The sequence below is a fragment of the Sus scrofa genome, chromosome 7, assembly GCF_000003025.6.
Source record: "Sus scrofa isolate TJ Tabasco breed Duroc chromosome 7, Sscrofa11.1, whole genome shotgun sequence".
NCBI classification, from domain to species: Eukaryota; Metazoa; Chordata; class Mammalia; order Artiodactyla; family Suidae; genus Sus; species Sus scrofa.
In genome coordinates, this window is record NC_010449.5 from 25,018,342 (window position 1) to 25,079,615 (window position 61,274).

The 61,274-nt window shown below is 48.0% G+C and overlaps 5 protein-coding genes and 1 pseudogene across 10 annotated transcripts; 1 reads left to right on the forward strand and 5 right to left on the reverse strand.

Moving 5' to 3' along the window:
• On the reverse strand, positions 7,686-9,127 carry SLA-DYB (MHC class II, DY/DQ beta-like pseudogene; annotated as a pseudogene).
• On the reverse strand, positions 12,094-19,855 carry SLA-DOB (MHC class II, DO beta). Of its 3 annotated transcripts, NM_001114064.2 has the most exon segments (7): positions 13,079-13,123; positions 13,126-13,132; positions 13,328-13,359; positions 13,628-13,738; positions 14,445-14,726; positions 15,172-15,441; positions 19,422-19,566. In NM_001114064.2, coding segments are annotated over 6 exon segments (832 nt in total). In that variant the 5' UTR covers positions 19,552-19,566; the 3' UTR covers positions 13,079-13,123.
• On the reverse strand, positions 26,744-38,574 carry TAP2 (transporter 2, ATP-binding cassette, sub-family B (MDR/TAP)). Of its 2 annotated transcripts, NM_001206441.1 has the most exon segments (12): positions 27,216-27,745; positions 28,112-28,248; positions 28,619-28,778; positions 28,963-29,136; positions 29,695-29,883; positions 30,895-31,023; positions 31,169-31,366; positions 33,988-34,193; positions 34,457-34,587; positions 37,257-37,371; positions 37,459-37,959; positions 38,376-38,522. In NM_001206441.1, coding segments are annotated over 11 exon segments (2,181 nt in total). In that variant the 5' UTR covers positions 37,952-37,959; positions 38,376-38,522; the 3' UTR covers positions 27,216-27,496.
• On the reverse strand, positions 40,115-43,325 carry PSMB8 (proteasome (prosome, macropain) subunit, beta type, 8 (large multifunctional peptidase 7)). The gene is made up of 6 exons (NM_213935.2): positions 43,046-43,325; positions 42,116-42,263; positions 41,834-41,945; positions 41,271-41,400; positions 40,697-40,901; positions 40,115-40,451 (listed from the first exon to the last, which is right to left on the reverse strand). The coding sequence occupies exons 1-6, from the start codon at positions 43,190-43,192 to the stop codon at positions 40,363-40,365; spliced, it is 831 nt and encodes a 276-aa protein (NP_999100.2). The 5' UTR covers positions 43,193-43,325; the 3' UTR covers positions 40,115-40,362.
• On the reverse strand, positions 44,431-53,648 carry TAP1 (transporter 1, ATP-binding cassette, sub-family B (MDR/TAP)). 2 transcript variants are annotated; one of them, XM_021098370.1, is made up of 11 exons: positions 52,842-53,648; positions 52,262-52,349; positions 51,997-52,127; positions 50,256-50,461; positions 49,633-49,830; positions 48,442-48,570; positions 48,082-48,270; positions 47,094-47,267; positions 46,697-46,859; positions 45,782-45,918; positions 44,431-45,053 (listed from the first exon to the last, which is right to left on the reverse strand). In XM_021098370.1, exons 1-11 carry the CDS (start codon positions 53,425-53,427, stop codon positions 44,841-44,843), a joined length of 2,214 nt encoding a protein of 737 aa, XP_020954029.1. In that variant the 5' UTR covers positions 53,428-53,648; the 3' UTR covers positions 44,431-44,840.
• On the forward strand, positions 53,792-59,167 carry PSMB9 (proteasome subunit beta 9). Of its 2 annotated transcripts, XR_001297797.1 has the most exons (7): positions 53,792-54,101; positions 55,920-55,987; positions 56,938-57,069; positions 57,726-57,855; positions 58,106-58,247; positions 58,765-58,949; positions 59,044-59,167. XR_001297797.1 is itself a non-coding variant. In NM_001037961.1 (6 exon segments), coding segments are annotated over 6 exon segments (660 nt in total). In that variant the 5' UTR covers positions 53,856-54,041; the 3' UTR covers positions 58,893-58,941.

Consider the following 61,274-nt stretch of genomic DNA (forward strand, 5'->3'; position numbering starts at 1 on the left):
GAATCCAACCAGGAACCATGAGGTTGCAGGTTTGATCCCTGGCCTCACTCAGTGGGTTAAGGATCTGGTGTTGCCCTGAGCTGTGGTGTAGGTCACAGACGCAGCTCAGATCTGGCGTTGCTGTGGCTGTGGCATAGGCTGGCGGCTACAGCTCCAATTAGACCCCTCGCCTGGGAACCTCCATATGCCGAGGGAATGGCCCTAGAAAAGGCAAAAAGACAAAAATAAATAAATAAATACATACATAAAATAAAACATTACTTTCTTATGTATTGTAAAATCATGAAGGGGAGTATTTGCATGCACTGACGGAGGCATATAGACAAATTGGTAGTTACTCTTAGACTCTCAGGCTCAGTTTCAGGATTCTGTGACAATATAGGGAACTAATGGCTGTTGTTGGATAAGCAATGTAGAGCAATGATTTTAAGTACCCCACAATCAAAAACTAGTAGATTAATTTGTTTGTCTCTCTAAATTTATAGGGAAATAAATCTTACTGGAAATCTGTTACTGATTTTGAGATAAGAAACTAATTAGGAAACCAAGTATAGAGGAGATACACCGTTATAGGTCCACGTTCTTGGTGAAACATGAAAAGCACAGGAGTTCCCATCCTGGCTCAGTGGCAATGAACCCAACTAGTATCCATGAGGATGAGGGTTCGACCCCTGGCCTTGCTCAGTGGGTTAAGGATCCGGCGTTGCCGTGAGCTTCGATGTAGGTCACAGGCGTGGCTCACATCCTGAGTTGCTGTGGCTGCGGTGCAGGCCCGGCAGCTGCAGCTCCAACTGGACCCCTAGCCTGGGAACTTCCGTATGCCGCAGGTACGGCCCTGAAAAGAAAAAAAAAAAAATGAAGAGCACAGAAATATATACACGTGTGTGTGTGTGTGTGTGTGTGTGTGTGTGTGTGTGTGTATACACATATGACCTGATTCTTGACAAGGATTACACAAATTATTTGTCTTGAATTGAGATCCCCTAAAAGCAAAGTCTAAGAGAAGGGCTTGGGTACAGAAGGTTTAATTGGGAGGTGGCCTGGGGAACAGGACCGATGAAACAGGAAGAGTGACAGAGGAAAAGAGGAAGAAGAAGAAAATAAATATGTGTTTCCCTACTGTGGGGAGGGGTGGGGAGGTTACATTCTACATATTAGTGAGATCATATGGCAATTTGTCTTTCGCTGCTTGACTTATTTCACTTAGCATAATGGCCTCTCTGTTTTTACAAAGGGCAAGATTGCCTTATGTTTACAGCTGAATAGTGTTCACTGTATACATATACCGCATTTTCTCTATCCATTCATCCACTGCTGAGCACTTAAGTGACTTCCACATCTTGGCTGCCGTAAACAATGCTGCAGTGAACATGAGGGTACATATATCTTTTCAAGTTAACTTTTATTTTTCCCCTTTGGGTAAAAACTCAGAAGTGGAATTTCTGGATCATTACGGTAATTCTATTTTCAGTTCTTTGAGGAATCTCCAGACGGTCTTCCCCAAAGATTAGTGATGTTGGGCACCTTTGGAAAAAAAGTCTTCTTTGGAAAAATGTCTATCAGATCCTCTGACTGTTTGTTTGTTTTTTTTTTTTTAATTGGATCGTTTTGGGTTTTTCCATTGAGTTATGGGCTCTTTATGTACTTTGAATGTTAAGCCCTTGTGAGATATATGATTTGCAAATATTTTCTCCCCCTCAGTAGATTGCCTTTTCACTTTGCCAATAGTTTCCTTTGCTGGGAAGAAAATGTTTGGTCTGATGTATTCTGGCATGTTTATTTTTACTTCTGTTGCTTTTGCTTTTGGTGTTGAATCCAAAAAATTACCACCAAGAGCAATGTCAAGGTTCTCTTCTGGAAGCTTTATGGTTTCAGGTCTTATGTTCAAGCCTTTAATCCATGTTGAGTTGATTTCTGTGTGTGGTATAAGATACTGTATGGTATCAGTTTCATTGTTTTGATGGGCTGTTCAGTTTTCCCAACACCATTTATTGAAGAGGCTTTCCCCCATTGCATATTCTTGCCTCCTTTATTGTGGATTAATTCAGCACATAAACATGGTTTTACTTCTGGTTTCTCTTTTCTGGTCCTGTCCAAGCACCATACCGTTTTGATTACGGTTGCTTTGTAATATAGTTTGAAATCTGGGAGCATGAAGCCTCCAGTTTTGTTCTTTATCAAGATTGCTTTGGCAATTCTGGGTCTTTTATGGTTCCATACAAATTTTAGGATTGTTGATTCTATTTATGTCAAAAATGCCATTGAACATTTCATAGGGATTGCATTGAAACTGTAGATTTCTTGGGGTTAGTATGGACATTTTAACAATATTAATTCTTCCAACTTGTGAACATGGAATAGTTTTTCATTTATTTATATCTTTTCAAATTTCTTTCATCAAGGTGTTGCAATTTTCAGTGTACAGATCTTTCACTGCCTTGGTTAAATTTACTCCTAGGTATTTTATTCTTTTTGATATAATTATAAGTGGAATTGTTTTCTTAATTTCTTTCTGATAGTATATTATTAGTGTATAGAAACACCACAGATTTTTGTATATCAATTTGCATTCTTTACAAAAGGATATAACTTTACTGAATTCATGTATTAGTTTTAACAGAAAAAGCTAATTGGACTAATATGCCTTATTAAGACACATCAGTTCAAGTGTTCAATATAAGTACCCTAATGAAAAAGAAGCTCCTTCTCTAAAATATACAAACAGCTCATGCAGCTCTATATCAAAAAGCAAACAATCCAATCAAAAAACAGACATTTTTCCAAAGAAGATATACAGAAGGCCAAAAAAGAAATTCAGTATACCACAGTATGATATTGGTTGATTCAATTTGAAAATGAGGAGAGTTTTCTCCAACACACTGTACTCCATTTCAGACTGAGGAAAAGGTTTTTTTCTTAGCTTTTTTTCATATTTAAAATAAAAATCTTATAACTGTTCAAAGTTTTGCTTTTTACACTGGAAGCTAAAGTCAAGAAGGCTTTAAATAAAAAGGAGTTTTAAAAATATATGAACACACTTTTTCACTTAAGGTTGCAGAGAAGGTAAAAAGAATACTATTGTCACTTAAAGTATATTTTTATGAATTTATTAATTTCTGTTTTGGTTTGGTTTTGATTTGGTTTCCATTTAATGCTGAGGGTGAAAGGAGATGCCAAGGGCTACCTCTGATTAAGGTCATAAATGATCACTGACACACACACAATTGTGCATCCATATTCCTAAACGTGTGGCTCAGCTATAGTAGGAGTGCAGTCACTATTTTTATTTATTGCAGAAGAGGGTGTTGGCTTGCCATTAAGGATAATTTCCCACCCCCCAACTTTTCAAGTGGTAAACATGGCCTCTTGGTAAAAGAACACCTCCAGAGAACAAAATTTACTTTAAATACTTTTACACAAGAAGGAGTTTATTACAGTGCTTAATATGGCTTAGAAAATCATCAGGACAATAGAAGGAATGGAATCAGGCAACCAAGGAAGCCACCTGGCTCAGAAGCATCACATTGAGGGAGCTCTTGCATTTGGTAAGCCACTAGGTCACCCGCCATAGTCTGCACCAATGAAATGGACAGCAGTAAGCCACCTCTTTACATCATGAAGTGAGTTATCACACATGAAAACGTTTCCCAATTCTGCCACCAAAAAATCAAAACACATCCACACTGGTGTCTTTTCAGGAGAGAAAAATCACATGTCCACGCTTCACCAGAATGCTTCTGATTAGCCAAAGCTAGACAACATCCGAGATTATCCAGAAATGTATTTTTTGGTTTTACATTGTCCACGGTACAGGGCAAATGCACGAGAAGAGGTCTCAAGGTGTTTTGTCTTCCAGTCCACCACACATGGAAAGAGGGAGTCCTTAAAAATGCTCCTTCATTTCTACTAGCAGCATAAGTAGATCATATGAGCATAAGCATATGCATAAGCATAAGATCAAACCCTCTGCAATGGAAATGGGGAGCAGGTATTTTTATACAATGATGATGGGCAAATCAATCACTTTTTGGTTTGATAGTTCACAGAACTAGAACAAACAATCCAAAAATTTATATGGAACCATAAAATACCCAGAATTGCCAAAGCGATTCTGAAGAAAGAAAACCAAGCAGGAGGCATAACTCTCCCAGACTTCAGACAATAGCACAAAGCTACAGTCATCAAGACAGTGTGGTACAGGTATAAAAACAGACAAGCACACCAATGGAACAGAATAGAGAGCCCAGAAATAAACCCAGACACTTACTTCAATTAATCTTCTACAAAGGAGGCAAGAATATAAAATGGGAAAAAGACAGTCTCCTCAGTAAGTGGTCCTGGGAAAACTGGACAGCTGCATGTAAATGAAACTAGAACACACCCTCACGAATGCACAAAAATAAACTTGAAATGGCTTAAAGACTTAAACATAAGACAAGACACCATCAAACTCCTAGAAGAGACTCTAGGAAAAACATTTTCTGACATCAACCATACAAATGTTTTCCTAGGTCAGTCTCCCTAGGCAATAGAAATAAAAGCAAAAATAAACCAATAGGTTTACTAGGCCTTTTCTACTTAATCTAACAGCAACAAAGTCTAGTCAATCTTATGCCTCAAAGTCACGGCAAAATAATTTGTGTGAATCTCAATGAGAAATAAGCATCTGTCTCCTGTGCCCTATTTTAAGATATTTTTATGGCTTGTTTTTTTAGTGAGTGATGACTTGCCCATCAAAGGTCTCATCATTCCCTCTTCATCTTGCAAACCGCACGCGTTGGTTTCATGGGGAAGAAGTCAGCATTACCACACTTTCCTTTTCAGTCTGTGGTGGCTGGGGAGTTTCCAGAAAAGCACATTGTAATCCCATTAACTCTTCTCCAGAGAAGCCTGACCTGCAGCTTTACCCACCACACAGAGCAGCACTCTTTGCCTCTCAGTAACTCAGCTCTACCAGCTCTCTACGTGTTCCTCAAACATGGCAGGTGGGTTCCCACCTTGGCGATTTGCACTTAACTGCTCTTGCTGCCTGGAATATTTTGCATTAGATGTTACATCTTTTTTTTTTTTTTTTTAAGTTAATTTTTTTTTTTTTTTTTTTTTTTTTTTTTGGCCTCAGCCTACAGAAGTTCCCAGGCCAGGGATCAAACCAGAGCCACATCAGTGACACCAAATCCTTAACTGCTAGGCCACCAGGGAACTCCCTGCTTTGGATTGTGAATGGCCAGCTGGATTTTTCCTGTTATTCCAGTCTCAATTCAAATAGCATTTTCTAAGAACTGCCGTTCCTAATCATTCTGTCTAAAGCAGTTCTTTAAAATCACTCCCACTTACTTTTTAAATGTTTTATTTTTCACACAGAGCACTCATTACTATGTGATAAACATTAGACCTTCATTTCTCTTCTTCAATAATAGGAACTTTTTTGTCTTAGGAAAGAAAAACGCTCTCTCCCTAGCCTAGAATGTGACCTGGCCTGTATTCGATGATAACAGTATAAACAATACTGCTTATAGACACGAAGCTCATTTGCACCCCATTACAGATTGAATTATATTTCCCCAAAATTCATAATTTAGGAAAGAAAGGGAAGTATCATAAACAACAAGAAAGAATCCAATTTCTCTTCAAGCCCATCCATCAAAACATAAATATTAATCATAATTAAGAGGCATTCTTTCTGCCCATGGCCAAAAATCCAACATAACTAGGAGTCATGGATGGTGGAAAACTGAATTTATTCACACCTCATTTCATCCTCTCAAGTGGCACGTGAATTGTTCCAAGAATGGGGACCCACGATTTTCTAGTCTACTTGCTTGGACATGACCTTCTTTGGGACATAACTGAACTCAAGAATCAGATCTTTTCTTGGTCACTATTTCCTCATGACTTCAACTATTATTAGGAACACAAGTGACTCACGAATCTATTTTTTTTCTTTTCTTTTCTCTTCTTACAGCTATGCCTGTTGCATATGGAAGTTCCCAGGCCAGGGGTTGAACCTGAGCTTGCAGCTGCCAGCCTACACCACAGCCACAGCCACAGCCACGCCAGATCCAAGCTGCATCTGCAACCTACACCACAGCTTGCAGCAATGCCAGGTCCTTAATTCATTGAGGGAGGCCAGGGATCAAACCTGCATCCTCATGGATCATGTCTGGTACTTAACACGCGGGGCCACAACAGAACTCCCACAAAATCTATTTAACTTTGAAAAATATTTTATGGAAAGATAAAAGAATTTGACATTTAACTCATGCGCAGTCTTCAGAAAGAGAACAAGATCAGAAATGCCTATTGAGAGTATTTTTGGTTCATGCAGATCCAGCAGACAGCACATCGATAGTGCGAGGAAGGAGGCAGAGTCACAGGCGGAAGTTCAGGAAAAACGAAAAGAAAAGGAGGAGCGGGCAGCTGTTTCCGGGTCACTGCGGAGCCAGATCTCCACGGGCGGCAGCTGGCAGAGGCGACTTGTTCAGGGGCTTGAGCGAAGGGAGGCTGGGAACCACGGACAAGAACAGCAGGAAAAGAGGTGACAAATCCCAGGGAGAAGAATGTTGGGGTCAGGGCAGCAGCCCCGGAGGAGAGAGAAGGCAGTCTCAAGTCAGACCAGTCCCTGGAGAAGACTCAGCCCTGCCCTCCTGGGGGCCCGTCTGCAGCCTCAGGACCCTGAGGCTAATCCTGAGGCTAAAACATCCTCTCCTCATTCCCTGGCCTGGAGCCGAGTCCAGATGGTACTCTGCTCAGGTGAACACACACCTGCAGCCAGAAGGGGCACGTGGAAGGAAGACGAGCGAAAGGAGATGCTCGCCCACCTGCAAGTTGAGGAGCACTTCCTATAATTCTGGAATCAAGGGCATCATTCAAACCCCACAGAATGGCTGAGATCCAGGGTTGGGTCTTATTCTGTGAAACAATCTCTGAAGTTTCCTGCAGTCACTACACGGAATGTTCCAGACGTTTCCCCTGCCTCAACTAATGTAGCGTGAAGCCAGGACAGAATCACAGAAGCGTGTCAGCGTGTCCAGACCAACCCACTCAACCCCTTTCCTAGCTTATGTGTGTCCCAGCTGAGGGCAAGAAGATAGGAATATTACCAATGGATGGAGTTTCAGGATATTCCAGCATCGGCAAGGATGAAAAGAGAAAGGGGAAGAAAAACTGGTTAACCTGGGCAGTGGGAAAACAGCCTCTCTCTCTTTCCCTCAGCCTCCAAAAGGAAATGAGGGGGAGTTCCCGTTGTGGCTCAGTGGTTAATGAACCCAACTAGTATCCATGAGGACATAGGTTCGATCCCTGGCCTCACTCAGTGAGTTAAGGATCCGGCGTTGCCATGAGCTGTGGTGTGGGTCGCAGACATGCCTCAGATCCCACGTTGCTGTGGCTGTGGTGTAGATCAGCAGTTACAGCTCCAATTGGACCCCCAGCCTGGGAACCTCTATATATCTCAGGTGTGTCCCTTTAAAAAAAAAAAAAAAAGGAAATGAGGGAGCAACCCCAGACCGTCGTTTCCTCCACTCCCACCCACGAACACTAAGGAGTCAGGTGTCACAAAATAAGATCACCTGAAAGTCACTTGAGACAGTCACCAAAGTAAAATGAACAGGGGGTTTTCTTGTATGAAAACCGCAACGGAGTGAAGCAGCCCAGCCTTCCCCTTTCCTCCCTCTAGGGTGCCTGACCTTTCTTATTCCAAAAGCAGACGGTGAGGCCCACGCCCAGAAAGATCAGCCCCAGCACAGGGCCCCCAATTCCACTCGGCGTCTTGCTCCGGGCAGATTCAGACTGTGCCCCTGGGAAGTAACAGCCTGCGTGTCAGCGTCTGTCCCCAACACCCCACAGTGTCCTCATCGGGAACAGGGAGTGCAGTTCCGCACGTATGAGGCAGAGGTGTTCAGAAACCAAATAGAGGAGGGGGACGGCCTGCGGAGACCCCACGGGGGCACCGCAGATGGGGGGAGGGGAGGCTAGCTCCTCCGGAGGTGTGTCTGCCTGTAACCCCCTCGGACCCTCTCCTAGCACCAGCCTTGATGTCAAAGCCCAGAACAGCAGCACCTCAGAAGGTGCGGGGCAGCCTGGGAGCGGGGTTCGGCAGAGGGACCACCACCATTATCCTGGGAGAAAAGGACATCGGTGCTCAGCCTGTGCCTTTCAGCTTGAGATAGTGGGATCCAGTCCATAACTCCCAGTCCAGAAACCATGTCAAGGAATATGCCCAAGGGAAGGAAAGAAGAGAGCCGCCACCCCCACCAGACCCAGGGCCCTCCCTGCACTTTTTGTTTTTTATTTTTGTTTTGGGGGGCTGCAGCTGCAGCACATGGACGTTCCCAGGTGGAATCAGAGCTGCAGCTTCCAGTCTACACCACAGCCACAGCAACACCGGATCCAAGCCGCTTCTGCAACCTATACCACAGCTTGTGGCAACACCAGATCCTTAACCCACTGAGCGAGGCCAAGGATCGAACCTGCGTCCTCATGAATAGTAGTTGGGTGTGTAATCCACTGAGCCACCACAGGAACTCCAGCACTTTTCCTTTTTTTTTTTTTTTTTTTTTTTTTGCCATTTCTTGGGCCGCTCCCGAGGCATATGGAGGTTCCCAGGCTAGGGGTCGAATCAGAGCTGTAGCCACTGGCCTACGCCAGAGCCACAGCAACGCGGGATCCGAGCTGAGTCTGCAACCTACACCACAGCTCACGGCAAAGCCGGATCGTTAACCCACCAAGCAAGGGCAGGGACCGAACCCGCAACCTCATGGTTCCTAGTCAGATTCCTTAACCACTGCGCCACGATGGGAACTCCACTTTTCCTTTTCTACGGAGTCCCTGGCGTCCATGAAGGAGCCCTTATGCCATTCTCCCGTGATGGGGCCCTGGAGGCTGGGGTGCTCCCCGTGGCAGATATAGATCTCTCCAGGCTGTGGTGTTATTTCTAGCATCATGTGAGTCTGGGAGGTCCAGTCCCCGTTCTGAATAAGTGCTGTGAACACAGCTCGAACCGTCTCCTGTGTATTCTGGAACCATCTGACTCTAACTTGGCGAGGAGAGAAATTTGTCACCAAACAGACCAGCAGAGTTTGATTTAGAGCCTCTGTCCTGGCTGGGGAGACAGTCATTGTAGGCTGCACTAGGCGGAAAAAGAGACACAATTAGAGAGTGAGGCGGCAACAAAATTCTTACCACGGGCTGAAGTCCCTCCTTTGAAAATAAAGTGGGGAAGATAACAGGTATTAAACAGCTGTCTGTTAGAATCCCAGCTCTGGGTTTAATTAGCTAATTTGTTAGCCTACTTTTCAGGAAAAGAATGCCTTTATTTAGTATTCACTGATTTCTTGAACACAGTGATTTTTTTTTTTTTTGTCTTTTGCCTATTTAGGGCAACAGTGTAGGAGGGTTCCCTTTTTTCTCCACATGGTCGCTAACACTTGCTGTCTGCTGCCCACCCACTCACCCCTCCTTTTTTTTTTTTTTTTTTTTTTTTTTTGGCCGAGACCCTGGCATGCAGAAGTTTCCAGGTCAAGGATCCTTCTGGCGCCACAGCAGTGACAACATGGATCCTTAACCCACTGAGCCACCAGGGAACTCTCTTGTCAACTCTTAATTAACCAGATTTGGTTTTGCATCCATAGTTAATTTTATAGAATATTAAAGTTCAATTTCTTTCACCCAGGTCCCTATGTCTACAGCTAATAAAGGCGGCGACAGCGACCATTAAGAACAGCAGCCTAAGGAGGAAGGGGTTTGAGGAGAGGAGACAGACATTGAGGAGACGGAAGCAGGGGGCTTCCGCGGCTGGGCTGGAACCTCACCACCTCTTCTCCCTTCGCTGAGTTTCCATATCCCCCACCCCACCATTGCTCCTTTCAGAGCCTTGCAGACCGAGATAATATGACAAAGAAAGAATATCGGAAAGCTACGTGAGGAAAGCCGCTTAGAAAACGTCAGTTTTCCACGGGATTCTCTCCACGAAGGGAGAAATCAACTTAAACTCCGGTCTCGAGCTCCATCTGGCGGTGGAAGTGCCACATCACATCCTCGGAGCAAGACTCATCTTTGCATAAAAGTAGGCTGAAGTTTCAGATTGTTAAATTTCCGAACTTTATCCAGCTGGAATTGTATTTAATGGTTAACCTAGCATTGTAACGATGTCCCCCACTTTGACACGATCTCGTGTCCTTTCAGCTCATCCCTCCTTTGTTGCTATAGAGGAGATCTTCCTGCCCCCAAATCTCCACCCACAGAAGACCTGTGACTGCCTCTCCCTCCTCACCCTCCCCTCCCAAGCACTCTGAAGCCCAAACCTGAGAGGTCACCATTTAAATCCTTGAGTTTAGTTCATCGATTAAGGAACCTAACTGGCACCCATGAGGATGCGGGTTCTATCCCTGGCCTGGCTAAGTGGGTTAAGAATCCAGCATTGCTGAGCCATGGTGTAGGTTGCAGATACAGCTCAGACTTGGCATTGCTGTGGCTATGGCGCAGGCCAGGGGCTCCAATTCGACCCCTAGCCTGGGCACTTCCATATGCCCGGGGTGCAGCCCTAAAAGGCTAAATAAATAAATAAATAAATCCCGGAGTATATTATATACAACAAATAAAAAGTAAAACCTAATTGCTCATCTTTGGATAATGGGAAAACACATTAATTTTGAAACTAGAGAATACAGGGCAACAATTCAATGCTAATCATTTCCTTCCAGTACCACTGGGCAACCCACTAGTCAATGAAAGGAAGTATCTCTTTTTTATTTTTTTTATATTTATTTATGTATTTATTCATTTTTTGCTTTCTAGGGCCACTCCCATGGCTTATGGAAGTTCCCAGGCTAGGAGTCACTTTGGAGCTACAACCTCTGGCCTACACCACAGCCACAGCACCTAGGGATCTGAGCTGTGTCTTCGACCTACCCCACAGCTCATGGCAACCCTAGATCCTTAACCCACTGAGCAAGGCCAGGGATCAAACCCACATCCGCATGGATCCTAGGCGGGTTCATTTACCACTGAGCCATGAAGCGAACTCTGGGAAGTATCTCTTTATAGAAGCAATGAAGCATGGATTGAAGAAGGAATGATAGAACTCCTCTCTATCCAGATGCCAATTTGCAGGACATGCAGAGGACAAAGGGACATGTTACATTGCACCAGCACGGTGCAACCACTATGGAGAACATTATGGAAGTTCATTAAAAAACTAAATAGAGAACCACCAAATGATGCAGAAATCCCATTCCTGGGCATATACCCAGAGAAAACCATAATTTGAAAAGATGCGTGCACCCCAATGTTCCTGCAGCACTGATTACAATAGCCAAGACATGGAAGCAACCTAATGTCCATCAACAGAGGACTGATTAGACCCCTCGCCTGGGAATTTCCATATGCCATGGGTATGGCCCCCAAAATCAAAAAATAAAAATAAATAAGCCATTTGCACCAACATTTATCATACTAAATGAAGTCAGAGAAAGAAAAATATTATAGGAGATCACTAACATGTGGAATCTAATAAAAAATGATACAAAGGAACTAATTCACAAAACAGAAACAGACTCAAAGTTCGTTTGTTTTGGGGGGTTTTTTTGTCTTTTCTAGGGCTGCACCCACAGCATATGGAGGTTCGCAGGCTAGGGGTCTAATTGGAGCTGTAGCCGCCGGCCTACACCACAGCCACAGCAACACAGAATCCTAGCGCCATATCTGCGGCCTACACCACAGCTCACGGCAATGCCGGATCCTTAACCCACTGAGCGAGGCCAGGGATCAAACCCGAAACCTCACGGTTCCTAGTCGGATTTGTTAACCACTAAGCCACGACGGGAACTCCAGACTCAGAGATTTTGAAACTAAATTTATGGTTACCAAAGCAGAAACATTGAGAAAAGGGATGGATTGGGAGGCTGGAATTGGCAGATATACACTACTGTATACAAAAGTCAATCAGTAACAAGGACGTATGATATAGCTGAGAAGAAAATATTCAATACCCTGTGACGGCCTATATGGGGATAGAATCTGAAAAAAATGGATATATATGTGTATGTATGGCTGATTCACTTTGCTGTACACCTGAAATTAACACAACATGATAAGTCACCTATACTCCAACAAAATTTATTTTTTTTTAAATTTCACCAGCAAATTGCACCAGACATCTGTCAACAAAATCAGTCAACAAAATCCAGACTGTGGAGAACTGTACATCTTAAATGTCTCAGGAATGTCAACATATTAATCATAAGGAACAAAAAGTTAGGGAGGAGAAACCTGTAAAGTAAAATAAACGTAAAAGACAGCTAAGCTTTAGGGTCAAATAATTCATACTTGAGGGAATAGACTATAAAGAAATACCAAAAAAAAAGTGATCGGTATAACAGCATATGACTGATTTTGAGGGGAGTGCGGAAGTTTTGATTGGTCTGCAGCACAGGAAGTCCTTGCAGTCGATTGAAAAGTTCTATTTCTTTTCTTTTCATTTTTTTGGGGCTGCACCCATGGCACGCAGAAGTTCCCTGCCAGGGGTCCAATCTGCACTACAGCAGTAACCAGGGCCACAGCAGTGACAATGCAGGATCCTGAACTGGCTAAGCCACCGGGGAACTCCAAAAAAAGTTTTCTTGCTTGAACTGAGTGTCAATTACAGGGTTCTGCCTTAAATAATTTATTGAATTATACATTTGATGGGATTATATGTATCACAGTTTTATTTTGAAGGAAAAAGACCTAAAAAACAATGAAAAGGGAACAGTGACTGAATATGCATCCTCTTAGGACTGTGGGGCTGCCGTTGCAAGAGAGAAGATGAAAATAGTGATTTCTGGGTTAGGGCTGCACCAGAGAAAAGTAAAGGGGTTGGGACTGGGAGGAGCTGAGTCTTAAGGGGATTTAGGGACCCTGTTCTTAGAAACAGGGACTAATAAAGACAAGTAGGAGGAAGAAAGGCAGAAGGGTAAGAGATGAATGATCACAGAACACAAAACTAGAATCAGTTCAGGACGCCTCCAAGGGCTCATGGAAAGGAATCATCCAGAACATCGACCTCCTGAACGTCCTTGACTTTGTCCAGGGCCCAGGCCACTCAGTTCCACTTCAGGCTCCAGGGGGAGACGCTTCACCTAGGACCTTAGTGTGGCTGCAAGGGAAGAATGGTTCTTGAGATTTGCAGGGACAGCGATAAGGTCCCCTGAGGCCCCACCCTCCCAGCGCAGGGACTCAGCAGACCCCGCACCCAGCCAGAGCCACCCTGACAGCTTACCCCCATGGCCCTCCCTCCGCCAAAGGAGGGGTGAACAACCTGGCCCCCCAAAGATAAAGAAGGAGACACTACCTCATCACCGGACAGCTGAGTCTCCACACGTCCTGGAATTTAAAAAGGAAAAAAAAAGGAAAAACTAGTACACCCCGATTAGGACCAAATGTGATTGTCCTGAGCAGCAGGGGATGGCCTGCGGGACCAGAACTCCATCTCCAGTGGCCCCCTGGAAGGTTTCTGGCTTCAGAAAAGACCATCCCTGTGGTCCGTGGGCAGCGCAGTCAGCCCTTCCTGGCTCGTATCTCCGACGCCAGGAAAAGTAGGAAGTGGGAGAAGCTGGGGGGCGCAGGGCAGGGACCCCTCAGAGCTCATTACCTTTGCGGGCCCTGACGTGGATGATGATCCCCACCAGGAGGAAGGTTAGCCCCCCCAGGAAGGCTGCAACTCCAATCAGCAGCTTTGTCCAAGAACAGTCAGACTGAGCTCCTATGAGAAACAAGTCAAAGTTAGCAAAAAGCTCCCCACCCTTGGTGTAAGTTCTTAAAATCCCAGAGCCTGTGTTGGGCACAAATCCAGTGCTATCTGGAGAAGGAATACATCTTGGAAGCCAAGGTTTGTAGCCATGAAGTTTCTGTTAATTATTCTTTTTTTTTTTTTTTTTCTTTTAAGCACTGCACCTGAGGCATATGGGGGTTCCCAGGCTAAGGGTCAAATCAGAGCTACAGCTGCCGGCCTACACTACAGCCACAGCAACTCAGGATCTGAGCCACATCTGCAACCTACACCACAGCTCACGGCAACACCGGATCCCCAACCCACTGAGCAAGGCCAGGTATAGAACTTGCATCTTCATGGATTCGGGTTGGATTCATTTCTGCTGCACCATCACAGGAACTCCTCTGTTAATTATTCTGATAGCCAATTAGCATGCCCCCTCAATGCCAAGACCAAAGCATAGGGAACACTAGTTCCCAAAGTTGGAAGTAAGGGACAAGACGATTAGACCTCCTTAGTGTCTGGAAGATACAAAGACAGATCTCTGCATGTTTCCTCCCACGACCCCAATTTCTATGGTTCCCTTAGATCAGGGAAGGACGGACAAACTAGTGTTCTGACCAGGATGAGCATGGAGGTAGCTCAGGACCCGTCTTGAGTCAGATGGACCCCGAAAGTACAAGAAGCTGATTCTCACTCCACTCCACAGAAACGGGGCTCAGCAGGCTGGGATGATCAACAAGGCAGGTATAGACGTCCCCAAGCTCAGGAGTCATTTCCAGCATCACCACTGTCTGAAAGGTCCAGTCTCCATTCCTGATGAGGCCAGTGGCCAGGACCCCCTCTCTCTGCTCCTGCCCGTTCCGGAACCACCTGATCTCGATGGCCCCTGGGTAGAACCCTGTCACAGAGCAAAGCAGCAGGTTGCGGAGCTGCAGGGACGGGGTCCTCTCCGGATGCACTGTCACCTCCGGTTGCACTAGGAGGGGAGAGAAAAATGAGACACTGTGAAGGAAACCACGAAGCCAGCACGGGGCTTTCTTTAGGGACGGTCTCTGCCCCTAATCTCTTTCCCAGATGACCCGAGCAGACACTGGAAATTTGGGGAAGACTCAGACACTGGATGTGGGAGCGCCCCCCCCCACCATAAGGAGGCTTTAGGCTTTTTCAGACATCCCACAATTGTCCCCCAGTATTTGAGAACACGCTGGTCCATAAGTCCCTGAGAACTGGGGATCTTGGACCAAGTCCACAGGGACCCGACCCGTGAGGATAGGGAGTGAGCCACAGCTGGGGACAAAACACACACCCAAACCCCCCTGCTCCTAACCCAGTATCCTGCAGCAGGAAACCACCTGGCTCAAGGAAGATGATCCACAGTCAGGGTCAGGTGAGGGCAATTCCTGAACTCCACCAGACCTCACCTTTTCTCTCCACGGTGAGGGGCGCACCCAGCCAGTAGTTACGTCTGCAGAGCACATCCACAGATGCTCTGCTGCTCTCCAGGATATCTGGTCGACTGTTCCACAGCTCAGCATCAGGCTGCCCCAACTCTGTCAAGGCCACAAACTTCCCCAGGTCGCTGTCAAAACGTACGAACTCCTCCAAGTTAAAGATGAATCTGACCACAAACTGCACCCTTTGTGTCCCATTGGTGAAGTAACAGTCAGCCTTTGCCTGAATCACAAAATCTTCTGGGGAGAAAAAAAAAAAAAAAAAGGCTATGGACCAGCCCCCACCCTTAGGAAACCAGAGCGGGTTTATTATTCCAGACCACATGGATTTGAAAGGAGGCCTCTGACCTCAGTAAATTGGCCAAAGTAACCTCTTCTCCCCCAAGCCCCATCCTGGTTCACATGGGGCTTAGCAAAGAGACATCCACATTTGAAAGAAGCCTGAGGGCCATCCTACCAGCCAAACGGGAGACATGGAATCTGAAGAAGCAAGCCAACATGAGCCAAGAGACATAAACATTCATTCAACAAATATTCACTAATTCGACAAGTATTGGTAGACTGTGTTTTACCAGATACTGTGCTGTTTCTCCAAGCCAAGCTCTCAGGAACCCAGGTCAAAAATATCCATCCCTATACGGAATAGTTCAAGAACATTCTTTTCAGTAGTAGGATCATTCTATCTATTCCTTCTGGAGTAAAATGAGAAGAGGCTGGAGGTGGGACAAAGACATGCGGGGTAGGTTCATCACAGGCGTGAAATAAATTCCCCTCCACTTTCCACTCACTATGGGTTTTCTCAAGAATTTTCTTCTGGACCTTTGCACAATTACTCAGAGACCTCATCCCCTCTGGTGGCTCTAGTAAGGTAATGACCTCATTACTTCCATTGACGTTGGGTAAAATAGCTTTAATTCATGGCCCAAAGATGCCTTTTATCATCAGCAACACTAGAAGTACAGTAGTAATGTTTGCAATAACAAGGTGATGGGAAATACAAGGTTAACTTAAACTTTCTTTGGAGGCTTTTCTTTCTTTCTCTCTCTCTCTCTCTCTTTTTTTTTTTTTTTTTTTTTTCCTTGCCTCTCCTTGGCACATGGAGTTCCTGGACCAGGGATCCGATCCAAGCCACCACTGTGACTTATACCGCAGATGTGGCAATGCCAGATCCTTAACACACTGTACGGGCCTGTGATCAAAGCTGCATCCCTGCTCTCCAGAAATACGATCAATCCTGATTGGCCACAGCGGGAACTCCTCTTTGGAGGCGCTTCTATTAACCACTTCCAATGAAAAGGAATTTAAAAAATCCAAATCCGGGAGTTCCCGTCGTGGCGCAGTGGTTAACGAATCCGACTAGGAACCATGAGGTTGCGGGTTCGATTCCTGCCCTTGCTCAGTGGGTTAACGATCCGGCTTTGCCGTGAGCTGTGATGTAGGTTGCAGACGCGGCTTGGATCCCACATTGCTGTGGCTCCGATTCGACCCCTGGCCTGGCAACCTCCATAGGCTGCGGGAGCAGCCTAAGAAATGGCAAAAAAATAAATAAATAAAATAAAATAAAAAATCCAAATCCCTCTCCATTATGATTTTCTACTGTCAAAGTGCCTTACTGTTCAAAGAAAATGACTGTATAAAAATGAGGAGTTCCCGTCGTGGCGCAGTGGTTAACGAATCCGACTAGGAACCATGAGGTTGCGGGTTCGGTCCCTGCCCTTGCTCAGTGGGTTAACGATCCGGCGTTGCCGTGAGCTGTGGTGTAGGTTGCAGACGCGGCTCGGATCCCGCGTTGCTGTGGCTCTGGTGTAGGCCGGTGGCTACAGCTCCGATTCGACTCCTAGCCTGGGAACCTCCATATGCCGTGGGAGCGGCCCAAGAAATAGCAACAACAACAACAACAACAAAAAAGACAAAAGACAAAAAAAAAAAAAAAATGTACCTTATTGTTATTGGTAGTGATTAGTTTGAGCTCTGCATTAACTATCACACAACGCCCCTCATTTCTAGTCAGTTCAAGTTCTCCAAAACAATTTAATCTTCCAAAGTTATTTAAGCAGTCTGCATGGGTAAGACACAGTAGGATTTAGTGTATTGTGGTTTGGATGTTTGTGCCCCCCCCCAAATTCATATGTTGAAATCCCAACCCTCATAAGTGACAGTATTAGTCGGTGGTATTTGGGGAGGTTCTTGGGTCAGGACTGGAGCCCTGATGAATGAGATCAGTGCCCTTATCAAAGAGGCTCCAGAGAGATCCCCAGTCCCTTCCACCACGTGAAGACACAGAAGGCGCCAACTCTGAACCAAGAGGAGGCTTCACCTTGCTGGAGCCTTGATCGTGAACTTCCAGCCTCCAGGACCATGAGAAATAAATTTCTGTTGTTTGGACGCCACCCAGTCTGTGGCATTTGTCATAGCAGCCCAAACAGACTACGATAGTGGTGGGAGTCTTAGATCAGAGGCGCTGCCAAATTTAAGAAAGAAACCAGTAAATGGCTTGGTCTCAGCCTAAAGGGTTAGGTCTCAGCCGACCTGAGTTCTAGTTCTTTATCCAGGAGTTTTACATAGAAACAGACCCTTCCCCTCCCAGACCTGCTTCCCCATTGGTCAAGATGAGTTTGAGTTCATGAGCAACACCGAGAAAGAGCTCAAGAGCATAGGGTTAAGTAAGAAGAGAAACAGAATGTGATTCGATGTGTGGTGACATTGATTAAAAATTTAAAAGATACACAGGAGAACAATGCTATGTCTTTTTAAAAGCCACCCGCATACTTCAAGACATGCCAGACACATTAGAATGGATATCTTTGGAAGAGAGGGAGGGAGAATGGAGACAAGGGCAGAGAAGAGAGTGTCTTTGTTGGGCCGCTCCCGGCATATGGAAGTTCCCAGTCTAGGGGTCGGATCGAAGCTGTAGCCACCGGCCTACACCACAGCCACAGCAACGCAGGATCCGAGCCACGTCTGCAACCCACACCACAGCTCTTGGCAACACCAGATCCTTAACCCACTGAGCCAGTCCAGGGATCAAACCCGCAACCTCATGGTTCCTAGTCGGATTTGTTAACCACTGCGCCACAATGGGAACTCCGAAAGTCTTTGTTCTGATCAATGATCACAGATGCCATGACCTCACTGGGAAGGATTAACTCCATTCTGTGCACTTGAGAACAAAATATACATGGAAATTCAAATGGATTGATAACGCAGATTGATCAGGAAGGATCTCCCTGGCATTTAACTTGAGACTTACAGGATAGCTGTTACTGATAGTGAGTGGTAGATTGGCTTTCTTTTCTAAGTTCAGAGGACCTACTGAGCTGAGTGGAAGAATGGCAGCCTTCCTGGACCAGCCACACTAACCTCTAATAACAGCTGACTTCACGTGCAGCTCTGACCTCCAATTCTCTCTGTCCTCTGACAGTCTAAATCAGAAAAAAAAAAATTTTTTTTTTTCGAAGGGCTGTGTCAGATTTTATGTCTTACTGATTTTGTGTGTGTTGTTGAATAAACATTATAAGCTCAGAGAGGTTTCTGTTCAATAAGAACAGTGATCTTCTTCCTACCCATAAGTTTGTTCCTCTTTTATGTCTAATGAGACCTTGACATTCAAAGGGGTTCTGTTTTTAGCACGTTATATCCTGTCTCCTTCTGATATGTTTTCATAAAATAACATCGCTTCCTGTTTGCATAGCTTAATTCTTAATCTAGAAAAACAACAGCAGTAAATACACATACCTGGGAACCTGAGGATGGGGATAATATATACAACTTCTCTCATTTCTCCAAATCGCTGGGTACAATCTGACCATATGATAAGAAGCTTAAAAATGGCAAATGAAGCAAACTTTGTTTACAAGTTCTTGGATCCACATATACCCCAATTGGATAAATACTGAAACCGTCAAAATCATCAAACTCCTGGCTGAAGAACAGCAGCTCTTCTCAGACTGACACGGATACAATAAGGACCCTAAGCAAGTGATGGATTTCCCTTCTTCCTGCCTCCCCACTCCTTGAATCCATGGCTTTGGGACAGGAAGTCCCTTTCCCCATCAGTCCCTTGCGTGTCATAAGGAAGGAAGGAATACTTTTTTGTCAAAGGGGAGAACACGCTCTTTGGAGCCAGACGTCACTTCCAGTCCAGACTGGTTCGGGAAAGGCATCCATCCCCCCATGCCAGTTCTTGCAAATATACCTGAAAAAAAGCACTGTGTTCTTACCTGGAGAATCTCTGCCTTGAGTCATGGAGGAGTCCAGCCTGATTACCGTCACTAACAAAGCCACCACCCAGGGAACCCAGCTAGAACCCATTCTGGAGGGGGAAAAAGAAAATGAGGTTGTATAAATCATCAGCCTCTTCCGAATGGGGCTTGCCCACACACAACACAGACAAAAATATTCATTAAGAGCAGAGACATCTTTCTGGCTTCCTCGGGATTGGAAACTCCTCAGAGAGATAACCAATCAAGAGAGAGGAGCTTCATGTCATTAGGCGCTGGGTAGGCTACTCATCACGGAAGAATGGTTTACCTGCAGAATCACTGACAGCAGTTTAGGTACGTGGAAACTGGGCTAAGAGAGAAAGAAAAAAGTACTCTAGGAGTTCCTGTCGTGGCTCAGAGGAAACGAATCTGACTAGTATCCGTGAGGACACAGGTTTGATCCCTGGCCTCGCTCAGTGGGTTAAGGATCAGGTGTTGCCGTGAGCTACAACGTGGTGTAGGTCACAGATGCAGCTCGGATACCACGTTGCTCTGGCTGTGGTGTGGGCTGGCAGCCGTAGCTCTAATTCGATCCCTAGCCTGGGAACTTCCATATGCTGATAGATTCCATTTCACCAAAGTGGTCTGTAAGTATATTATTTATTTAGCATAGCACTCCATGTCCAATACCATAGGTTGTATGAGATGATGGTTAAGAAGTGTAGGAGTTCCTGCTGTGGCCCAGTGGGTTAAGGACCTGGTGTTGCTGCAATGGTGATTTGAGTCACAGCTGCAGCTCAGATTCCAGCCCTGGCCTGGGAACTTCCACATGCCACAGATGTACCCCACTCAACCCCAAAAAAGAATGTAAAACCTGGGTGGAGTGACAGGGCTACAATCCACTATAATGTTAGGAAGAATAAAAGTTTGTCATGTTTGGGCACGAGAAGAGAACATTCTAACAATCTAGAGAGAGTTCATAATGAGGCCGATGAAGTTGACATTTGATAGAAGGGGTCAACACGAAATGTTATAATTCTGAATCCCCAATGCATGTGGACAAAAGAGAAGAAATAGACATTGAAACAGAAAGTTTCCCTGGAATTCCTTAAAAATCATGACTAGCCACAATAAATAAATAAATAAATATATATATATTTATATATGTGTGTGTGTATATATGTGTGTGTATACATATGTGTGTGTGTATATTTATATGTGTGTGTATATATTTATATATGTGTGTGTATATATTTATATATGTGTGTGTATATATTTATATATATGTGTGTGTGTATATATTTATATGTGTGTGTACATATATTTATGTGTGTGTGTACATATATTTATGTGTGTGTGTGTGTGTATACACACACACTATTTCATTGAATGGGAGACTACAGTAGAATTTTTTCTTCTTCACTTCCATAAAAGAATGCAGGATTATGATGTAGTTGATGAGGAGAGCCTGGAATACCTGAGTTATGCCTTACCAAATACGCTGGGATGACCTCAGGCCAGCTCTGCTCATAACTATAATAGCCAATTGTAAATCAAAGGCTTCCTCTGTGATTAGCTGGTTAAATCCGTGGTACCCCAATGGAGAATTTGTTTTTGTTTTGGGTTTTGTTTTGTTTGCTTTTTAGGGCCGCACCCATGGCATATGGAGGTTCCCAGGCTACGGGTCAAATCAGAGCTATAGCCGCCGGCCTAGGCCACAGCTGCGGCAATGCCAGATATGAGCCATATCTGCAACCTACACCACAGTTCTGGCAATGCCAGATCCTTAACCCACTGAGTGAGTCCAGGGATCGAACCTGAGAACTCATGGATACTAGTTAGGTTCATTTCTGCTGAGCCACAATGGGGCCTCCTGGAGAGTGTTATGGTAAAAGCCTCCATGAAGCACGAGACCCAAGATTTACCTCCACATTTTCAACACGACTATCTAATTTAGCAACATCAGAAGCTGATTGATGGGGTTCCCAATATGGCTCAGAAGGTTGAGAACCCAATTAGTATGCATGAGGAATGTGGGTTCAATCCCTGGCCTTGCTCAGTGGGTTAAGGATGCAGCGTTGCCCCGAGCTATGGCATAGGTCACAGATGTGGCTCGGATGCCAACTGTAGTGGCTGTGGTGTAGGCCTCAGGTGCAGCTCCAATTTGACCCCTAGCCCAGGAACTTACAAATCCTGCAGATGAAGCCCTTAAAAAAAAAGAAGAAGAAGCTGGTCAATTATCTCTACCCTCCTTCCAAACAAGACAAAGACTTCAGAATGCTTTTACTTTATATGCCCCACTCTCGTTATTTGTGATTGTTCCACCTTGTTCTTAAATTTTCATTATTGCTAGCGGCTTTGTTTTTTGTTTTTTGTTTTTCCAGTCTTTTTAGGGCCACACCCCCAGCATATGGAGGTTCCCAGGCTAGGGGTCGAATCAGAGCTTCAGCTGCCTACACCACAGCCACAGCAACAAGGGATCCAAGCTGCATTTGCAACCTACAACCTATACCACAGCTCACAGCAACACCAGATCCTTAAGCCACTGAGCGATGCCGGGGATCAAACCTGCGTCCTCATTGATACTAGTCGTTAACTGCTGAGCCATGACAGGAACTCCGCTAGTGGTCTTTGTAGTTACAATCGTTTCTTCATTCCTCTGTCTGATTAACTGGTATTTTATTTTATTATGTTTAAAAGATTTTATTAATAAATGCCATTTGGAAGTGAAAAAAAAACTATTTTGTGCCAAAAATTGGAAACTACAAGGATATATTTAAAGGAGGGAAGAAAATTATCTATCCTCACATAGATAAATTAATACATTATACACAAAATAGTGTTTAAAGGTTAGAATCTGCTGGGGGTTTTCTTTTTTCCTTCCCATTGCAAATAATTTTTGAATGATATATTTTGCTTCCTAATATGTCTATAATCTAACATATTACAAATATATTTTAGCTTATGATCGCCCCAGGAGTGGAAGAGACTGCATTGACAAATCACTGACCACAATTTAACGACCCCGAAGAGAGATCACAAATGGTTAGATAAATCCTGGCTTGAAGTTTCACTTAATATATAAATCAGGTATTTGTGAAGCAAATATAATTATACATATTTACATTCTCTCTCTGTGATTAACCAATATTTTAGACAGGTTTTGGCTGATGATGGTTATGGTAGTGGTAGTGGGATTTGTGTGTGCGTGTTTTCTCATCCTTGCTTATTGCATCCCAATTTTTCTTTCTGGGCTCAGTATCCTTCTTATTTAGGTGTAGTAGAAATAGAGCAAATGACGACTTCAACGTGATTCCACTTTTTATCCATAAGAATCACAAAATTTAAAAATATTGCACTACTCTGTTGATGAGAATGTGGGGAAAGATAAAATCGTCTACTGCCGATGTAACTCTGCATTAATACAATCTCTAGGATGGCAATCTTCCAAGAGCTATCATTAATAATACTATATAAACATTTAGACTTGGCACTTTCCCCTCTTTAGGATGTTATCCTAGTCATAGTCTCACGTGGGCACATAACAACGTCTATACAAGACATTGCTTACAATAGCAAAAGACTTCCAATAACCTAACTACCCATCAATAAAGGGAGACAGGCTAAATGAAATACAGTACTTTCATAAAATAGAATACACTATAGCCATTTTTCTTTCTTTTTATGACCACACCTGCGGCATATGTAAGTTTCCGGGCTAGGGGTCAAATTGGAGCTGCAGCTGCCGGCCGACACCACAGCCACAGCAATGCAAGACCCTTAACCCACTCAGTGAGGCCAGGGATCAAACTCAAATCCTCACAGTGGGTTTTTAACCCACTGAGCTACAACAGGAGCTCCTATCGCCATATATTTCTAAGATATGTTTAAAAAGTAGAGTTTCCATTATGGCGCAGTGGGTTAAGAACCTGACTGCTAAGGCTCAGGTCACTGCAAAGGCCCAGGTCCAATCCCCTGCCCAGTGCAGTGGGTTAAAGGATCTGGCATTGCTACATCTGTGGCATAGGTCTCAGCTGCGGCTCAGATTCAATCCTTGTCCTAGGAACTTCCATATGCCAAGGGTGAAGGCATTTAAAACAAAGAAAAAAAGTAAAATTCAAAACAGGGAATTTAGAGAGCTGCTACTTGTAAAAATAGGGACCAAGACTACACACACACACACACACACACACACACACACACACACACTGAAATACACATTAAGTTTCTCTGGAAGGATAAAGATAAACCTGGGACTATGGATTGCCAATGCCAAGGGTAAACCGTGGGGAAGGATGGGAGTGAGGTTTTCCTCTGTTTACCATTTTGAATTTCAAAGTTTAAACCACACTAATGATCGCCTAGTCACATGAACTGCGTCTCTACAAAGGAGAAGAGCATGAGGGCAAGTGGATACAAGGAGTGCAAGGAGCTCTTTGGGGGAGTTTTGTTGTCAAGTTGGGCAAAGCCCACCTTTTCCTAGCTCTGTGACCCAGGCAAGTTAGTAACTGTTCGTGTCTCCATTTTCTCATTAGAATTGGAACCTGCTACACAGGATTATCTTAAAGATAAAGCAAGGAGATATATGGCAGGCACCCAGCACAGCAGTAGCTCACAGAAAGCACTCCATGAATGATTCTTATTGATGCTGAATTATTACAATTCATAAAAAACTCTGGGTTGAAAACTCAGGATTGCCTTGGACCAGCAGATGGCATCAGATTCAAGTAAATGGATGCTCCATTCACTCAGCACCCAAAACAGGGAAGGTCTTTGTTTTCCTTATTCCCTGGTCCTTCCCCCACAAAATCTGACCACCCCGCACTTCCTCCTCCTGAGTCCCAACTGCCATGGGGATTGCATGTGGCCACCCCCTTTGGCTGGGGGGGTAAAGGACTTGAAGTTCAATGCTGTTCCCACCTTGGGCAGGGCAGACAAGGTAGGAAGTTGTTTGGGGCTCCAAGGTCATCTATGAGCCTTTGCCGAGGTTCCTCCTCTCCATTCACACCTTCCTTTGGGAAGAGTAGGTCCCAACTAAGCAGGAAAGACACTGAGGGTATGTGACAAGAAGAAGTGGAGATTAGGAGTTCCTGTTGTGGTTCAGTGGTTTACAAATCCAACTAAGAACCATGAGGTTTCGGGCTCAATCCCTGACCTCCCTCAGTGGGTTAAGGATCTGGTGTTGCCGAGAGCTGTGGTGTAGGTTGCAGACACTGCTCGGATCCCGCGTTGCTGTGGCTCTGGCATAGGCCGGCAGCTACAGCCCCAATTGGACCCCTAGCCTGGGACCTCCATATGCCACAAGTGCGGCCCTAGAAAAGGCAAAAAGACAAAAAAAGAAAAGAAAAGAAAAGAAAAGAAGAAAGAGAGAGAGAGAGAGAGAGAGAGAGAGAGAGAGAAAGAAAGAAAGAAAGAAAGAAAGAAAGAAAGAAAGAAAGAAAGAAAGAGAGAAAGAAAGAAAAGAAAAGAAAAACGGAGATTAAAGAGTGGAAGTTGGAGTTCCCATTGTGGCACTGCAGAAATGAATCTAACTAGGAACCACGAGGTTGTGGGTTCGATCCCTGGCCTCCTCAGTGGGTTAAGGATCCAGCGTTGCTGTGGTGTAGGTTGCAGACATGGCTCGGATCTGGTATTGCAGTGACTGTGGTGTAGGCCAGCAGCTTCAGCTCCGATTAGACCCCTAGCCTGGGAACCTCCATATGCTCTACCGCTGGCCCTAAAAAGACAAAAAAAAAAAAAAAAAAAAAAAAGAGTGGAAGTCAAATGATGGTGGACAGTGGTCGGGGAGGAGGAAAAGAACTAGAACTCTGGACAAAACCAGGTTACTAATATCTGCAGTCGTGAGGCAAACCACACTTGTGGGGGGTGCACTGAATACTCTGTCAGGGAACATTTTTCTGTGTCGCTAAAATAAGGCTTAGCTGGGAGTTTCCCTGAAATAAAACATTTTCATGACCTCTTCAGAGCCTAAGATCCACTGCATCCCCCTGTACTACATGTCAGGATGCCCGAGTTCCCTCCCAGCTCCGTCTCTGAGTAGCTGTGTGATTTCAGGCCCCTTTCCCTACTGTAAAGTAAGATTTGACAGCTATACTATTTTTAAAATGTCTTCCATGTTTAAAGTATTATGAGTCTATGGGTATAATTGCACTGAGGATTCCAAAGAATTATAATAGATCATCTTCTTCCATGAAGACAATAGTTCCCTTAGGGTTGGGAGATACACAAAATACTATTCCTATTTTACAAATACAGGAAGGACATTTGGTAGGGGAGGAGAAGGAATCAGGCCAGTCTTCTCTCTCTCTAAATGCTTATTTCACCCTTAGTGACATTTGAGAGATACGCAGATGTGGAACAGCAAGGCAGCAGCAGGATGAAGCAAAGGTTTATCTGCCTAAGAAACTCCCTACTCTGGCCTGACCCTGCTCCCAACAGTTTCCAGGAAGAAAAAAAAAAAATCCAAGACCACAAAAGTTCTGGCTAGATCATCGCTAGCCTGGAAAGTACCTGCTACTTCTGGGTAGGTGACGGTTTCAGCTTCTTAAAATAGGCATCTTCAAAGGCAAGAACCTTCCAGGAATGAGTAATGTGTACAGCTTTGGATTTTCAGTGGTTTGCATGTGAAGGAAGGATTGGAATGAGGACAGAGGAGGGAGATTTATTCATTTATCCAGCAAACATTTATGTATCATCCATTATGAACAGAGCCCTGTGTCAGGTAGCAGATATAAAGCTTAATATGACATACAGCCTCCCCTGCAGGAGCTCATGGTCAAGTGGAAGGACAGAGGTCTACGGGGGGGGGGGGGGGGTGGAGAGTCCAAGAGGGACTGTGAAAGAGATAAGCCCCAGGAGAAGAGCAATGGGAGCACATGCGAGGGGCACCTTCTCCAGACTGAGGAGGGAAGGGAAGGTTTCCTGGAAGACCTCACCCCTGAGTTGAATCTTAAAGAACTGGGGAAAATGGCAGGCCACACCCCATGCCGAGGCACAGAGGCATCAGGAGAGCAGGAAGTTTGTCATGGATGGAGGTGAATCCAACAAGAGAGGGTGATCCAAACGGGCTAGAAGAACCTGTGTCTCTGAGGAAGATCTGAAAGCGGCGAAGACACTAGAAGGATTTTACAGGAGTGACATTGCCCTAGGTGTCTTCTAGAAAGAAAAATGACTTCCTGAAGAGTGAAGAATGGCTGGAAGAGGGGAACCAATGTAGGGAACCTCCTTGGAGATGAGAGCATCTAACACTATGACTGAAAGTTGTTAACAGGGCTAGAGGGAAGAGATGAGATTCAGAGCTAGAAGTAAAAGGGTCTGACTTGATCTCATTATAAAGCAGATTATGACACAAGATGGGTTGTAATTTATTGGTTGAGAGTGAAGACTCTGGGGTCAGGCTTGGATTCAAATTCAAATTCCACCACTGTATAACCTTTGGAAAGTGATTTAATCTCTTAGAGATTCAGTTTTCTCATCCATAAAATGGGGATGACAACTAACCTCAAATATATGATGAGAATAAGGATTAAAAATGATAATATATGACAAACTGCTTAGCATAGTTCCTACTCATATTAAAACTCTATAAACCAGCTATTATCTATGTTCTACTAATACTGTTAATTAGGGAACTGCGCTCCAGCCCTCCATACCCTAACTCCCCCCCAAACCTCAGACCCTGATGGGAATGGGAAAGGATACAGAAAGGCAATCTCATGAATATTTAAGTCATACTAGTTAATATGTATCTCAAAGAACAATGAAGACAGGAAGACAGCCAGCAAAATGGTAACCATCTTTACCTCTGGGATGTGAAATAGCGGCTAGTTTTACTTTTCTTCTTCCAACTTGTCTATACTGTCTAAATTTTCCATATGAATGTGTGCTATTTATATAATAAGCAAAAAATATTTTAAACTATATTTGTTACGCCACAATACACTTCTCAGCACCAAAGTTCTGTTCATCAAGTAAATGAGTTTCTTGGATAGAGACAGCAACCTCCCCACCCCCACTCCCCGTGCGCTAACAAAAGTATCCTCCGTCTAAACCTCCATCGTGCCTCCAGCTCCAAAAGCAGCTCCCGGGGAAAGTCAAAGCAGGAGCTCCTCTGGGTCACTGAGATGGCCCTGGGAAGGGGGCAGTGTCTCTGGGGTGCCCCCCTCCGGCCTCTGGTTCTGCCGCACCAGGTACGAGTAGAGGTCCTCCCCCTCCATGAGCTGCGCATGCTCCTGCAGCTCTCCCTGCTTGAGCACCAGGATCTGGTCCGCGTTCTGAACCGTATGCAGCCTGTGCGCGATCACCAGCACCGTCCGGTTCCCGTGGGATTTCCAGTCCTGCAGCTAAAGGGGGAGGACCGCCATGCCTCAGAAAGCTAGGAATGGGATGGACACCACAGCCCAACTGGGCACCATCTCTTGTGACTTAGGGCGAAAAAGGCATGAAACACGAGAAGGTGGCCCAGAGCCCGAGGGAGGGTGTGCACTGCGCTTCTCCCACAGCGGGGCCACGGCAGCCGGAGGAGGAGGAGGAGGGAGCCGGGAGGAAGCCGGGATGTCCGCACACCACTCTATCCTCCAATCCTGCCCCACTCCGAGAAGGCGCAGGTGTTCGTTCCACTAGAGGCCCATTCGTCCTCCCACTGCCCCATTCTGCACCGGCTGACCCCGCGGGGCCGCGTCCCCTGCCCCGCCCTGCGCGGTACCCACCGCCTGCTCGCTCTCCGCGTCCAGGGCACTGGTGGCCTCGTCCAGGATGAGGACTCGTGGGTCCCGCACGAGGGCCCGGGCAATGGCCAGACGCTGCTTCTGTCCCACAGCCAGCTGGTTCCCTTTCTCCCCCACATCTATGGAAACCGAGAAACATCTATCCTCAGACACAAGTGATCACGACAGGAACAAGGGCACAAGTGGTATGTCCACAGGCTCGGGTCCGGAAGATGAGGGCCCGGTTCCGGGAGGGAGGTGAGGAGGGAGACTCAGGCGGAGAGGGAGGAAGCACCACTTCCCGCCTGCTCTCGGGGAACAAAGGCACCTGAGCGGACAGTAGGCTAAAGAACTCCTTCCTGATGGTGGGCGAGGAGGGGAGATGGGAGGTAAGGAAAGGAAACCGCGAACAGCGAGTTACAGGGACAAGACCCTCCCCGCACCCCCCCCCCACCGCCCCGCACCCCGCTCGGCCGAATAAGCTCCAGGTTCTCCTTTGGCTGCAGGTACCTGTGTAGAGTCCGTGCTCCATTTCGTTTATGAACTCCTCTGCCCTGGCAGCCCGGGCAGCGGCCATCACCTTCTCATCGCTGCAGCTCTTCAGCCCATAAGCAATGTTGTCCCTCACAGACCCCGAGAACAGCACAGGCTCCTGCCCGACCAAAACCACCTGCCGAGGCGGTGGGAACACAGACCATGGGGAAACCCGCAGGGCAAGGACCCTCCCTGGCACCTCGCCTGCCTGCCTGCCTCCGAATGGACTCCCTGTGCTGCTTCCCGCTGCTTCCTCTCAGGCTCTCTGCGCCCGCCCTTCTTCTCTCCCATCTCCGGTCCCCTCCTTCCTCCCCGCCCACCTGTTGGTGCAGGTAGTGATGCTCATAGGCGGAGACGGGCTCCTCGTCCAGCAGCACCTGCCCCTCGGTGGGCTGGTACAGGTTCTGCAGCAGGGCAGCCACGGTGCTCTTCCCAGACCCATTGGGCCCCACCAGAGCGGTCATCTGACCAGGATGTAGGGTGAATGTGAGACCCTAGAAAAGTCAGAAGGAGTTAGGGGCCTGCCTCCTCTCCCTTAAGACCCTTCCCCTTTTGTTCTCCTTTTTTTTTTTTTTTTTGGCCACGCCCACTGCCTGCAGAGGTTCCTGGGCCAAGGACAGAACCGCCACCACAGCAGGGACCGAACCAGAGCAGGCCTAATGAATCTTTAACCTGCTGAGCCACCAGGAAACTCCCCCCTCCCCTTTTCTTTTTTCTTTTCTTTCTTTTTTTTGGGGGGGGCGGGCTTTTTAGTGCCATACTGCAGAGTTTGGAGTTCCCAGACTAGGGGTCAAATCAGAGCTGTAGCCGATGGCCAGAGCTCACAGCAACGCAGGATCCTTAAACCACTGAATAAGACCAAGCATTGAACCTGTGTCCTCAAGGATACCAGTCGGATTCATTAACCACTGAGCCACCACAGGAACTCCCCACCTCCCCTTTTCTATCAGAGTAAGATCAGCTTCTCAGAGGTAAATCATCACAGTCCATGATGCCTGGTCACACAGGGAGCCAGGGGCCCAGGTCCCCTCCCTGTGGCCCATGGCGAGCACCTTGAGCACAGGCTGGTCAGGGCAGTTAGGATATGCAAAGGAGACGCCTTGGAATTTCACCACCCCCTTCAGAGTGGAAGGGGCCAATGTCCCAGGTGGAGGCAGATCTGGCTGTCTGTCCAGGTAGTAGAAAACCTTCTCTGCAGCCCCCACGTTGCTCAGCATATCCCCAAACACGTATACCAGGGTCTGGAAAACAGGAACGCAGGGGTCAGCCAATCAGAGGCATCTCCCCAGAAAACCTACCTCTCACCTCCTCATGCACTCCCTCCCCCACGCCGCCCCTGCCGTGCCTCTCCCTCATCTGAAAAGATTCCCCACCTTTAAATGTGCAATGCAGATGGAATTTAACATCAGCCCCAATCCCCCATTACTCCAATTTGCAACATAAAGGAAGGAGACATCCACACTCCTCCCACACAGTGTTCCTCCCACCCCACACCTGTCTAGGGACTGGTCCCTGTGACCCCTACACAGTTCTGCCTGATGAGACAGGGGACTCCTTAAAGGCAGGCGTTGTGCCCACCTCATCTTTGTAGCCCCCCGAGTTCCTCCCCTGCAGCTCTCCAACATAACCATGTTTAACAAATGTCCATGAAAATTATCAAATAAAGCCCAAGATGCAGGAACTAATTATTTTTGGAACCTGGTAATTACAGGCAAGGAGCTGAATGCTCATTCTGCCTTTCTTCATCAAACTGCACCCCTGGGAACCACACAGTAGATGAGGAGACGTCTCCCTTGAGAGATGAACCCCCGCTAATGAAGGAGGGAATGGCGAGGCCCCCACAGATGAGAGAGAGAGAGATCGACTCAGTGTATACACTTCTACTACCTCTATGAGACACGCGGAAATTTGACCACTGACTGATGACGCTACTGTTAACTTTTCTGGTGTGATCATGGCTTTGTGGTTATATATTTTAATGTTTGCATTTAGGGATACATATTTATAAATGAAACCATTTCTTGGATTTGCTTCAAAATAACATGGGTGAGGGGAAGTGGATAGGTTTAAGATGGATTAAGATTGGCCATCAGTTGATAATTGTTAAAACAGATGCTAAGTACATGGGGGTTCATTATAGCTTTTTTTTTTTTTTTTTGGCCTATGTTTGAAATTCTCAATAACCAATAAGTTGGGGTTATTTCAGCGTTTTTTTAAAGGGAAAAAGACAGCCTGCACAGATCCCAACTCACGTGCACATAGGAGCCCATGTTTTCCTGGTAGAGCAGAAAGGAGAGCAGCCCACCCTGGGTGAGGTCCCCAGCCAGGATCTGCTGCAGCCCACAGCTCAGCAACAGCACCTTCATTGCCAAGTTCAGCATCTGGAGGGAGAAGAAAGGGGAGCCTGAGAACCTTCCATTCCCTGCCCTCCCTGCCAGTAAGCGGCAAGGACCCCAGGAGCAGCTGGAGGACCAGGACCCCTGCTTTCCCTTGCCCCTCCCTGGGCCCTTCCCCGAGCTTCCTCACCCTCCTTAAGAGCAGGTAGAGGGCCTGTTCCAGGTCTCTTCGCCACCACAGCTGCCGGCATCGTTCCAGGGCCTCCTTATAGCGACAGACTTCTTCCTCCTCGGCCCCAAAACTGCGCACAGTCTGCAGGTCTCCCACAGCCTCCCGCACCACCTGCCCTGCTCTCGCCACTGCATCCTGGATCTCTCGAAGCACTGCCTGGGAAAACGGGGCAGAGGATGGAAGGGGTGACTTTGGCAGGAGAGAACAGACCCCCATGTCTCATTCCAGGCCTTAGGATGCTCCCTCAATCTACCTGGAAATACTAAACCCTCTTCTTTCCTGTTTCCTTACATTTCTTTCCAGAAAAGATCATGACAGTGAAGGAAGGAGGGAACGAGACATTACTGAGCTCTCAGTACTAGGGAGTGGAGGATACAGACCGACTTTTTTTTAACCTTCATTTGAGGTGATTCACACCAACCCCAGGATCTGAATGAAGAATGAAGGGGTAGTTTTCCCAAGGAGCCACAGCTGATTAACAGAAGGTGGAGCTCCAACTCAAAATGGACCAAAGACCTAAATATAAGTGCTAAAACCATAACACTCTGAGAAGAAAACATGGGGGGAAAGATTCACGAGACTAGACTGGCATTGATTTCTTGAATGTGACACCAAAGCACCGCCCCCCCAAAAAATAGGTACACTGAACTTCATCAAAATTAAAAATAGTTGTGCATCAAAGGACTCTGTTTATCCATAGAGTGAAAAGGAAAACCAAAGAATAGAAGGAAACATTTGCAGATCATATATGAGATAAAAGGTTGATACCTAGATTAACATAAAGAATTCCTACAAGCCAGTAATTTAAAAACAACCAATTTTAAAATGAGCAAAGAACTTGAGTAGATATTTCTCCAAAAACGATATTAAAATGGTCAATAAACACATGAAAAGACGCTCCATGTCACTGATCATTGGGGAAAAGTTAATCAAAGCCTTAATGAAATACCTCACAACCCTTAGGACAGCTTTATTTGTAAAAGTGGTATAACATGATGGAGGATAATGTGAGAAAAAGAATGTTGTGTGTGTGTGTGTGTGTGTGTGTGTGTGTGTGAGTGAGTGACTGGGTCACTTTGCTGTATCACAGAAATTGACAGAACAATGTATATCACCTATAATAGAAAACATAAAAACTAAAAAAAAGTAGTATAAATATACCATGGAATGTTATTCAGCCATAAAAAGAAGGAAATCTTGCCATTTTCAACCACACGGATGGACCTTGAGAGCATTCTTCTAAGTGAAATAAGTCAGACAGAGAAAGACAAAAACTGTATGATTCATTTATATGTGAAATCGAAAAAAAGAAGACAAAGCAAAAAAAAAAAAATCAAACTTGTAGAACATCATTACCAGAGGGGAGGGGAGAGGGTGGGGGAATCGGAGAAGGTGGTCAAAAGGTACAAACTTCCAGTTATAAGATCAATAAGGACTAGGGAGATACTAAAAATAATAAGTAGAATTTTTAAACAACAGAAGCTATGTATTGATGAGAAGGTGAGAGAAACCCTTGTGTACCGCTGGCAGGAATGTAAAATGCTGCAGCTACTGCGGAAAACAATGTGACAGCTCTTCAAAAAATTAAAAATAGAATTAACAAACGATACAGCACTTCTACTTCTGGGTTTACACTTGAAGGAACTGAAATTGAGGCTTGAAGAAATATCTGTACACCCATGTGCACAGCAGCATTATGCATAAGAGTCAAAAGGTGGACAGAGCCCCAGCATCCATCAACAGACAAGGAGACAAGCCAAAAAGTGATATACACATATAATGTAATACGATTCAGCTTTACAAAGGAAGGAGATCCCGACAAGGGCTATACCATGGAAGCCATTATGCTAAGTGAAAGAAGCCAGTCAGAAAAAGCCCGGCTAACATGGACCTAAAGTAATTAAACTCAGAGAGACAGAAATCAGAAGGTGGTGGCCAGGGGCTGGGGGGAGGGGGAAATGGGGACCTTGCCCATGTTTAGTGGGTACCATGCTTCAGTCAGGGATGATACGAGAAAAGTTCTGGAGATGGAGAATGGTGACAGGTGCAAAACAGGATATTTAATGCCACTAAAATGGCACATGTAAAAGTGGTTTTAAAAACTGTCAATTTTATGTTATGTATACTTTATCACAATTTTTTAAAACTAGAGAGAGGAGGTAGAGCTGACATTCAGACTCAGGACTTAACTGCTGGCAGGGAATATTCTCTATGCTCCCCTCAAAGTCCTTCTGCTGAAGTGAAGGAAAAACTCTATTTTAAACCCTCTGGAATGGCTTTTTTTTTTTTTTTTTTTTGGCTTCTTAGGCCAGCACCCAGGCACATGGAAGTTCCCAGGCTAAGAATCGAATCAGAGCTGCAGCTGCCAGCCACAGCCACAGCCACAGCCACAGCCACATGGGATCCGAGCCACATCTGCGACCTACACCACAGCTCAGGGCAACACCGGATGCTTGACCCACTGAGAGAGGCCAGAGATCAAACCCACGTCCTCAGGGATACTAGTTGGGTTCATTACCACTGAGCCATAGTGGGAACTCCTAAGATGGCATCTTTAATCTTTTCTGGGGAAGATGGGTATAGACAGCTTTGCAAATCTGATGAGAAGATTATTCTCTCCCCATAAAATGTGGTCTCCTTCTCTCTCTCCCCCCTCTTCCTCCCCCTCCCCTCCCCCTCTCCCCCTCCCTCTCCCCGTCAGGGGTCGTGGGCCTTCTGAAGCCTGCCATAACTGCTGCCTTTATTCCCCTGGGGGGTTCGCCAGCATCCACACTTACCAGATGGCGGGCATTGTACACCTTCTCAGCCGCTATCGTGAGAGGCATCTGGAGCAGAGAGAGGAGGGTGAGTCGAGGCGACAAGCTGAGCATGAAGCCGAAGAGTCCCAGCACCTTGACCAGGCTGCGCAAGAGCACGTTGGCATTCAGAGGAAGCCAGAGACTCATCAGTTTGGTGTCCGAGCTCAGCCGTGAATTCAGCTCCCCTGGGAGGGAAAGAGCAGGTGTGGAAGCTGCGTGTTGCAATGCAAACCCTGCTCACTCCTGACCTCCCGACCTCCCGACCTCCCGACCTCCCGCAGCCCCCTTCTCCCTTGCAGAGAGACAGGTGGGGGCGGCTGCCTCGCTACATTGTCCCAAATGAGAGAAAAGTAGCTCCAGGCCCTGGTGCCAGGGATGCAGGCAGGACAGGGGAGCCGAGGGGCAGGGCAGGTGCAGGGGATCCCCAGCCCTGGACCCCAGGCCCCACCTGTCTTAGTCTCCTGGAAGAAAGCCAGGTCCTGGTGCAGGAGGGAGGAGAAAAGCTGCTCCCGGACACGCAGGTTGATCCTGGACATGACGAGGGTGAAGGCGCTTCCCCGGCAGCCAGCGGACAGTGAGCTACAGGGAGGGAGGGGGCGGAGGACCAAGCGGACAGAGATGCAGGGGGGAGGGAGGGAGGGAGAGAAGCAGAGGAGAAAAGCAGAGAATGAAAAGAAATAGAAAGTTGGGGGGTGGAGGGGATGCATACCACCAGAGGCAGAAGAGGAACAGGTAAGAGAGAGGGAGACAGGCGGGGCAGGAATAAACAGAGGAAGAAAAAAGAGGACACGGTGAGCCAGCTGTGAGAACAAAATTCTAATTATAACCAGTATTGATGGGGCTCACTCTGCGCTAGACACAAGCGAACAGTATGATGGGGTGGAAAGATGCTGTGAAGATGCTTCTGACCTGGCCTCCCTCAGGGCCATCCCTCTGCCCTCCCCTGGGTCTTGCTCCCTTTCCTCCCTGCCCCCAATACTCTTCTTCCTATTTCTGTACACCTTTCCTATTTATTTATTTATTGTGTGGGGCCGCACCTGCAGCATATGGAGGTTCCCAGGCTAGGGGTCAAATCAGAGCTTCAGCTGCTGGCCTACGCCACAGTCATAGCAACTCGGGATCTAAGCCCCATCTGCCACCAACACCACAGCTCACGGCAATAACGGATCGTTAACCCACTGAGCAAGGCTAGTATCCTCATGGATACTAGCCAGGTTCTTAACCCCTGAGCCACAATGGAAACTCCTCCCACAGACTTTTTTGTGGGACCTGCAGCAATGAACTCCTGGCCCTCCCACTCTCCAGAGCCCTGGGATCATGCTGTTCCCCCTCCCTCCCTGCCGCCCCCATTGTCCTTGGGGGTGAGGAATTCCTCTTAGACCACACACATGTTTGCAGTAAAACATAAAGGAAAAAAGGTAAATGCACAGAGGCAGGAATTTTACAAAACAGGGCTTCTAATACAAATCAGACATAAAATGATGAGGTTTGGACTTTGGCGATGACAGTGAGAATGGAGAGAAAGGAGCCAGAGGAGCACATGTGGAGTGTGGAAAACACCAGGGCTACTGTTTGAACATGAGAAAGGCCTTGTCGGTGCAGTGCTTGGAGCCTAGGATATGGATGGGCTCGTGAATGGGAATAAGAAGAGGGAGCACTTTCAAGGAGACCGGGGGGAATGGGATGGATCTGGAACCCTGGGTGTGTGGAGTCCGAGATGACAGTGAGCCGTCCAATGGGAACGTGAAGGGGGCCACTGGATTACAAGACTGGAGCTGGGCAAGGAGATGCGCATCTGGGACTCACCTGCAGAGGGGAGCTGAGTAAGCTCAAGAGCAAAAACGGTCTTAAAGATCAGCAAACCGAGTCATGAGAAAAGTCCGTAATTAAGGGTTCAGTGGAGAATGGCTCTCCAGGGGAGGTAGAGGGACTGGGAAATAGAGGAAGTTCAAAAGCTACCTGAAGTAAGAGCTCACTCATAAGAGATTGTTCTGATGCCACAAGCAAGCAGGATCCGAGCCGTGTCTGTGACCGACACCACAGTTCCCAGCAACGCCCGATCCTTAACCCACTGATTGAGGCCAGGGATCGAACCCACAACCTCATGGATGCCAGTCGGATTCATTACCGCTGAGCCACAACGGGAACTCCCAGGAAGAAATTCACTTTTGAGAAATCAGTTTCAGCAAAGAGTAGCAAGTATGGAATAATGATTGGGTTTTGAAGGATTCTAAATGAAGTAGGACCATAACAAAGGAGAGAATCAAGCCCCCAGCTGATATTAGGGTAATGCTAGTGAAGCACTTGCACAACCCTGAGAATAAGCTTTCTTTAGATTTCTCACCCCAGGTGTCTCACTCACCCCATCCTAGTACCAGCCCCTATCAAGTCACTTGTTAGTGAGTGAGTTAGTCTGTAGACAGCAGACCCCTGGGTAGGTCTAAAAAGAGAGGGGAAAGCAATAAAGTGGAAAAGAGTAAAGACGCTGAAAAGGAAGGTGACAAGCCTCAGAATAAGATCTTCCAGAACTGACAAGACGAATTAGGGAAGAAGGGTCAAGAGGAAGAAACATGTTCATTCTGACAACAGGATAACTGTGGGGAAAAAAAATACAGGGTGAGAGGTGGGAGACAGAAAAGAGAAATGGAAGTTTGCGCAGATAAAAATGTTGAGAAGCTGGCGTTCCCGTCATGGCACAGTGGAAATGAATCCGACTAGGAATCATGAGGTTGCGGGTTCGATCCCTGGCCTTGCTCAGTGGGTTAAGGATCCCTCATTGCCATGAGCTGTAGTATAGGTCACAGAGGAGGCTCAGATGGTGTTGCTGTGGCTGTGGTGTATGTACACCGGCAGCTGTAGCTCCGACTGGACCCCTAGCCTGGGAACCTCCACGTGCCACGGGTGCGGCCCTAAAAAGCAAATAAATAAATAAATAAATAAAATTTTTTAAATTTTAAAAATTTGTTGAGAGGCAACCGAGGGACATTCTGTTTGACATACAGACACATTTTGTTCTAGATCACTCATATCTGTAGCAATGATATAATATAAACTTTGAAGATGTTGGCGCTACTTGGTGAATGAAGGAATAAATGAATGGATGTATGAAACAGACTGGCGAATGAGTAAACACATGGAGATTTTAGTTTAAGTATTTTGTGCCTTGTGCACAAAATGGTCTGAAAACAGAGTTAGGAAAGTGAGGGCCCCTGTCAACACCTGGAGCCAGCAAATCACCCATCACCTACCTCCCAACGGAGAAAAGACTCATGAACAAGATGGCGCTGACAAAGGCATCAGGGTCAAAATCACCCCCCAGGATGTCAATCACGAGGCCAGAATAGTAAGGGATTAGTGTCTCACCTGCAAGAGACATGAGGACCACAGTGAATAGGCTGCTGCCAAGGGCCTTTTCCCACCTCCAATTCACTGCGCCCTCTCCTGACTCACCCAACACGGCAAGGACAAGAAAGAAGAAGGCAGCAGCCAGGAAAGGCCAGTCCGGCCAGGAGAGCTTCAGCAACCTCCACATCAAAGCTCTGTTGTTCTCCTGGTCCTCCTTCTTCTCCTGGGCTCCTGGAGGGCTCAGCACTGCCCACACTGCCCAGCTGAGCCCCGCAGCCCCGGACCCCAGCAGCAGCCAGCTCCAAGGGGCTGAAGCCACTCTGGCTGGGGGAGCACTCAAGGCTCCTGGGACCAGGGCCCTCAAGGAGAGAAAGAAGGGGATCACCAGGCAGAGGGGGCACAGCAGTGTCCGCACATATCCCAGCAGCCCTCCCAGCCTCAGCAGCCACCAAAGCCCTCCAAGTCGCAAGATGCCCTCCAGCCACAGGCCTGGAAGCCCTCGAGGAAGCAGAGCCTCCAGAGGTCCCTGGAGCAGCCAGAGTAAGGCCGAGTCCGCCAGCAGCAGGGCGGCCCAGGGTCTCAGGTCAGGGAGCCGCATGGCGAGGTCTGTGGGGAGAAGGGGAGAAGTGCCAGGGGTGGAGTCCCAGTCCTCGGCGCTACCCCCGCCCCCATTCCCACTCCTCCCAACGCGCCCATGGGCTTCCCACTCGATTTACCCAACCCTACCGAGTACCCTGTGCTCCCTCCTAGGACACAAGGCATTCGGCCTGACCGAAGGCGCTGGGAAGCCTGACCACCTGCAGCCTCATCTTAAAAAAAAAAAGTCCCATTACCCTCCCCCCAACCCCCGCCCCACTCCTCTGCCAGCCGCCGCCGTGTTCCAGCGGGCGGCCGGGCGGTCCCTGCCTCGCTCCCTCTCTTCCCCCGGACCTTAGGGACAGGAATCACCGTACACCGAGCGGGGGAGGCGGTAGGTGGGCTGCGTCCCCTTAGCGCTCTAGACTTCCACCCGCCCCACTCACCAGCGGCGGCTTCTGCGATGCAGCTCCAGGGATCTTTCCTTTAAGTGCGGAGGGCTGAGCTCGGAGGGCTGAGCTCGGAACCCCCTCGCACTGTCTCAACGTTGTCTCCCCTCGATCTGCGGGCGATGCTCTCCGGGCCGGGGCGTCCCGGCTCCCCGCGCCTTTCGCTTTCGCTTCCCCAGCGCGTGCCTTGTTCTGTGCCCGGCGGCCAGCAGGGGGCGCGCGACACCGCAGACCCAGGGACACGCCCAAGTCCCGCTCCACTTGCCAGGCCCGGGCTTAAATCGCCCACTCTCAGCAGCAGTTACTCTATCATAGGAAACGGTTGCATTTCTTAAATTGCCACTAAGAAAATTGCCACGAAATAGTTGGAGAACCGCTGGATTTTCTTACCTCAAGTTCTCTTTGCCCCAGCCCTGAACCTGTTTTGAGAACTGCTCTCTTTTCTTATCAAAGCTCCAGTTGTAGGCTCTTGAGATAGAAAAAACAGAGCCAGATCCCGAGCAAGAAACACACAGAATTTCTCCTAAATAGAAGCCGCAACTGCTCCTACCAGGACCTACCATGGGTTTCAACTTACAGATTTTGAGCTGAGAAGGCCTCACCCCGTGTCGTCTTCTATCTTTGTCAACAGCTCCTGAGCAGAGAATGTGTCAGACACCTCTAAATTGATGCTCCAAATTAAGCTGGGAGCACTGTCGGTACATGAAGGAAGGGGACTTTGTTTCTTGGTCTATTTTAACACTGAGTAGCACAGGAATCCGATTTCCATGGGTCCTGCCTGATCCAGGGCCTGTCTATGGACTGTGAAGCTTGCTTTATTCCAGAAATAACAATTCAGGTTGAAACTACCTCCCAGACTCAAAATAACCCCCAAGGGAGGATCACTTGGAGTCCAGTGGATTCCAGTCCATCTTTTTGAAAGGTCATTGGCGTGAGGAGGAGTGAGTCACTTCAAATTTAAAGTGGGGAGGGGGAGATTGAAGTTAGGGAATTACTAAAACTTCTCCAACCCTGTCCATGTGGGGATTTTAAGGATCTCTCTAATGGAAAAGCTCCACGCTCAGCTGCTTCCTACAAGCTCTTCCTTTGAACAACTCTCCTTGGAGCCATGACATTGTCCTGCTCCCTCCTGCAGCTCCAGAGTGACGCAGAGGCTCTCGTATGTCTCATCTTTCCCAGCTAGTTACTTTTTCCTCATGTTCCCCACCTCAGCGAGTCCTTCTTATCTCCTCTTCCATTTCAATCACGGTCTTGTCATCTAGCAATTGAGTGTGACACAGCATGAAACTGAACCCCGAATGTCCATCGTTCCACTTCCTATCCAGTCTCTCCACCGTGTTCGAGGTCAGTGGGACCACGGTGGCAATTATTATGGCCCACACGTTAGGTGGAAGCTTTCTCATCCTACTCTACAGCACCAGAAACGGTTGTTCTAAGTGTCCTTCTCCCAGATGCCCAAACCATTCACCACCGACCTCCCAAGACGTCTCCAGGCGGAGCTCCCATAGAAAGGACCCTAAACCAAATTAAATTGCTGGTAAATGTGCACAGACAATGAGCCTTCCCGAGGTCTGGAGAGATGAATATGGAAGGAAAACCCAGGAGAAATATTTGGTGAGGCCCCACTTCTTGGGGGGGGGTTGCATATCTCTTCTCAGGAAAAGTCTGAGTGGATTTCCTGCCCCCTCCTCCCAACAATCCCCACCCAACGCCCACTCAGCCACAACACAGAGGCATGTGTGTAACCGTTTTCTTTTATTGTGCTTAGTGAGATGCCCAGAAGGTTGGGGTTGGGGAGGGGGGGAGGCTCCATTGAAGCAGAGACTACACAAAAGGATAAACTCCGCCCTGCCTCCCAGGGACCACTGGTTCATTCCCTCTGGGTCACGTTAGGCCCCTCTTTCTTCTGGGGCCTGAACTGGTCCAGGTCCCTGAGTAGGCCCGGCTTCCTCAGGAGAGGCCGGCCCAGCTGCCGCCGCCACCCTTACAGACTGGCCTCCCGGTACTGGTGCATCAGGTCACTGACGTCCGTACTCTCCACCTTCACCCACCCATCTTCCTTCATGTGGTACACTGCAAGCAAGGCAGAAAGAACAGGGCGTGACTTTCCCCTTCGGTGAGTTCCTATTATACGTGATGTTCTGTTGACGGGGGCAACAGCAACACGCAATGTCAAAGCCTTTCATGCTGGGACTTCCGGTGCCCCTGTTCTGGCTCTGAACACCTGCTCCCTGCCCCTCTGCCTCCTCCACGTCTCCCAATCTCAAACCCCCTCCCCCCACCCGCCAGGATGGGGGCGGGGGGCCTTAGTCTCTTACTATTGACAACGCCTCCAGAATAGCTGTCTCGATGAGTGGCATGAACAATAGCCCTCCGGCCCAGGTCATAGGCCTCTTCAATGCTAAGATCGTACCGATGGCCACTGTCCATGACCCCATAAGCGTAGGTGTTCCCGCTACCAGTGGAGAACATATTTCCCGAGAGCCGAGTCCCATTTTCATCCACATAGTAGAGTCCAGGACCCTATAGGATGTAAGAAGGTTCCAGGTGGGGACTGGAGAGGAAGCTCTTGGTAACGGACAGATTCAAGTGTGAGCCAGGACAAGTGGACGAAAGAATAAGGGTGACCACAGAAACATTTGAACTTTGGGTAACATAGCACTTTGGTAACAATCATAGAACTTTGGGGGGGGGGACAAACTTGGAATCAGCTATTTTGTCAAAAGGAACAAGTTTATGAAACAGTGGGTCCTCAGCCAGACCCAGAAATTGCCAGTGGACGTGCTGGAACAGTTCTGTAACCAAGGAGTCCACGTGCCACATACCTCGGAGGGGAGGGAGTGAAAGTGTACGATGGGGAAACTGATCTCTCATCCACAGTGGGAGACTCACCTTCTTGTCCCAGCCACAGATCATACTGCCCATGGAGAGGCCCATGCCCCGGTACTGGTACATCATATTGGAGAGCAGTTTGGAGGCTGCGGACACTGAGATACGGTCCCCATTCCGCAGATAGTACAACCTGGGGAGGACAGGGCGGTTCGGTTTGGGAGGGGACTTCGAAGTGGCAGGAGAAGGCTAGCTGGGGGTGCAGACAATGACTGAAGAGCTAAGTATTTGAAAGGAAGGGTTTTGTGGGCTCTAAGGATCAGGGAAAGATTTGGAATGTAAAGTATCTAAGCCACATCGAGAGATCCCAGTGAACCATAAGATCCCACCCAGCACCGATGGTGTCAGTGCTAAATGACTGACAAATTGTCTGGCTTATGGGCAGGAGCACAGGCTGAGATTTGGGAGAGGATTTTCAATCACCAAAAGGCTGTTTTTTGAACTACTTCGTTAGCGCTAAAATGCTACGTTAGCACAGGGGAAGTGAATGAGGAGCAGCAATCTGGAAGACCCAGAATCCGAGATTGAAACCTAGGCTTGGAAGAGAGGTCAGAGGCCTCACCTACCTGCACTCCTTGGCCAGCAGACGCTCCCAATACTGACAGTCTGCCGCAGAGCCAGACATGGTGCCAAGCAGGTAAGGGTTAATCTCAATCACCTTGTTCACTCTTAATGTGGCTGGAAGAAGATGGAGTTTTGAGAAAGGAGCAATGACCTCCACACACACACACACAGCTCTCCCTGTATGTCCTAAATCAGCATCTTCTTCCACTTTGGTGCTGATGTCGAACTCGGGCTCAGAGGAGGGCCCGGATGTCCAGACGCTGCCAGCTGGAACACACACTCACCAATGTAACTCCCGGCCGAGGCCCGAGAATCCACCGCCACAATCACTCCGTGCTGGAACTTGAAGGCCAGCGTGGTAGTGCCATGAGCCATCTCAATCTGTACGTTCCTTTCTCCATCCCCACCCAGGGACCGGAGGAATTCAGTGGGCTAGTGAGACAGAAAAGGCAGAGAAAGGGGCACTGGAAACTTCCGAAGCTGGAAGCGCCAGGAAAGGATTTCAGAGACTGTGGGAGTGCAGAGATACACAGAATCAACAATCAATAAGTGAAACGGCTAAGAATCAATCCATCTCAACAAGGAAATGGTTTGAGAGAAGGAAAAGAAGAGGCCATGACACCAACCTTTTTCATTTTCCAGCACAGTCAAAAAGAAAGAAAATGTTACTGTAGGCTAAAAACTTTGGGCCACTATAATGGTTTTTTGTTTTGTTTTGTTTTTTTTCATTATAGGTCCTTTAACCCTCAGGGAACACATTTTATTAATAGTATCCTGATTTTATGGAAGAGAAGCCCAAGACTTAGACAGGGACTTGATCCAAGGCACACCACAGTGAGTGGCTGAGGCGAGGCTGACCGCTGAAACGCATAGGTTTCTAAGACAATACACAGCCCTTGTATCCTAAGATAGTCCCAAGAGAAAGGCTGCGTGATTTGTGTGTGGTGAAAAAGCTTTCTTGTCTCCGGATGGGAGCCCCCATCTCACCTCTAACTCTCTGCCCTACTCTGCACTTCCTAACCCTCAGGCTGCCAGTCCCCAAGTCCCACGTGGCCTCTGTCCTGGCTCAGGTCCTGGACCCAGGATGTGTCTCTCACCGGGCTAAAGGGTGGTCCGGTCCGCATTTCCCCGCCTTTTAGACAATCTCAAGGCAGACCCTCCATTACTCTGCGCCCTCCTGCCCACCTCCCAGAGGATTTTCTTACAGCCCTGACCTGCATTCCCCGGGGGAGGGCGAGTTCCGGAGATCGCATAGAGAAACTGTAGTGACCAGGGTCCGAGCGCTGCCGGCTTTCCGCGGCTGGGAAAGCCCAGTCTTCCTGCTGCGCTCGGGGGGCTCCGCAAACATCCAGCAGCGCCATGATCGCCTAGCACCGGAGATGCGTCCGCTCTCTCGCAGGAGGAAGTGAAAGCGAAAGCCCTAAGCCTTAAGGGGAGGGAACCAGAATTTTTTCCGCATCCCCCTGCCTTTTCTGAGAAGTGTCCTGTGAGTGTCTGGGGACCAGGAATGTTGTGTCGGGGACAGGCTTTTCTGCTCCGCCCTCATGGAAATTAGGGAAGCAACAGGTGATAGACTGTCAAAAGAAGGAAAGAGAGCAAATGGCTTCGAAAGCCCCCTTGGCGATTAGATTACAGTGAGAGACACTTCCAGGTTGGGGCATCCTCCGGGAACAGTTATGGACCAAGTAGGGGTCGTATCATCAAAAGGCGTAACCTCAACCGGAAAGCTGGAGTCAGCAAGAAATTGCGAATAGTTTCAACTCGGAAATGGGGAAGGGATGTTCAGAGAAGCATCATTTTATACAAGTAGGGAAGAGGTAGGAATGAATAGGTGAGGGCACTGAGTCTTGAGGACAGGTTCTGGGGCGTCCTGCAACAACATACACCTGCAGCATGTGGGGGAAGGGAGCACCGAGGCGAGGGCGCAGCCTCTCAGTCTTTCGACCTAGTCCCTCTTACGACCTCTCCCAGTTCAACGGTCTTCCTAACCCGAAGCCGCCCACAGGACCTGCCCTTTCGGCACGCATCTCCTCAAGTAATTCTCGCTTGACTGAGCGCTGCCGAGTTTAACTTCTCTAAACCCCGCCTCTCCTTGCAACCTGTGCTGGCCTAACCTGCCCAGCAACTGTTGACGTCACGCTACCATGGCCCTACCCGAATGCAAGAGATTTATTGGTCCACCCCACCCACTGCACTAAGACTACCCCGGCAGGTGGCATTGCTGAGCCGGGTGAGCCCGGTGGGAAAGGATCTGGGCAGGCGAGGTGGTGAAGCGTGAGCTTCTCCGCTCCAGTGCTTGCCGCTTGCACTTCCTCTAGCTGCGCTCGGCCTCAATCTTCCACCCCGCGGCCGTGAGGCACTGCAGTTGGTGCCTCAGACGACCACGCTGTATCCCTATCTGGCTCGTTCTTAGGGGCAGGCATAGGAGGATGGAGAAGGGGAGGGGGTAAGCATAGGAAATAGAAAACTTAAGGGGGAAGATGGCACACTTAGGGCTGTGAAACATTGAGGATGCTGAAGGTGGGAGAGACCCGCTCCTGAAAAATGCACTACACATGTTGAGCCATTCGGTGCACTGAAAACTCCAGAGACCACAGTACGAAACACCAATTTTATTATAAATACCAAGAATCCACAGGGTATTTATGGGCCAGCACATGCTTCTGGTGAGACCCGAAAGGAGCTGACCTTCCCTTTCTGCGTATTTTAAATACTTCACTTCATTTTCAGGGTTCTAGCCACACCAACCTGGCTCCAAAGAGTTACACTACAGAGTTATGAGCCCGGTTTTCTTCCAGGAAATCTGCATTATCAAGAGGAGCTTGGACAGTGGGTGACACTCATGCCAAAATCTCAGGCATTACCTAGGGGGTTACATTTTAGAATGTGACTCCCCCTTTCCCCCCAGAAGCAGCTGCACCTCTAGTTAAGACCCTTGTTCTCAAATTCTCCACTATACAGAGGAGAGAAAAAGGGAGGGAGATGGAGTGTGCAGGTCTGAGAAGAGCTTCACTCAGGAGCATCTGACCCACCAGGAGCCTGCAACATGGTCCAATAGCGCCCCTTATTAGCCATGAGCTGCTGGTGGGTTCCCTCCTCAACAATGGTGCCTCCTTCCAGAAAGAGGATGTGATTGGCCTGCTCCACGGAACTAAGACGCTGGGTGATGAGAAGCACAGACCGGGAGTACCGCTCAGGGCTTTCATACAGGAGCGACTCCACCTGAGAAAAAAACACAGACTCTGTCAGAGCTGGGGGCCACTCCCGGAAGAGCTGGGACAGACCTCGCCAGGATCACTGCCACTTCTGCCAGGAACCCCAAAATCAAAGCTTCTCATTCTGAGTGCTTCTCTGTCAAACTTTTGATCTGTTAAGGACGGTTTACATGAGGGGGCAAGAGCGTGTCCTATGGTGAAACTCATAAGTATGAAGGGTATTGAGTAGCCTCTCCTCTCTAATTTTTATATTCTCTTTCAAGGAGACATAAGTGAGTAGTAAAGAGAATGAATATTCGAGTCAGGCAGACTCGAATTTGGGTCCAGGCTCTGCTATTCAACATTGAGCTGAATGCTATCGAGTGCGTTGTTCAGCCTCTCTTAGCCTGCATTTTAGCATCTGTTCGATGAAGATAACAACAGCCAGCTCACAAGCATTCACGATGAATAATTAAATGAGAGAGTACATGGAAAGGGCCTGTTAACATTTCTGGCACATGGTAAGATTTCAACTAATATTGGTATGATGGGATCTTTTCTTTTGTTTGGCTTCACAGATTCAGAGTCTGAGGATCGTCTCTTTTAACTGACTCTAGGCATGTTGGGGAGAAGCGAAGGGGAACTGAGAATTGCAAAGACTGGTTTGGATGATTATGATGTTAGTACAATAACAAAGGATGAGTGAAGGAAGGAGGACTGGGTGGGTTACAGGCATTAAGAAGATGACTCTCTCACCCGTGCTTGACTGTTTGCATCCAGGGCACTGGTAGCATCATCCAGGATGAGTACCCGTGGTTTCCGGATCAAGGCTCGAGCCAAGGCCACTGCCTGCCGCTGACCCCCTGATAGCTGGCTCCCAGCCTCACCTACCTCTGCAGAGACAAGTGCCCAGGTAAGAGCTGGATAAACACATGTGCATCCATGTGCTTGCATGCACGCGCGAGCGTGTGTGCACATGTGCACGCACGCACGCGCGTGCACACACACACACACACACACACACACACACTCGGACTAACAGATACAGCTGGATAGGGAAGGTTCTGGGAAGGTGAAGGAGTTCTGAGGATATGAGGATGAAAGAGCCATAGAAACAAGCTCTTACAACTTCATACTGATGAATAAAGGCAAGACTATTGGATTTCAACAAAGGTAAAGATGTCTGAGCCATAAAATAAAATTTAAAAAAAAAAAGAGTTCCTGCTGTGGCACAGTGGGTTAAGGATGCAACTGCAGGAGTTCCTGACATGACTCAGTGGTTTATGAACCCAACTAGTATCCACGTGGACTCGGGTTAGATCCCTGGCCTTGCTCAGTGGGTTAAGGATCCAGCATTGCCATGAGCTGTGGTGTAGGTCAGCAGCTGTAGCTCCGATTCGACCCCTAGCCTGGGAATGTCCATATGCTGTGGTGCAGCTCCAAAAAAAAGCAAAAAAAAACAAAACAAAACAAAACCCGAATGCTGTGGCTCAGGTCGCCTTGGAGGTGCAGTTCAATCCCTGGCCTGGTGCAGTGGGTTAAAGGATCTGGCGTTGCTGCAGCTGCTGCATAGGTTGCATCCGAGGCTTGGATTCAGACTATGGGTGTGGCCATAAAAAACTAGCCCCCCCAAAAAAGATGCCTGGGTGGTGATATGAGAGGAGAGAGCACCTGTGTCGTAGCCTTGCGGGAGCTTGGAGATGAAGCTATGGGCTCCGGACTCCACGGCGGCAGCTATGACTTCCTCCATTGCTGGCTTCTGGCTCAGGCCATAGGCAATGTTTTCTTGAAAACTTCTTCCAAAGAGCTGTGGCTCTTGCCCCACCGCAGCCACCTGGGACAAAGCATGATGAGAGAACGAGGAACACAGGAGTATGATGATCTGGAGACTGAAGACTGAAAATCTTTATTGTGAACAAATCATGAAATCACACAGCCTCTCTCCTGAACACACCCCCCGCCCCCCCAGGATCTCCTGTCATTCCCAGCACTCCTTTCAGAGTGCCCAGTGAGCATGGTCTTCTTACTCGCAGCTCCCTGCCCTCCCCTGTGCCACCTTCTTGCTCACCTGTCTGTGCAGGTAGCGGTGCTCATATTCAGGAAGGGGCTTCTCACCCAGCAGCACCTGCCCCTCCGTGGGCTGGTACAGGTTCTGCAGCAGGGCAGCCACGGTGCTCTTCCCAGACCCATTGGGCCCCACGAGGGCGGTCACCTCACCAGGACGTAGAGTGAACGTGAGGCCCTGGAGGCCAGAGAATCACACACTAAGAGGCAGATCAAGGCCCCTAACCTTAAGAGCGTCATGGACTTGGCCCATTGTTTTGTCAGTGTCTCACCCCAGAGAAGAAAAGAGGAAAGTGGAGAAACACAGCAACTCCTACCCTCCCACATGCACAGACTTCTGCTCCTCAGCGATGCCACCTCCCCGTGGACTAGAGATGGAAGAAGAGACAAAGACCAGGGCAAAGACCATGCCGCACACTCAATCTCAGAGACCAGGAGAAAAAAAGAAAAAAAAAATCACATTTGAAATCACAAATGGAAAGAAAAAGGAGGAGTTCCTGTTGTGGCTCAGGAGGTTAAGACCCTGACATAGTGTCCGTGAGGATACAGGTTCAATCCTTGGCTTCGCCCAGTGGGTTAAGGATCTGGTGTGGCTGCAGCTGCCCCGTTCAGTCACAGAAGTGGCTCAGAGCCGGTGTTGCTGTGGCTGTGATGCAGGCGTTCAGCTCCTGGCCCAGTGTGACCATTAAAAAAAGGAAGAAAAAAGGCAAGAAAAAGGAAAGATGGAAGACCAGATGGATACACAGATTTTGCAGCAGTTCCTTAGGATATGACAGCCTTCTCCCTGAAAGCCTCCTTTCCTGTCCTCCCTGGAAATCCAAACTAGGTCTTGAGTTTGGGGCAATTTTATGGAACAGATGATGCTCATCTTTGCCTCTGAAGGGTAAAGAAGGATCTAGCTACACCTGATGTTAAGCAGACTGAAGGCAGGAAGACGATTCAGATCGAGCTGAGAGGAAGATTGGTGGAGTGCAGGGGTTGGTGGGTTGTACCTGCAGCACTGGGACCTCTGGTCGGTTCGGGTAGGCAAAGGAGACATTCTGGAACTTGACAAGCCCCTCTGACTTTAAGGAAGTCAACGATCCACTGGCCGGGCAGCGAGGGATTCGGTCCAGATACTCAAATATTTCCTTTGAGGAGCCCACAGCCTTCTGTACCCTGGGGTAGGTGGACAGCAGTACCTGGAGGGGAGGTATGAATAGTGAGATGGGAGGAGGTAGTGGGGGAGGGACCTAATCTGCCTGCCAGGATTATGTGATGTGAGAAGGGCAAAGCATGGAAGGAAGGTGACTCAGATGGTGATGGGACAGGGGAGGGAAAAGCCCTGGGATGTGAGAATGGAAGGACCTCACCTGAACAGCTTCGGTGAACTGGATCTGGTAGAGAACAAATGTGACGAGGTTTCCGCTGCTTATAGCCCCACCTGCCACCAGCTTCCCGCCAACATACAGGATTCCCACCTTCAGCAACATCCCTGAGATCTGTGGAGAGACCACACAGAAAAGGGACTTTTGTAGAAAAATCTAGAGGGGCTGCAGAGAAGCAGAATCATTAGCATTAAGGAGATAAGAAGTTCTTGGAGTTCCCGTCGTGGCTCAGTGGTTAACGAATCCAACTAGGAACCAGGAGGTTGCGGGTTCGATCTCTGGCCTCGCTCAGTGGGTTAAGGATCGGGTGTTGCCATGAGCTGTGGTGTAGGTCAAAGATGTGGCTCGGATCTAGTGTTGCTGTGGCTGTAGCTCTAGGGTAGGCTGGCAGCCGTAGCTCCGACTGGACCCCTTGCCAGGGAAACTCCAAATGCCTCAGGTACAGCCCTAAAAAGCAAAAACAAACAAATAAACAAAAAAAAGGAATGAACCATAGCAATGCCACGGAGTCTCACTCAGTTATACAGAAAAGAAGCCAATCGTTATTACCATCACCATTATCACCTTGTCTGGGAAGCATTTACTCTGCACAAAAGGCTTTCATGAATGTAATGTCATCTAATAGTCGCATCAAAAGCCCCATAAACAAGGTTAGGTCACTGCCATTTTTAAAACTGAGAAAACAGTCTCAGAGAAGTGAAGTCACCAGCCCCTGGTCACAGAGCCGGAAAATGGCAGCATCGTGATAGGAACTTGATGGCTGGTCGTGTTCGCTTTCGGTTACATCACAGGTGCCCCTCATCCTTGCTTCTGCTACTCCCAGGACTCTCACTAGCATCCATGTAGTGTCAGCATGAAACGGGACAGGGTGCCAGAATTTATAGTCCTCTGAGCACCCCCTTGAGGCAAAAGAAGGCCTTGGAAAACACTTCCCTAAAGAGAGGGTTGGGTGGATTTTTGTGTACCGTAGTGAAAGGAAGCCATCTAGCACGCCTAAAAAGGGGGGAGGGGGTTAGGAACAGTGAGTAGGGTGACTGAGCCTCCGGTTGTTAGAATATGGCCACTGAACCAACCACTGGGCAGTGGAGGAAGAGTGTGGAGCAGGGTCATGGGAAAGGGAATGGCATTGAGGCATCTTGGGGACAAGGGACTAGGCAGTCATCTGCAGGTGCTCACACTGGTGGTCCAGAGGTCGACCGCATAGGCCAGGGCCTCCTTCTGGTTGAGTGTCTTCATGTCCTGCAGCTTTTGCTTGAACTTCTGGGCCTCACCCTCTTCATTGGCAAAGCTCCGGACAGTAGGCATAGCTGACAGAACCTCAATGGCCACCTGGCTTGACTTTGCCAGAGATTCCTGCACCTGTGCTGCCAGCACCTGTGGAGACGTGGACCAGAGATGCCACACATGATTGTTGACAAACCATAGGGGACACTAGTACCTGAGTTATCCGATTAGAGTTTAAAGGTGAGACGTGGCAGAGGGAAGGCAAGGGGACAAAGGGACACAGCCAGGCCCCCAGATACTAAAGGATACAGAGAAGAGGAAAATGACTTAGAAGCGTCGTAGGGGAGCATATTCTTGAGATGGGTGATCATGTTCTTAAAGACAGATTGTGGGCAGGCATTAGAAGAGAAGACACAAGGGATGTGAAGATCAACACTGAGCAATCTGGGAACATGGACGACAGGGACAAGGAGTCCCACAAAGAGGAGAACCAGTGAAGGTGCCAGGAAAGGGATCTGAGCCCACCAAGTCTGGGATGAGGGTCAGTGTAGGTTGAGGCAACTCCCTAGACATACCTGGTGCCATTTCCCCAGCTTCTCAGGCAGAAGGAAAAGCAGTGGCAAGGCGGCCAGGGTGACCATGGTGAGGGGAGGTGACCCCCAGAGCATGAGCCCTAAGAGACACAGTCCCCGTGCGAGGTACCACAGCAAGAGGCTCAGCTCCGAACTCAGAGACACACTCACAGTGGATGTGTCCTCTGTTACCCGAGATGTGATGGCACCTGCCAAGGGTTCAAGAGAAGAGAGTGGAGTGAACAGGAGGCTCAGAGTGATGGGAGCGACGAGCAATGAGCCAGGTGCCACAGCGAAGGGCATCAACACAGTGTTCTAAGAAGGTCAGGAAAAGGAGTTCCCGTCGCGGCGCAGTGGTTAACGAATCCGACTAGGAACCATGAGGTTGCGGGTTCGATCCCTGCCCTTGCTCAGTGGGTTAACGATCCGGCGTTGCTGTGAGCTGTGATGTAGGTTGCAGACTTGGCTCGGATCCGCGTTGCTGTGGCTCTGGCGTAGGCCGGTGGCTACAGCTCCAATTCGACCCCTAGCCTGGGAACCTCCATATGCCGCGGGAGCGGCCCAAGAAATAGCGGGGAAAAAAAAAAAAAAAAAGACAAAGAAGGTCAGGAAAACAAGGTCTGTGGTTGGGGGAGGACTGAAACATAATGCAAGAAAAATGTGTTAGAGTGGAAAAGCCTGGCCAAAGACCTTCGTTTTAACTATAAAGAAATTGATGCCCAGAGTTCCCACTGTGGCTCAGCGGTTAAGGACCTGACGCCGTCTCTGTGAGGTTGCAGGCTGGAACCCTGGCTTCGCTCAGTGGGTTAAGGACCAGCTGTTGCCACAAGCTGTGGCGTAGGTCACAGATGCTGGATCAGGTGTTGCCATGACTGGCACAGGCCTCACCTGTAGCTCTGATTCAACCCCTGGCCCAGGAACTTCCATATGCCACAGGTGCAGTCATAAAAGAAAAAAAAATTTTTAAAGAAATGGATGCCCATGTGAACTTCTGTTTCTCTGACAGGTGTCTGTTCCTTAAAGAACTTGTATATACCATGCTCATAGGTAGGAAGAACTTAAGCTGGTCATACAAGAGCTGGAGAAAAATGGAGAGACTACTAGAGAGCAGTCCAGGAAACCACAGCAAGCACTGGATTGGGAATCAAGACATGGGTTCTGCTCTCAAGTTTGTCTTCATCCATGTGCATCCATGCAAATGTTGGCATTTAGGTCTAGACCTCATTTCACTTCTCTGTAAAATGAGTCAGCTAGACTCTCTAATCTCAAAATTTCCAGGTTTGAAATTCTACCTAAATACACTTATAGGGATAGTTTATGGAAAAATCTTGGGTGGAAACAGTAGGTTAATCATTTTTTTTTTTGTTTTATTGTGTTTTTGGTTTTGTCTTTTTTTTTTTTTTTTTTTTTTTTTTTTTTGCCCTTCCCACAGCATGCAGAATTTCCCTGGCCAGATGGAACCTCGCCATAGAAGCAAACTGAGTCACAGCAGCGATCTGAGCCACAGCAGCCACAGAACTACAGCAGTGGCAACACCAGATCCTTAACCCGCTGAGCCACCGGCGAACTCCAACAGTAGGCTTTTCTAAAGGTAAAGAGCATATCTTGCTCTTGAAGTACATCAAGAATAAAAAGGGACACCATTTGTGTGTGTGTGAGAGAAAGATCAAGATTATAAGTAAAAGATGAAGTGTGGGGATACAAATAGAAAACAGACGGATAATGAAAGAGGTTCATAAGACACCTGTTTGATTCTTCTGAAAAAACTCTGTTTCTTGGCGCAGGACAGACCGAAACACCTCTCCCTGCAGGTGGCTGTGCACGCGGCCCATGGTGCTGTTATAGATCCCGTCGCACACGAACTCCAGCACCGAGCTAGAGGGAGACAAAGAAGGAGGGCCGGTCGGTCAGGGACCCCGTAGAAGTGCACTTTGGAGGGCGGCCCCAACTTCCAACTGCGCCCTTTTCAGGGTCCCCCGTCCCCAGCCTTCCAAGCTCAGCAGTCAGACCTGGCTATGATGAGGATGGACATGAGAGTTAGGTTCTGCGTGAAGGCAGCACCTGCCCCATCTCGTAGAATCCAGTCAGTGAGCCGGCCTGTGAAGAACGGAATGGCCATCTCCCCTGGGGAGGGAGAGGAGAGATGGGCGGGTCAGAAAGAGCAAGTCTAAGCAGCCTAAGCAGCTCAGCTCTAACCAGGCTGCACCTCCCGCCCATCCTCCCTTCACCCTTGCCCATTATCCTGCAGAAACAGCGCACACTCTCGGCACTGGAATGGGCCCCCGGGGAACTCGTAATCCTGTGGCCTCACCAGACCTTTAGAGGGTTAATTAAGAAGCCTAGGATGGTAGGAGGAAAGAGCTCGCCCAAGGTGGCCAGTGAAGCAACACCTGAGCAGCACTGGAGTCCAGGACTCCTGACTCCCACCCAGTCCAGGGCTCTTTCCTCTCCACCAAGTGGACCTGAGCGGGGTGGGCTTGCTCTTATCCACATTTCCGAGAACTCACACCTGTCTATCTCACTGACCGTTAGGCTTGATTCCTACCCAGCCCTCTAGCCTCCCTCTCCCTCCCCCCGCATCCCCCTTACCAAGGCTGGAGAGGACCACCAGGGTCAGAAGGAGCCAGAGGTGGCGGATCTCTGAGCCCAGGCAGCCGAGAAGCCGGCTCACTGTCACTCCAGAGCCTCTGTGACTTCCTTGCACCCAAAGGCTGCTAAGCTTATGCCACAGGGCGGCCGCGGGCAATGCCGCCGCATAGCTGAGGGCGAAGGCATCGAGGCGACTCCCCCAGTGCAGTAGCCGCGTGCTGTCAGCCGCTCCCGAGCCCAACTCTCGGAACAAGGCAAGTCCCGGCAGAGCCAAGCCCAGAGCCGCCGCCAGCGGCTCCAAAGCTGCCAGCCATCCCCGAAGTCCTGTGCTTTTCTCCCGGAAGCCAACCGTCGCCCTGAGGACGCTGCGGGCCCCCAACCACAGCACAGCCCAACGGCTCAGGCCCACCACCCAGACCCGGAGCAGCGGCAGCGCTGGGGGCAGCAGCAGGGAGGATATCCGGGGCAGCGCCGGCCGGAGCAGCACCCAGTCGGCGAGAAGCAGCAGCGCTGCCCCCAGCCAAGGGAGGGAAGCTCGGGAGACGCAGAGACACCCGCAGGGAGCGGAGGACCCCGAGCTGGCCATTGGCCGTACGAGGTCGACCCCCGGCCTGGGGCTCTCGCTATCCCTGCTGGGCTGGATTCTCTGGATGCTGTCGGAGTGGGTGCCCGAGCAGGCCCGGACCCGCAGCGGGGAGGGTCCAGGGGCGGGCCGGGGCGGGGATCTCGGAAAGTCCCGGGAACCGACCTGGACCGCCTCAGCGAGCTGGAAGCAAGCGGTTTATGGGAAAGGGAAAACGAAAGCGGCCGCCGGCTCACTAGACCCGCCCACTTCCCCAAGGCGGCCAGCCCGGACTATTTTGGAGGAGGGCGTTGGCATCAGATCTGAGGTTTGGGGGAGGAGCCCTGGCGCTCCACCTTCACTATCACCAACGCCAGACCCTCCTTCTTTCCTTGCCTCCTCTTGCGGGATCCAATGGTCTGGACTTTTTCACCCCAGCCCTTTGGTAGGGATCTTACGTCATCTGTCTCCGGGCAGACCTGCACCACACAGGTTGGCGCAGGGGTGCGAAGCCGCAAGGAGCGGACCCGGGCGCCCCCTGGCGGGCGTGGTGAAGGGGCGGGGCTGTAAGGCAGCTCACCCCGTGCTGTCCCAGGTCGGAAACCAGTGCCCAAGGCAGCGAGGAGCGTGGCACCGGGATGCTGCGGGCTGGAGGACCTACTGGGGACTTACCCCGGGCCGGAGAAGTCCACACTGGGGTAATGAGTCTGGGCTTGAGGGCCAGCAGAGGGGTGGAGCGACAAGGGGACCCTGGAAGCGCCAAGGAGTAAATTTGAAGACTAACAAGCGTGAGGAGATAGCTTGTAGCAGCCAGCTGCTTGCACCCTGAAATGAATACAGGCGTCTCTGTTCTGGAGGGGGTCGTCTAGGGGTCCGCGAAGGGACTGGGCACGCGAGGCTGGTAGAAAGGGGATGCATTGGCCCTTAGGTGGAAGCGTTAAGGGGAAGCTGTTCCAAAGCGCTTTCGCTTTCACTCTGGACTGGAGGGGGGGGATGGTTAAATCAAGGGAGGGGGTTGGAGAGGATGCACAGAGATGAGGAAATTGTGCCCTGGGTGAAGTAGGACAGCGCTTGAGAGATGGGAGTATGGGTACTAATGGAGAAGGGACACAACCGTTTGATAAGCCAGCCCTTGGGTAACTCATAGTCTGATCATGGGGGTTCTATGTGAGCTGGTAGTGCCCTTCTCCAGCTGGGCCCAGGAAGGCTCCTGCTTGGCCCAGGCGCTGCCATGCTCCCTTTCCAAGGTCTTGCACACACCTGCCGGGGGACTTTTGCCCAGGTTGGGCCCCCGGGGGGCAGATGGCAGCCCAAGACTGGCTGGCTTCTGCTCTCAAACTACTGCCACCACTCAGCGTCAGAGCAGCTTTGTTGTAAAGCAACACCCTCTAGGATGGGGTTGCCCCTGTTCCCTGGTGGGCTATTCATGACCAATCAGTAGGTCAAAATGAACACTCAGGCTAATATCCCTGGGGGCCAAGGTAACTTATGGAGTGGTGAGAAGGAGAGCCATAAAACCATTTATAAATCAGATAATCTCCCCTCACAGCCAGATGAGCAGTGGAGAGTAAGAAGTCAGAACAAAGCATGAGAACTAGACCTGGGTTTTAGTTGTGTGCTTTGGACGAGTCACTCACCTTCTCAGTGACTCAGTTTCTTCTAAAGGTTCTTTCCAACTCAACGGGAGTTAAAATTGTACCTTTATTCTCCTTCATTCTTTCTTCTTCTCCTTAATTTCCTTTCTTGACCTGGAAAAGTCAGCTCAAACTCCCCAATCAAATGCTCCCTTGGTACAAATCCCTTCCCCTGTCTACTGAGATATCTATTTGCGTCTTGATCAGAAATCCTTGAATGAAACCTTTGTCTCATGTGCTTCTTGCTCTTTCCTCCTTCCTTTTCACTGGCCATGCTAACCACTGACCTCTGAGGTGTTTTCCATTGTTCAATAAACTGAAAGCTCACTTCTGATGAAAGGTGTGGGATGGATGATTCCGGGCCAAAAAAAAAAAAAACTAGAGCTTGTTACCTTGTTTCCCAAGATGATCACGGTAACTTGCTGGGGGGGGGGGGGGTCGGTAGCACAGCTGTACACACAGCAAGCAGATGTGGAGGTAATTCACTTGCACAGCTGCCTCTGGGTGCTTGGAAGTGCCCTCCCCCACCCTTTAATCAAAAGGAGTCCTTCTGCCTCTAGGCACCTCACCCTGTCTCTCTCTTTACGATGCAAAGAACTCCACTTAGGAAGGTTGGGGCTCAGGGATGCCCTTCCTTCTGTGTGATACCATGGCCAGGCTCTGACCTTCCCTTGCAGCCAGGAGAGACAAGAGAGAAAATGGAAAGATGGAGGGAAAAAAAAATCCAATACTGGAAGTCCCCTCTGGCCTCAATGACCGTGTGACCTTGAGCCAGACATCTCCCCTCTCTTGAGGCTGTTTCCTCAAGAAGGAAGGGATCCCTCCACATGAAGGGATCAAGGCTCTTCCTGCTCTGATAGTCCCTCCTCTGTGTCTCTGCAGACAACCATCATGGCGGTGGAGTTTGATGGGGGCGTCGTGGTGGGATCTGATTCCCGGGTGTCTGCAGGGTAAGTACAAGTGATGGTGTATACTTTTGGAAGGAAGCTAATGGTCCCAAACACACGTTTTTCTTAACCATTCATGAAGAGACTGATGAACTGGTGCTTTGGAGACACTGATTTAACCTTTCAGAAAGGCCACTATAATAAGATATTGGGTGGGTATTTTTTCGGGACTCTAAAGGGTTTGGGGGGTAGAGATTTCAGAGACCTTCTTGCCACCTGTGTTTAGAGATAGAAAAAAATGCTTCTGCCAGGCAGATATTGTGTTTTCTCATCCACTGTGTGTTGAACTAATTTCATCTTCCTCCCTTCTGGCTAGTTTCCTCACATACAAAATATATATATATAGGATTTGGTCAATACTATTTAATGTTCCCATAGAACACATAACTTCCTCCAGATGGTTAATAGCAAAGAAAAATTAATAAGGGGAACATTATTCTTTTTTTTTGTCTTTTCGTATTTTTCTAGGGCCGAGCCCACGGCATATGGAGGTTCCCAGGCTAGGGGTCTAATTGGAGCTGTAGCCGCCAGGCCTACACCAAAGCCACAGCAACACAGGATCCAGGCTGCATCTGCAACCCACACCACAGCCCACGGCAACGCCGGATCCCAACCCACTGAGCGAGGCCAGGGATCGAACCCGCAACCCCATGGTTCTTAGTCGGATTCGTCAACCACTGAGCCACGACAGGAACTGCAGGGAAACATTATTCTTAATTTTTTTTTTTGTTTTATCGTAAAAGTCTAAGACTGAAAATAAGTCTAATTTTGACCATCGCCTGCAGCGTTTCATTTATTTGAGATGATTCTTTGCTTTTGGCTTTCATTCATGCATTAAATGTAATGTATTCTGAAGGTGTTCTCTTATGGAGTAAATTTGAGAAACACTGAGAGATTAACATCAAGAATTTGGGCACTTCTGACATTGCTGACTTCTGCCTTCTTCTTGACAGAGAGGCGGTGGTAAACCGAGTGTTTGACAAGCTGTCCCCCCTGCATCATCGAATCTACTGTGCGCTCTCTGGCTCAGCCGCTGATGCTCAGGCCATAGCGGACATGGCCGCCTACCAGCTGGAGCTCCATGGGTATGAAGCTTTGGGGTCCTCAGTCCACCCCAGCTAGAGCTTCCCCAACCAGTGAACCCCTATACAGTGTCCTGGTCCAGGAACACTGCAGTGGAAAATGAAAAATTCTTGTTTTGGCTCCCGCTTTTATTAGCCTTGAACTGGCACTTAAATCTCTTGAAGCTGGTTTCTGCACCTGTAGAGTAGAGATATTAATAGTACCTACCCTACCTCACTAGATCAAGTGATGAGCAGGAAAGGGGTTTGAAAACTGCAAACCAGTACCCTCATATAAATAATGAGGAAGGTAATGACACCATGGCCCACCATAATATCAGGCAGTGACCTGCGAGAAACCAAGGTCATTTGGGGCAGAAGTAAAGCTTATCTGCTTTTCCCCACATGGGCAGCGTTCTTGCAGCCAAGAGAGTTATGTCACTAGGGAGTGGGGGTGGGACAGGGTAAAGGAAGGAAATAAATGAAATCTTACCCATTGGTGATGTGAGACTGGTTCGCCTGTACACGTGGGAGGGGAACTGGAGTTAGGATCTTTGCAGCTGTAAGTTTCAGGTGTCACTTGGCAGGGAGGATGGTAATGACCCGGGAGGATGGTAATGACCTGGGAGGATGGAACTCCCGGAAATTATCTTGACGCCTACGCCTAACACTTCCTTTAGAATGGAACTGGAAGAACCTCCACTTGTTCTGGCTGCTGCAAACGTGGTGAGGAACATCAGCTATAAATATCGGGAGGACCTATCTGCACATCTCATGGTAGCCGGCTGGGACCAACGTGAAGGGGGCCAGGTGAGTCCCTCCCAATGTACTCCTTCCCTGGGGGTTCCTCTCTCCCCCAGAGAGGGAGATGGAGGTCCTATGTCATTCTAGCAATGAGTTTCAAAGATGCTGCCTCTAAAAGCATGGTATAGACGCAAAGGATAAGGGTGGAGGATGCTGGGGCTTCATTGCAGAGTGGGGAGCCCACCTGCTTGTCTTGGTGGTAAGTAGAGGATTGATGCTTTCACAGTCTGACCTGTAGGATGCCCCCCGCCCCCAGGTATATGGAACCATGGGAGGAATGCTGATTCGACAGCCCTTTGCCATCGGTGGCTCTGGCAGCACCTACATCTACGGTTATGTGGACGCGGCATATAAGCCAGGCATGTCCCCTGAGGAGTGCAGGCGCTTCACCACAAATGGTAACTAACCCGGGGCAGGAGTTAAATATGGGAAGGAAGCAGAGTACAAGGAACAGGAAGAGGAATATGCGGGTGACCATTTAATTAAATAGCCACACTGGGACGCTTTGAGAGTGAAAGGGGGCAGGGCCGGTGGTGAACTAGATGGGATTTCAGGACAAACGGCATAAACTAGGACTGTTGTGAGCACACCAAGTTAAGTTATATGGTGACTACAAGAACCAGTGCGCCAGCTCTTAAGAGGCGATTGCTAAATATGCAAGAATTTGTGAGCTACTTGTTTATCTATTTACACTTGAAATCACTCGTGGCAAGAGTGTTGAGACCATGGACATCAGGAGATGCCAGAGATGAAGATTTTTAAGTGGGTTCACCAGTACACCATGAAATATGCATCTCTAGGAGACGGGATTTTGAAGTCTGAAAGTGGTAGTAGGCATATAGACAGCAAGGAAAGGAAAAGATTTTTAAAGCTAAGCCATTCTCTCTTCTCTCTCCAACTTGAAACCCTCTGCAGCTATTGCTCTGGCCATGAACCGGGATGGCTCTAGCGGGGGTGTCATCTATCTGGTCACCATTACAGCTGCTGGTGTGGACCATCGAGTAATCTTGGGCAATGAGCTGCCAAAATTCTATGACGAGTGACTCTTCCTCAGACCTCCCTGCTGTATTTTGTAATAAACGTTCTGGGCCCGGAACCTGGTATGGTCAGTGGGTGCTCGGCGAGATGAAGCTTGGGAAGGGAGCTTCTTCCCTCACAGATGGTAGCTTATCCTTTTTATTCTTTTGTGCCCAGCTTGCAAACATCTTTCCCAGAGGAAAGTGCATCGGGAGGATGCTGGAACTAGGAAGAACCCTATACGTGACAGGCCATCATGTTTTGAGTGATTTTGAAATATTAAAAATGATATAAAGTCTCATTCTGACGCTCAGAGGATGAAAGTGCAATTGAGCTGGCATTCCTTCCTTCAGGCTAAGACCGATAGGTAACTAAGACACACATGTGAGAATTAGTGAAAAGCACCTGCAAACTCACATGTAAAAGAATTCCTTTCATAGGGTGTTCCCATCGTGGCGCAGTGGAAACGAATCCGACTAGGAGCCATGACGTTGCAGGTTCGATCCCTGGCCTTGCTCAGTGGGTTAAGGATCCGGCGTTGCTGTGAGCTGTGGCGTAGGTCACAGATCTGGTGTTGCTATGGCTGTGGCATAGGCTGGCAGTTACAGCTCCGATTAGACCCCTAGCCTGGGAACCTCCATATGCCACAGGTGCAACCCTCAAAAAGACAAAGGACAAAACAAAAAACAAAAAAAAAAATTCTTTCATAATGCATGCATTCATCTCTAGGTCAAAATATGATAAATACTTACATATATTGGGGGTGGGGACACTTGTGACTTTCAGATAATAGCAGTAACCCCAAAACTACATTTACTGAATGAAGCAGGCATTAGCTAAAGGCTTATAAACTTTATCTCTGGAGTTCCTGTCGTGGTGCAGTGGTTAACGAATCCGACTAGGAACCATGAGGTTGCGGGTTTGATCCCTGGCCTCACTCAGTGGGTTAACGATCCGGTGTTGCCGTAAGCTGTGGTGTAGGTTGGTTGCAGATGCGGCTTGGATCCCGAGTTGCTGTGGCTCTGGCGTAGGCTGGTGGCTACAGCTCCGATTAGACTCCTAGCCTGGGAAACTCCATATGCCGCGGGAGTGGCCCAAGAAATAGCAAAAAGACCAAAAAATAAATAAATAAACAAATAAATAAATAAATAAACTTTATCTCTTAGAACCCAAACAAAAATACATTCTATAGATACTATAGCTACTTCTACGTAGGATAGAGGAGAGCCTAGAATAGTTCCTGGCAAGTGCAAAAACTGAGATGTGGGATTTAGTTTGGCATATGTCCTTTCTTTACCACTACATACAACTTTCTACTTTCTCAAGCTTCATATATTGTATCCTTTTTCTTTTAATGGCTTTCATCTTTACTATTTAGTATTATCTATTACATTTCAATTTTTCTTTAAAAATTAGCATTATATTAAAATTGTGTATATTATGCATCTAAAATGTATAAAGAGGAAAGCCTTATATAACATTAAATATTTTATATAGCATAATATAAAGAATAACTGCTAAGAATAACAAAAATAATACACCCTCTGAAAATAAGTAAAATATAAAATGCATAAATTGGTTAAAAAACAGTATAACTAGGAGTTCCCATCATGGCACAGTGGTTAACGAATCCAACTAGGAACCATGAGGTTGCGGGTTCGATCCCTGGCCTTGCTCAGTCGGTTAAAGATCTGGCATTGCCGTGAGCTGTGGTGTAGGTTGCAGACTCAGCTCGGGTCCCGTGTTGCTATGGCTCTGGTGTAGGCCAGTGGCTACAGCTCCAATTAGACCCCTAGCCTAGGAACTCCATATGCCTCGAGAGTGGCCCAATAAATGGCAAAAAGACAAAAAAAAAAAGTATAACTATATAAATATGTCCTCACAATTTGTTACATCTTATTGATTCTTCAATAAAGGCATTACACCATTCTAGGTGATGTGATAAACAAGACATTATAGACTTTACATTGTACCATGGCAAGAAATGGTTATTAATAATACAATTGTAGAACTGTATTATTTAATTGTACAGTTGCATTATTTAATTATAATTATCATAAATTCTTTGATGGAGAGGAAGTCAGAATCAGTTCTAAGAAGACCTCAGCACTCCAAGAATGATGTCAAATAACCCCCTTCATGGTGAATTATGCACTTATTTACTATGAGATATATTTATTCTTCAGAGATTCCTTGTTGGTGTATCAGTTGTAGATTTTTGGTTTGCAGTTATTTTGAAGTTTTGATAAGAGTCTATATGTATATGAGATTGTTTTAAGTTGTTGTTCTCTTAATTGCAAGTTCATCTCCAGTGTCCTGCATTTGTACCCACCTCTTCTCATGGTTTCTGATTTTGGTGGTATAATTGTGCATGGATGATTTCGTATCTTTACTGTATATATATATAC

Bases quoted from the DNA above. Each gene is read 5' to 3' on its own strand.
- TAP2 (XM_021098372.1), bottom strand. From the start codon at position 37,951: ATGCGGCTCCCTGACCTGAGACCCTGGGCCGCCCTGCTGCTGGCGGAC. The intron at 34,194-34,456 runs GTGGGGCCTGGG...TTTCCCTCCCAG, and splicing joins CTTCCAGGAGACTAAGACAG to GGGAGCTGAATTCACGGCTG. The intron at 31,024-31,168 runs GTGAGGAAGCTC...TTCTCCCTCCAG, and splicing joins TCTACCTGCTCTTAAGGAGG to ATGCTGAACTTGGCAATGAA.
- PSMB8 (NM_213935.2), bottom strand. From the start codon at position 43,192: ATGGCGCTGCTGGATGTTTGCGGAGCCCCCCGAGCGCAGCAGGAAGAC. The intron at 42,264-43,045 runs GTCAGGGCTGTA...CTGTCTCACTAG, and splicing joins CCCTCCCCCGGGGAATGCAG to CCCACTGAATTCCTCCGGTC. The intron at 40,902-41,270 runs GTGAGTCTCCCA...TACATCCTATAG, and splicing joins TCTGTGGCTGGGACAAGAAG to GGTCCTGGACTCTACTATGT.
- TAP1 (XM_021098370.1), bottom strand. From the start codon at position 53,427: ATGGCCAGCTCGGGGTCCTCCGCTCCCTGCGGGTGTCTCTGCGTCTCC. The intron at 46,860-47,093 runs GTGAGCAAGAAG...GCTTTGTCCCAG, and splicing joins ACCGCTACCTGCACAGACAG to GTGGCTGCGGTGGGGCAAGA. The intron at 45,919-46,696 runs GTGCTCTCTCCT...TTGTCTCTGCAG, and splicing joins CCCGCAAGGCTACGACACAG to AGGTAGGTGAGGCTGGGAGC.
- SLA-DOB (XM_021097879.1), bottom strand. From the start codon at position 19,551: ATGATTTATACAACCTCATTTTCTTTTTCCCCCTCCAGAATGGGTTCT. The intron at 15,439-19,421 runs GTAAGAACACAG...TCTCCCCAGAAG, and splicing joins TCAAGGCAGAGATTCTCCAG to ATTTTGTGATTCAGGCAAAG. The intron at 14,727-15,171 runs GTGAGGTCTGGT...CTCCCCTCCTAG, and splicing joins CCTCACCGTGGAGAGAAAAG to TGCAACCGGAGGTGACAGTG.